Source organism: Solanum dulcamara, chromosome 4 (genome assembly GCF_947179165.1).
Source record: "Solanum dulcamara chromosome 4, daSolDulc1.2, whole genome shotgun sequence".
Classification (NCBI taxonomy): Eukaryota; Viridiplantae; Streptophyta; class Magnoliopsida; order Solanales; family Solanaceae; genus Solanum; species Solanum dulcamara.
In genome coordinates, this window is record NC_077240.1 from 30,208,447 (window position 1) to 30,280,535 (window position 72,089).

General features: G+C 36.1%; 2 protein-coding genes and 1 pseudogene across 2 annotated transcripts; 1 reads left to right on the forward strand and 2 right to left on the reverse strand.

Moving 5' to 3' along the window:
* Positions 1-3,221: 3,221 nt before the first annotated feature.
* LOC129884159 (putative late blight resistance protein homolog R1A-3) lies at positions 3,222-6,888 on the forward strand (annotated as a pseudogene).
* Positions 6,889-30,796: 23,908 nt separating this feature from the next.
* LOC129884940 (uncharacterized) lies at positions 30,797-32,002 on the reverse strand. The gene is made up of 2 exons (XM_055959203.1): positions 31,644-32,002; positions 30,797-31,563 (listed from the first exon to the last, which is right to left on the reverse strand). Exons 1-2 carry the CDS (start codon positions 31,806-31,808, stop codon positions 31,207-31,209), a joined length of 522 nt encoding a protein of 173 aa, XP_055815178.1. The 5' UTR covers positions 31,809-32,002; the 3' UTR covers positions 30,797-31,206.
* Positions 32,003-36,675: 4,673 nt separating this feature from the next.
* On the reverse strand, positions 36,676-38,632 carry LOC129887233 (xyloglucan 6-xylosyltransferase 2-like). The gene has a single exon (XM_055962243.1). The coding sequence runs from the start codon at positions 38,272-38,274 to the stop codon at positions 36,892-36,894; it is 1,383 nt and encodes a 460-aa protein (XP_055818218.1). The 5' UTR covers positions 38,275-38,632; the 3' UTR covers positions 36,676-36,891.
* Between the last annotated feature and the right edge of the window lie 33,457 nt (positions 38,633-72,089).

Below are 72,089 nucleotides of genomic sequence, written 5' to 3' on the forward strand. Positions count from 1 at the left end.
ACCAATGTAATTTGTTTAGAATAAGTCTATACAAAAACAATATGAAGAAAACAAAATACTGAAAATAATAATTATGTCTCAGTCTCAAATAAATTAGAGTCAACTATATGAATTCACTGACCGTGTTACTCCATTCAATGTCACGATCCAAAAGTTGAAGTCATGATGGCACACATCCCAAATCCTATGCCGATGTGTAAACCAAAAAGTAAAACCATACGAGACTCCCAAAGGGAAGTCAGGCTACAAATAGACGCAATAAAAGGACAACAACGAAATTATCCCACAACTTGATATCATGGGTGTAAAGAGCATATAATACAATGATCAAATCTGATATACATCATAAGTCTTTGAATAATGATAAAGACTAGAAATAAATCTAGAACTAATGGCGGTCTGAATTCCAAGACCTCACCACTAATCTGAATAGTGAAATATCCGCAAGAGAAGGAGATCAGCTGCTGTGCGGTATACCCTGACTAGGATTTGCATCAAAAGAGACATAAAATTAGAGGTGAGTACAATCTACATGTACTCAGTAGTTTTTACCGACTGAGTATAAAAAAATAATCAAAAACTATAAAATAAACTAAGAAACGCTTCCACCTACACGCAGAAAAGTCCCACTCCGGCTACATTGCCACCAATTTATGTAGAACAACACAAATAAAATAAACATATACGATAGTTCAATATCACAGTTAAATAGATAGGTCAAGTATCACAGATATCAATGCAATGCAATGCAATATGATGATGAGATGATATGATAGTAAGGTGGGATCAAGGTTATCACACAACCAATTATATACACCTGCTGAGCTGTGCTACCAAGTAGGACCCATGGGGTCCCAATGACCACATACCTTGTCACAATCTCAATGTATCAACTACCTCACTACCCAGCTCGTGGACAAGGACTCATGATACTTATGTCTCATTCGCTTGCCACCTATCTAGTGGTTAAGGATAGAAATGATGTCACATTTTCTTTCTCAAAAAGAATTTCCACAGTTCTCAATTTCTCAATGATCAATGATAATATGAATGAGGATGAATTCATTTATAACACGTAAGGCATGGAGGTAGTATTCAACTCAACATGCAATACAATGTTCAAAGTTCTCAAAACTTAACCTAAACATAATATTCTCCCTCAATAGACAGTAATGGGAAGGAGATACCTCAAATTAAGTGTCCACTTGTTTTCTATAATATTTCAATACTCATGAATGCTCAAAACCCCCAAATCAACCCCTCATGCGGTAATCTCAAGGAAAATAATTGTTTCACATCTCTAATTGAGTTAAGTCATGAATTACACAGTCTCAACACAGATAAGATATCAAATAAGGCCCTCACACGGGCATCACAATATAAATAAGCCCCCACATGGGCATCTCAAAGAAAATTAACAAATCTAAACTACACTACGACCCTATCTCAAAGTCTACAACATAGAATTTGACTAATCACCCCAACTCAGCCCCAAGAAGGATAGCCAAACCTACCTCAATTGCCGAAACCGCATTCGAATGCTCTACCAGACGAACAACCTTTGAATTCAACGCCAAAATGACAACTCACTATCAAAAATGAAACATATACATCACAAGGAGTCCAACGACACCCATATTAATAGGTTTCAAAATCGGAGGTAAAATAGTTCAAAAATTAATAAATTTTAAAAATGGTCGAATCTGAAAATTTCTTTTAAAAACATGTTCTAATAGTAATAAGGAATTCATGGTTGAAAAACCAATCAAAAGAGAGTAAGATTTGAGGTAGAAATCACCATTTGAAGTTTAATGAAAAACCTCCAAAGTTTGAGTGAAAAACCATGAATTTCAAGATGAAATCCCAAGATAATGGAAGGAAATCGAAGGATTTAGGTTATAAATAACTACCCAAATGAAATTCTCTGAAAATCGACTTCATAAATAGCCCCTCCAAGCTCTTGAAAATCAAATATGGAAGAAAAGACCAAATCCCCTTTTTGGACCTCTAAGGTGTCGCAAAAGAGACATAGGGTCGCTAAAGCGGAGGTTCGCTATTGCAAACCCCTCTTAAGTGAGCCCCTTCGCTTAAGCGAACCTGGTCCGCTTAAATGGACCCTACATCAGCAACACAGAATCAGCTTAAGTCCCAAATTCTCAATTTGCGATCGGACCCTCGGGATTCGTTCGGAATCCCGTGCACACAAACCATATATGCACTCCATCTAAATTTGATGTTCCAAACTCAATGGAATCCTTGGATTTTGAATTTGAGGTCTCCTTGATCCGAAACTCGATAAGTCACAATTAAACTAGTTTCGGCACTCCAAATATCCAAAATACCCTCGGAACCTCTAAAATTACAAGGAAGCCCTTTCTAGTGTTAGAATCACCCCCCGAATGCATTGGAATCATCAAAAATTCAATCTGAGTCTCTGAACTCGATTTGTTGACCAAAGCCAAACTTAGCTCATTATAACTAAACTTTCCAACTTGGGACCTCAATTTCACAATACAAGTCCAAATTCGAAAACGAAGACACTGCTAGACCAATTTCCACATTCTGGAGTTGTTGAAATTGACGAAATCCCGTTCTGAGATCCGTAGCTATGATTGGTACCGAAAACCGCTTTTTAGCAACTTAACTCTTTAAAACTCAAAAACTTGCCCAATTCACAAACCATTAAAATTTTAGCACATTCAACTACACAAACTGATCAAATAACTCATGGATAATGATAGGGATAAAATGGTAATTTTGCAAAATTTTTTGAAAATGACCCTAAAGGAAAGCAAAATGGAAAATAAAATTAAGATAAAAATCATAATGACAACTTGTCCATCATTTGGTTATGAATATGTGAAACACGATTTGATTTCACTTCTTTTGATCGGGCGTTCTATTGGAAACAACCTTTCTACCCCACAAAGGTAGGGATGTGGCCTACATATATCCTATCATCCCCAAACCCCCACTTGTGAAATTACAATGTGATAATGATACTAAACAAGATAAGGAAAATTTAGTGTCATATTCAAAACCACAAGAGAGTTATGTATTATAAGTCAAAACCTCAAGGGAAGTTTGTGAACTTTTACATAACTGAAATGGTGCCTAAGGTGTTGAAAGACGCAGACATAAAATTGTTGCTCTTAATTGATAAAACTAATATTTCATGAATTTGGTGTACTTGCAGGAATTTTCTACTTCATCTTCTGGAGATGGCACATAATGACATTGAGGATATGTTAGATCATCTAAAAAGGATCAAGAGTGGAGGTGATTCAAACAGTGTCGAGATTGATCAAATTGAGACATTTGAAGTGGAGCTAAGATTTTAGAGAACCTTTATCAAGTACAATTATGTTCTTTTGCCACAACATAAAAAATAAGGCCAAAGTGATTGTCCAAATGGTTCACTCCGTTTTTGGTGGAATTCCATATGAAAACAAAACTAAATTTAATGTGGAAAGGCTAGTGTCGCAGTTGCTGGAATTCGTTGAAGGTAATACTGCTTTAAGGTACAATTATGAGTTGAATGATTCCTATCTTTCGGAATATATGGATTGCCTCGGCTATTTTCTAAATGATGTACTGAAGTACCTGGGATTGCTTATATATGACCCTTATTTGGAGGGTAAACATATTTTTAAGTTGAAGCGATCTTCAAAGAAAGTGCAAATCATTCAAAAGAAAATGAGATTTTTGAGATACTTATATGTCACAGAGATAAAGGGTATGTTGACCATGAGAAGCTGGAAGGTCTGGAGACCCAAATTCAGTTCATGGCTGACAATGTGGGACAATTCTCTTATGCTCTTTGGGTTTATGAGTATGAAAGTGATACAAATTCAGATGACACAGATGAGGATGAGGACGAAGATGATCTCTGGTATAAACCTCCTTATCTATTATCCCTGATTGTGCTAGTGGAGCAGCAAATGAAGAAGATTTTTCTAGGTGAACTAAAGACTTCAAAATTTACTCGAGAAAGAACATTTAAGGACAAGATGTTACCAAAAGGATTTTCACATCATCTCCACAGTATGCTGGTGAATCTCAGAAAAAAAAAGCTTGTGAACTTTCCTAATATTGTCTCTACTCAAAATATTGATGTGGCAATAGATTTCTTGTCTTTTTTTCTTGTTGATATGTCAAATTGTGTTTTTAATGATAAAAAGATGAAAAAGGTCTTGGAAAAGGTTGGAGCTATGGCGGGTGATATTCTATATGTAATTCAAAAGCTTCTTCCTATCTCTATAAACAAAGATGACACTAGCAGTAAATGTTTTCTCAATACAGATATTGGAGAAAACTAAATATCTAGTGGAGAGGAACTACAAATCCTTAAAATTCACTCCGTCTCAGTTTCCCACCGTTGGTGGCTTGAACTTCCTGGATTCTCTTTTAAAGAAATTGAAATCTGAATCAGGTTTAGATTTCATGATGAAAACTCGCAGTGACATTTTAGAGAAAGAGTTGTCATCTTTTACATTCATTTTAGGGAAGGAGTTGTCATCTCTATCATCCATTTTCAGAGATGGGCACCATGAACATGATATGCTCAAAGCTCTTCAGAGGCGTACTGTCAATTTGGCATATGAAGCTGAAGTTTCCATTGACTCTGTTCTTGCTCACTACAATGCTTTTTGGCATATTTTTTGCTCACTTCCTACAATCTTAAAAGAGCTCAAACATGTTAGAGCAGAAGTTTGCAAGATGTGGTCGGAGGACTTAGCTTATAAGGCATGCTATGTGGTAGATCCATCTGATCATCTGACAACTCAACGTAACAATCTTGTGAATGATGAGGAGATAGTTTGTTTTGAAGATGAAGCAGAAAAAATAATTCAATATCTGATTCGAGGTACAAATGAGTTAGATGTCATCCCAATTGTAGGTATGGGGGGACAAGGGAAAACAACTATTGCTAGTAAAGTGTACTAGAGTGACATGATTGTTTTTCACTTTGATCGTCTAGCATGGTGTTGCATTTCCCAGACATATAATTAGACAGAGCTATTAAAAGCGATCTATCATCAAGTTCCCACTTACGAGGACAATGTCTGTAAGGATGACGAACTTGCTGACATGTTGAGGAAAAGATTAATGGGCAGGAGGTATCTTATTGTCTTGGATGATATGTGGGATGTTAAGGCATGGGATGATTTAAGATTATCATTCCCAAATGATGAAAACAGAAGTAGATTATTTGTCACAACCTGACTTGAGAAAGTGGCTAGGCAGATCAAGCACCATACTGAACCGTATTTCCTTCCATTCCTCACACCAGAAGAAAGTTGTGAATTATTATGGAAAAAAGTGTTCCAAATTGAACATCCTCTCTCTGAACTATACGATGTGAGTCTAGCAGTTGCAGAGAGGTGCAAGGGACTGCCTCTGGTGATTGTCTTGGTTGCTGGAATTATCAAAAGGAAGAAAATGGAAGCCTCTTGGTGGCATGAGGTTAAAAATTCTCTGCATTCCTATCTTGGCGAGTCTGAAGAATATAGTTTTTCGACTATGCAGCTAAGTTATGATAACTTACCAGATTATTTAAGACCTTGCCTTCTTTACATGGGGATGCAAGAATTCCAGTGTCTAAATTGATGCGTTTATGGATTGCTGAAGGCTTCATGCAGAACATTGAATTCGGGAGATTGGAAGAAGTAGCAGAAGGTTACTTGATGGATCTGATTAGCAGTAATGTGGTATTAGTTTCAAAGAGAAGATATAGCGATAAATTCAAATACTGCCAGGTTCATGATATAGTGCTTCACTTTAGCTGCTGGTGATGAAGAGAAATCGTAGCCAATTCAAACCATCTGATTGGAAGGAAAATAGACTGAGCTTCAAAACCACTTGTGGTTATAATCAATGATTTAGATTGAAATCCCTTCCCTCAGATTAGTAAATTGGGACTTCTTAAGGTCTTGGATTTGATTTAACAGCGTGAATCATTTGTCGTCAGCTACATTGAATCCACTAATTCACCTTAGGTACCTCGCAGTTTCCATATTTAATTTCAATTTCCATCCAGAATCACATATGGGCCATGTAGAAACTATCATAGTGAAGGGAAATGGTCGTCCTGTATTGTTGCCAGCAACTTTTTGGAAAATGGAAAAGTTAAGGCATATTGAGTGTTATTCTTCTTTTGATTTGAAAAATAATAAGCAGTGGGTCTTCAAAGAATCCTTTAATTTGGAAAACTTGAGGATATTAAGTAAAGTCGAATTTCCAATTGATGATGCTGATTGCATGGATGTATTGTTACAGAAATGTCCTAATCTTCAAGAACTTGGGATTAGTATTTTTAGTGATGAATGGGATTCTGCTGAGATTTGTACTTCCGGTCCCAATTTGGAGAGTCTTAGCCAGCTTCAATTACTTGACCTTTGCTTTCGTGGTGGCAATATTATTATATCCGAATTACACTTGCCTTCAAATCTAAAGGAGTTGACACTTGAAGTGCCTCATATATTAAGCGTGGGATCCTTGATTGCGGGACTACCATGTCTGGAGTATCTCCAATTAATGGATTGGAGCCGTGAGTCGGGTGAGTTGTGCCTCGGAGATATCACGTTTAATAAACTTAAGTTCTTGAAACTGGTGGAGTTAAATATCTCAAGGTTGGAAGCGGCAGAGGCATCTTTTCCCCAGCTTGAGACACTTGTTATAAAAAGGTGTTACCAGCTTGAGGAGATACCTCTTAGCTTTGCAGATATTCCAACACTGGAACAGATTAAGTTGATTGCATTCTATAACAAGTCTCTGAAGGCTTCAGCAGTGAAAATTAAGGAAGAAGTTAAAGATATACAAGGAAGCGACCATCTTAATCTCATTATCGAAGTAAGTAGAAACAAATTCCTACCTGCTGTTTTTTGAGTATCCACGTGCATCTAATGTGCAAACAATATGTTTCAATACAGGATTGAGTCAAGTGTTTGGGACAATAAACAACATGGTATTGCAACATTCCATGAAAAGACTCATCTCAGACAAATAGATCATAACCTTAGACTGGTTAAATTTGAAGTTATCTTGGAAGCTTCTAACTGAAATAAGGTACAAGGAATTCTTCTTTTAATTACTAGCCAAATAAAAATAATCCGTTTTGACTGATTAAATATTCTTTGGGATTCTGCATTTCAAAAACTAAAGATTTGTGATCCCACGGAATTGCAGACCTGCATCTTGGTAATTCAAGAACTAGTCATACTTCTAATGTTCTGAGTAGATCCAATATAGTCTTAACTTCTTAATTCAATATTAGGTTGTTCAGCAGTGTTAGCAAGATCAGAAGCAGTTTTGGTTTTCTTATCTGCTTTTGCACTTAGTTTTAGTTTATATTGAAGTTCATCCACCTCTTTTCCAAGAATGAAGCTAATAAATTTGTTCTTTTCATTCATTGAATTTATGAACTTTAAGATATAATTTAGTATGAAAGGAAATGAAATAAGAGATGGAAAATGAATAAATTGAAAATTGTAAGATGATTAGTTTGTTCTGAGAAAACTGGCAGCTGGTTATAGTGTCATTAAGCTTCCCTGCCTTATAAAAAGCCAAGAACTTCTCCTTGATTTCCTCTTCCTTGAGCATGAAATCCCCCGGAGTGCTGGTCACTTACGAGATGGAACCACCATCATCTGCCTGCTCAAGCTTCACTTCTTGTGTTCTTTTCTCATGGTTGTTAACCAAAGCATCTACCTTCAATCAATGTGCATTTTTAGGTGTATGCTTCTTATTAAGCTCATCGACACACAAAAGAAAAACAGAGTTGTCACTCTCTTGAGAAATGTTGTCTAATCTAAACTCACTTTTGCGCAAACATAATGATTACTTTAATGATTGTACCTTCAGGAAGAAATGAAGTTAAATTATGTACCTTAAACAGTTGTGTCTTTCAAATGGGTTAACTGTTGATTTGATTAAATGATTAAACTCTGAATATAATTAAAGCAGCAAAAGAGTCGAGTGTGGCTATATATTTGCCCTGGAATCTGTACGCCAAGTGAGTCTCCAAATTGCAAATAACATTAATGATCCATATTTTTTTCTTTCTCACATGTTTACTTTAAGGAATCTCATACCTATCTAAGGATGGCAGCGGTACCGGAATCGGGACAACCAAACCGGTATCAACTGGAACCGGATTGGAACCGGCCATGAAAATGGTGGTTCCGTTCGGAACCGGAATGGACAGCTTCCGCCTTGACAGGGTGGTGCTCTGACCGATTGAACTACAATCCCAGGAAAATTAGGTGTACAACCTAAAATCAATTTAGATTCGCGGTACTTGTACGGACCGGTAATTCATATAGTTTTCATTCCGGTCCGGTACATACTGGGACGGACCGGACCGGTATTCCGATTTTTTTAATTAGTTAAATTAAATTAAATAATGAATAAAAAATTCTAAAATACATTATTAATTTAATATTTCTTTCAAAATACATTTTTAAAGTTTAAATTTCAAATTTTAAACTTTAAAAATTTAAAATTTGCAAAATTTAAATTTCGAAGTCTAAACTTATAATGTTTAAATTTCAACTTTTAAACTTTGAAAATTTAAAAATTTTAAAGTTTAAATTTCAAATTTGAAAATAGAAGTTTAAACTTTTAAAATTTAAAATTTTCAAAGTTTTAAAGTTTGACATATTTGAAAATTAAAATAAATGTAAGATACTTGAATTAAATTGAAGACAATAATAAAAAAAATTAAGGCGAATAACATATCATTTTATTTATAAAAAAGTAATTTGTACAATTTCTATTACAATTTACAAATATTAGAAGAGTATCTAATCGATGCAGCCACCTTCTAGAATGGATTCTTCTTTTAATTAGGCCTCGAATTATCTAATATTTGTACTTTCCAAAATAGTCTCGTCTTAATTCTTCTAACATTTCTCTAGTTACTTGTTCCGAAAGTGGTTTTATAGCTTTTTCTCCAATTCATCCATTCCGTCTTCACTTGAATCTACCAAAATATTGTCAACATCATATTCAAATTGGGCAGGTAGTGGTGGACGCCCAAAATTCCTATGCTCCGCATTAATCCAATCCCTAAATAATACTGATATCTCCAAGCTATCAGATGCTAACGAATACCTATGTTCTCCTATTTGAAATCTAGACACACTAAAAGCTCCCTCCGAAGCTACTGAAGATGCCTGAATAACAAACAAATCTCGAATAACCCTTTGATGCTTTGGAAATGCCTTGCCGCGGGTCCTCCACCAATTCAAAAGGTCGGGTTTGCCTTCTACATCCTTAATGCTTTCCGTTCCCTGATTAACAAATCCATCAAAATCATTTTTTTCGTTAGAAGTAAGTCCTAAATACCTTTCTAACATATCATCAATATTATCTTTAGAATATTTACACTTAGATATTTGGGGTTCTTCTTGACGTACTACTTCATTTAAAATAGTAGTATTATACAAGTCGTATAATTTTCTAGCTTCATTTTTAATACTATATTTAACCATGGATAAACTAGGTTCTTCATTATTTTAATACATATATTTAAATAAAAAATTTCAACCATTAGTGATGCACCAACTTCTTTGTATGTTGGATTTAATAAACAAGCAGTTAAATAAATTTGAGGACTAGGAAAAAAATTAAAAAAATTTCAATCATCTTAGCAATAGAATCTTTAAATTTTTGTTTATTTTGATAATCATAAAATTTAGTCGAAATTGCAAAAATATTTGGTAAAATGGAACAAATAGTAGGGTAATAAAGTCCAGAAATTTGTTTTGTAGCTAAGAAAAAACCTTTTTAAAACTCCACAAGTTCTTTTACGTCATCCAGTCTGTTTTTGAAAGTCTATAATTCATATCTGTGTTATGAGCATTCCAAACCATTTGCAAATGTTTTTTATATTCATAAGCTACCTTAAACATTTCATATAAAGAATTTCACCTAGTAGCAATAGTTTTTGGATTTTTTCTATAAGGGAGATTATATTCATGACACCTATTTTCAAATTCTTTACGTTTAGATTTTACTTGACATTTAAAAATAAAATGACATGCAGCTTTATATTTAATGCAATCATAATTATACATTGCTATACCATCTCCAATAATTAAATTATATATATGTGTAGCACGTCTAATATGAAAATCATCATCATAAATAGGGCTAAGTACACCTTTTAAAATATCATAGCAAATGTATTATTAGAAGCATTGTCTAAAATGACACTCATTATTTTATTAGTTATTCCAAAAAATTCTGTAACTCCTAAAATAGTTTGAGCAATATAAGCACCGACTTTTGAAACTTCACAACTTTTGTAACCCAAAATACATTTTTTAAAATTTAAATTTTCATCAATTCAATGATCGGTAATTGTAAAATAATCATTACCATTTACACTACGACCCATATCAGAAGTTATAGTTATTCTACAAGTATTATAATTAAATAAACAACGAAGATAATGAAAATGTTGGCCTTGATAATCAAAATTGGTCATTTTAATAGTGTTTCTTGAAAAATCATTAAACGAAGGATTATACATTAATCTAATATAATGAATAAAATCAGGTTTTTCACCAAAACTAAAAGGCAATCTAGTAACAACAATCATTTTACTCAATTCTTCTAAATCTCTCTCTACTATATGAATGATGTGTACTAGGGCTAGAAACATTAGGAAGGTTTAATGTCGATTGTACCATGTTAGAGCCCCCTACTCCCACAGATGCATCAGGAAGGGGCGTACCATTTTTTATTGCATCTGCTATCGCGTTAGCTTCCAAAAATTCTCCTTTACAACAACCCATCAAATGATTTCGTAAATGCCCTATACCACCAACCTTTTCCGCAGTTTTATGATTCATAACATGCTTACATTTATTACAAATTGCTTTTGTTTTATCTTCACTTTGAGTCATAAATTGCCAAACAACAGATTTTTTTTATGTTCAGGCTTAGGCTTAGCTCTACTAGGATGTACAAGAGGAGTGGGAGAGGGAGCGGGAGAACGAAAATGACTAGTAATCGTAGTTTGTTCATTTTCATCATCATCAAAAGTATCAATATCATCATCATCATCATCATCTAGTGATTCATCAAAATTACCATATCTTCTATCTAAATATTCATGGTCTAGTTGAGTATTACTATCAATATCAAAACAAGTATCATTTACATGCATATAATCATCCATGTCAATACGTAATGGTGGTTGTCTAGTTTTAAATTTAGAAGAACTACCACCAAATTTGGTTTTTACGGTTAAAACACTCATGCCTCGGGAGGGTACCCTAAACGTAACCGGCACTCAGAAACCATTTCTGGCTTCCAAGCGAACCACATAGCCTGATCACACATCCGTTCATTCATTCATTCATCGGAAAGTTTAAAAATAAAGAATAATTTAGCGGGAAACTCAAATCACCCATCCAACTCAAATAATAAAGGCCATGGGCCGACAGATCAACTAAAATATTTGTCATTTAAAAATAGTTTGACAAGAACAACTCAAGGATAGAAATACTCAATCGACTCATCACTATCTAGTCTATGAAGCCTCTATCACTACTATCTAATTGGTGCCAATGACATGTTCATGGATACCTCAACTCAAAATGTAAAGGGCTAATTCGACGCAAGAATACATAAACGGTGTCCTCCGAATACAGGGAAGGACTCACCAATACGCTGAGTGCGAATAGATCCCCAATGATGCTCCTATTAACGATCTCATAAATCTGTCTCTGCATCATGAAATGATGCAGGCCAAATGGCGTCAGTACGTGGAATGTACTGGTATGTAATATGGCAGAATGAAACATACCTCCAGGAAGAGTAACGCTGGTTCAAATATCTCAACTCGGGAAGATAAGAGAACTCAAATAAGGTGTCATAAGTATAAAGTAAGAATACATTTTTAGACAAGGACCAATCACACATCATACAATCCAATCCAATTATGCACAATACAGTTCAATCAAATCATTTACAATTCGATCCCTTTCAATCATGTACAATCTGATTATATACACTCAACTCAACAATCAACTCAATAATCAAATCCAATCAAGTCACATACCATTCTATTCAATCCAATCACAATTCATCTTCTCCAATCCGACCATATATAATCTACTCAACATTCAACTCAACAATCAGCTCAAAGGACTTAACTCAGTAAATATGCAAATCAAATTATGCAATGTTTTACAATTCAACTCGAAGGACTCAACTCAATAAATATGTAACAACTCACTCGAGTGTCCTAAGTTCTAACAAGAAATAGTTTAGACAGGACTAACTCATAAGCATATAGCAACTCACTCAACTCAACTGACTCAGAGCACTATCAAGACCTAAATGGGAGTTTCTCTTAACCGACAACCATCACTTATGAGCTAGTGAAAGTACAACAAACCGATGTTATTGCCGCATCCGTTCATACCTTGCCAGGGTATGAACGAATCAACCAATCATGGATCCAATCCAACAAAGTCCTATAATGTCAGGACAAAACTCTCGGGGAAGCATCCGACTTTAACGGTTCAATCCCCCCTACGTTTGGCAACACAGGTATTGGGTTCGAGTATGGACTATACTCTTACCTAATTCGATGCTTGATACTCCTCCCATGACTCCATGCTCATAAAACTCCTCCAATCATCTCAAACAAGCCCTCACGGCTAGTTTCATGTGGAATATTGCCACCTCATCAACTATGTTCTCATTTCAACTCAATCAAGCCTCATTGGACCTTCTTTCAAATTGACTCATCTCAATTCATCAAACTCTTCTCTTTAAAAATTTATACAATCTCAACTCAATGAATGCAGAAAATATTATGTACATTAAAATATAATTTCAACTCCTCAACTCAAACTCAAAATAGATACTTTAATGTAAAAATACTCAACTCATTTAAAGGCTCCTCATACTCAACTCATACTTAAACTCCTTTCTAAATCAAATATGAAACTAATAATTCTTTAGACTCAAAATAGTGTATAAATAGTTTATGCAAAAAGGTTCACAAATAATTTATTTAAAGCTCCTCCTCAAAAGATCATTTATTTTCGAAATATTCCTAAGACTCCAATCAACTCAAATTATGCACATCATATACCACAAAATCACATTAGACTCCAACCCACTTCATCACACAACATCCTCATCAATATAACCTCTTCATTTACGTCATCGTCAAATATCATAATTCACATCATCATCAAACATTATCATCACATCATCATCAAATATCATCATCACATTAATCGTCAAACATCCACTCCAAATTCCTTATTTTAGTCCTATGTTCATTTTATAGAAGACAAAGGACATTCTTAACTATCCAATTCATTATTTTCATTCCAATCAATACATACATACACACAACGATCCATTTCAACCTCAAGACATTTATGACAAGAAATCTCATCTTGGGTTCATGTGAATGAAACATGAACCCATACTCTCAACAAAACTCAACTCAAGAATATCGTCAATACCTATAAATCTATATACAAAGATACATTTGTAGTTAATAATATGAAAAATAACTATTTAGTAACTCAAGTCATTAAAAACATCAATCAACTAATAGTACTTAAAACATTCTATAGTTTAGGAAAACTTTCAAGAAAACCTTCTTAGAAGGTTCAACTCTTTCACAACTTCTATCCAACACATATATGGGCATATGGAAGAACTAAATCCATATTTTAGGTTAGCTTTACATACCTTGTTTGAAGACTTTGAAGAACCTTGATGTTGGGTCTTCAATGGAGGACTCAAACCTTGAAGCTCTTGGAACTCTTCTTGTTGGAAATGGAGAAGAAGAAGAAGAAGAAGAAGAAGAGAGAGAGAGATAGGTTTCTAGGGCTTTTAGAGAGAGAGTGAGAGATTGAAAATGATCCCAAAATGTGATAGGGCTGATACATATATGATTTGGGTAAGTTCCCAAATTACCCCTCCTCAAAAGTTCTGAAAATAGGCTAAAAATGCACCTAGCGCGATAGTGGCGCGTCGCGCCATTGCAGCGCCAGGCTGATTACGCCTAAAAACCTGCACACCTCGTAGTGGCGCGCCGCGCCAAGGACCAAACTACTGAGGCACATTCTTGGCACGATAGTGGCGCGTCACGCCCTTACAGCGCCAAGGCCAAAATTTCTGGGTTCTGGAAAATTGGCCTGAAAAACCCTGCACAACTTTTAGCGGCGCGTCGCGCCAAGGGCCAAACTACTGAGGCATGTTCCTGGCGCGATAGTGGCGCATCGTGCCACTGCGGCGCCAAGCCTAGTTTTCCAGCAATTGCAGCCCAGGCCTAAAAATCTCTACTGTGCTAGTTTATCTTAGGATAGTCATATCTTTTGACTCTGAACTCCAAAAGTTACATTCTTAGTGGCGTTGGAAAGAAGACTCGATGACCATTAATTTAATAGGTCGTGGGCTACCCAGATCGCCATATATCAAAAGATAGGATCGTTAGAAGTCAACCCCTCATGCAAACTCCTCCTCAAACTTAGCCACGACGACCCTTTTGGCTTGATTTGGTCGTAGGGGTCCTTCATGACCCCACATCACCTCTAACGCTCTTTAATTACTTAGGAACTCATGCTAACTCATGTGAAAAATTTCAAGTCCTCCGGTCCGAGTCTACACTCACGTGAAGAAATGTTCGAATCTTAGCGAAAAAATTTTCGGGGTGTCACAAAAACATTAGCAACACTACCCAAAATTGATTTTTTACCTTGAAATATTTTTGTCTCTGGAATCCATATTAAAATTTTACAAATAAGCAAATTAAATATAATACAAAAATTAAACACAAACAAATAAATAAGTAAACTAGTGAAGACTAAATAAATGAACTATTATAACTTTACAAATATGCAAATTAAACATATTACATAAATTAAACACAAACAAATAAATAAGTAAACTAATAAAGACTAAATAGATGAAAACTGTAAGTTGGAACGAATGTACCGAACATCTGCATAAAAGCAAACGTAAAAGCCAAAAGTTGATGAACTTGAAGCTTGATGATGCTCCAAAATAATCAACAAAAAATTTCTAACTAATATAATTTAAGAAAACTTAATAAAGTATTTTAGAATTATTGAAACTTGAAAGAGTTGAGAGAGTAGAAAGTAGTGTGAAAAAATTGTAAAGGGGTGGGGGGGTTATAGTTAAAAAATAGGATCTAATTGTATTTTTTAAATAAATCTTAGGATATTATAAAATATTGGGGGATAAGGGGGTGTTTAGGGGGATGATGTGGTGATGTAGCCATTGGGGTGGGCCCTCCCAACAACTATATAACGGGGAAATTTTATTTTAATTTTTTGTTAATTTTCAGGCGGAAAATTCTGGACCGGACTGAACCAGTACCGACACTTACCAGACCGGTAAACCCCCACCCACCCATTCTGTTCCCCCTACCGAACCTTCCTACCCCTACCCTTACTGGAGCTTACCGAAATTGGGACAGAATCAGACTCGGACAAGGACAGACCGATACCGATAATGGTAAGTCTCGATTCCGCTGCCAGCCTTATTCCTATCTAATTCCATTTGATCAAGCTACTCTGCTGAAGGAGAAAGAATGGTTGGTGCTTCAAGGATAATTGGTGTTGATTAAAATGCTAAAAAATTTGACTTCGATAATTAATTTGTATTTGCACATGTCACAATGCTTTAAAACTTGTATCTTCAACATTCTTGATCAAACATCATCTTATTTAGTTCCTTCCTTATAGCTTGTATCATTCATGCATTTTACCTGTGGTTTTTGTTATGACCTTTCAGGTCATTTTTGAGTAAATGCATTTTCTTCATTGTTTAGAACGTTCCTATAGCGACCCCAAGTCATTTATGACTTGTAGGCACTAACTCTTCGATTGTCTAGCCGTTTGTTTGAGATTTATGTCCATTTTTCTATTTTGAAGCTTTTGAAAACTTGAATAGTTGATTTTGGTCAAAATGTTAGGTAAAGGACCTTAGAGTGGAATTCTAATGGTTCCATTAGAATGGTCATTTTAGTCTAGCGGTATGGTCGGCACGAGTCTTGAGGCTTTTTATACGAGTTTGGACTATTAGGCATTTTGGCCTTTGAAATTTGGCCTAAGTTTGACTTTGGTCAACATTCTTGGAAAGCGCATTTGAATGAAAATTATGTCAGTGTGGTTAGTTTTAGAATGTCGAGTTTGGTCTAGAACGACCTTTCGTGCACTTTTTAAAGCTTTCGATCTAATACCGAGGTCCTTTGTGAAATTGGCTAAAAAACACTTAGGTGTGGGATCCACTTTTTATCGAGATAACCTCAAATGGAAATGTTGATTGCATCGTTGAGTTTTGAATATCAAATTTTGTGAGGTAGCATAGTTCATTTGCGCACATGGGATTCCGAACGAATCCCGAGCACCCTGTCGGAGACTTGATTATTGCCAAAACTCAGCTAGTGCAACTATGTATGGTGCCTTCACTAAAGAGACCCTAGTTTCACTTTAGCTACCCTTTCTTAACTGACTAGGGCATTTCTTAAGAGAGGTTGGCCGGTTGGGCGGGTGTCTCTTTAGTGACCTGGCCATCACTAAAGCAGCCAGAGCGAGGCCTACCTCTTGGGGGATGGTCTCTTTAGCAACATTTTAGGTCACTTTTGTTGTTATACCCCGCACTCTTGTAGGTCGAAACATTGTTTTTCTATAAAAGGTTGTCATGTGATCCATGTTATCCATGAAGTTTGGTGTGAGTAGTTATGGTTGGAAATAGGTTCATAGGGATTTGAAAGGAATTGGAGCCCAAATAATGAGTTGTGGTAGTCAACCTACTTGCATAAGCTACCGACTTGGATGTCTTACATAATTAAGCTACTTGAGTACATGTCGAGCTCAAGTAGGAAGGATTACATAGGTTCTTAAAATGAGACGAGATTACGAACCCATGAAAAAAAATAAGTAGGTGATGCACCTACTTGGACTAAGTAGGTGATGCACCTACTTGGGTGGACCCCACCATGCCATGTGGAAGCACCTGGGTGGGTGCATGGGGTGAGGTAGACGCCTAAGAGCTGGACACGTGTCACCCTTAGGGGCTGACATGTGTCACTCTCAAACGAAGGGTATATATAGCTAACTAGTGACTAAGACCTTATTCTTTATCATCTTCTACACTTGGAAACCTAGAGAAAAATAGAGAGAAAAAAAGAAAGAGCCACAGCAAAAGCTAGCAGCAAGGTAAGGCTCAAATTTTAATCTTTGAATTAATTATCTAAGGTATTCTTCGATCAAATGAAGTTGTTTAACAATGTAAATTAATTATTGGGGCAGCAAAAAAGTTCAACGAGAAGTCCATCAATTTTCAGTTGAGTTGCGGAGCCAAGTTGCTAAGGTAGGGTTTCTTCCTTTGAAATTGGAGTTAATGATGTTGTAATGGAAAGATTACTAGTATTAAAAAGGTTGGAGGTAAGCAAATTATATAGTTATTGTTGACGTTGTAAATGGACAGAATCGAGGCCGTTCTAGTTGGACTAAAGTTTGGTTAGTGTTGTCGTTACTATGGTATTGTATTTGAAGGTAATTTGTATATGTTGAAGGGCTGGAAATGTGGTTATAAATGATTATAAGTGATGTTGTTCACAGCCACGTTATGCTCCCTTCCGTGTGGTTGTGATTTTACGAAATAAAGATCGAAAACTATATTTTGATGTCGTGGTTTTAGGTGGGTTGTTTGGAACTTGGATTGAATAATGTTGAAGTAGTTTTATTGTACATGGATGGTGGTTGTTGTTTTTGGTATGGATGTGTTAATTGGAGGGTAATTGAAAGTTCGGATAGGGCGAGTTATAGGGGAAATGCTACCCAATTTCCATTAACTTCTTAACTAAGTAATATACTAGTCGAGAAGTGTGAACGAGGAAATGATTCCTATGGATAATTGATTGTAGATTTAGAAGATGGAAAGTCGAAGGTTATTAATAATAATATGACTTTTGTGTTAAATAGGTTCAACGGGTAACGAAGCAAGCTTAGTTACGGTTGCTCCATAAAAGGTATGTAAAGCTTATCCCTCTTTTCTTTTGGCATGTCTTAGATATAAGTGATATGTGATATGAGCTTTGGGGATAATTCCATTCATAAGCTCCGAGTATGATTCATGACTCTTATTCACTTATTGACGGTAAAACTCCTAAAGTCATTGAGCTATTTTCCTCGAGCCTTCTATATCTTAAATAGTAGTTGGATGAATAATCTCCTATTTTTAAAGACTCTACAATGACAAATGTCTCTGATTCCATAAGCTATTTAGCATTGTCTTGATACATGTCTATAATTTCTGAGGCTCCATTTGATATGATCCCTAATGACATGTAAAGGGTACTTGAGACGATTACTACCTTGATCTTCAGGTGATGATTCACTTGATTATTCTATTGCGTCTCATATGATGATTTAATTTGCATATGGTTACTCACTACTCTGCTCGTGCATATTATTAATACATCTTTCATTGAGTCCCGGGCTGGGTATGATATATGTATACGATGATATAATGAATCACTGACATGGTTATGGCACCGAGTCTCATAATGGGCCGAGTACAGTATAAGTGTACACTACTCTATTCACCGAGTCCATAACTAAAGGGACAGGTACGGTATATATATGCATATGATGATATAGTGATGTATTTGTAACACTGAGTCCCACAACGGGCCGATAAGGTATGTGATGATGATATACATGACTTCATTTCATAAGATGTAGGTACAGTGATTTGTTAATTGTTATACTTGTCTCATTCATCCTTATTCTGGCTGTAATTTTCTTATGGTATTTTATGCTTTATATACTCAGTACGTATTCCGTGCTGACCCCCTCTTTTCGGGGGGCTGCGTTTCATGCCTGCAGGTACATACACATATTTTGGGGATTCTCCAGCTTAGGATTTCCGCTCAACAATTTTGGAAGTGCTCCATTATGCTGGAGCCTAGGTTTTTGGTACTGATCTTCTAATGTATATACTCATTTATTCAGGGGTACAGTGGGGGCCCTGTCCCTGCCATATGATACTGTTGGCACTCTTAGAGGTTTGTAGACATATGTGTGGGTTGTGTGTATATGTGTTCAGTTGTGTCCGTCTGTCTTATGTTTTGGGACGTTCCCTTTCGTAGTAGAGCCTTGCTGGATCGTATATATGTATGTAATGAGACGACCCCACATGCTATGACAACCTTGTTGGCTTATGTACTATGTTACCTATTGATAAGTTGTAACCCCTCAAAAGACGGGTCGTGCCAATATGTGAATATATAACAGTTTGAGATAACATTCTATCTCCTTAAGTTATAAGTTAAGTGTGGTTTACTTATGGTTAATAGGGGTACTCGCGAGTGTCCAGCTTGGACACCAATCACAGCCTATGGGGTTGGATCATGTCTAATAGAGTCTTGTTTATCGGTGTGTTGTGCACCACATCTATAAACAAGAAGCTATAGGACATTTAGGATGTTATCTTTCCTTCTATTTTAAATTGTGAGATAGAGCTATACTATTCAGACAATTCCTCCCTAACGGATTAATATGTTTACAATGATGCCTCCAAGGAAAGCGGCAACTGCCTAAAAGGGCAAGTCAGTAGCAGAAGAAACTAGTCAGACCCTGAGAGTTACTAGGGTTTGTGCCTAGTCTATGCCGGGGATTGTGCTCCAATCGGCAATCTCTACTATGCCACCACCTCCAGAGGAGCTTAGAGTAGCAGTAGCTGCAGATCCTGAGGCTCCAGTACCTGAGCCTCTAGCCCCACAACCAGGGCTGGAGGATAGGGCGATGAAAGATGCAGTTCAGTTGCTGACCAGATTAATAGCAGGGCAGGCTCAAAGGTATGGGCTAGGGGTCAATGATGCAAATAGACATGATAGTTTGAGGGTTCATGACTTCCTGACTTGTAACCCCCCAGATTTTTATGGGTCGAGGCCTGCGGATGACCCACAAGAGTTAATTTGAAAAATGCAGCATATGTTGAGTTGGCTTTATATCGACTGAGACTGAGTTTGTTGAGTTGGCTTCATATCGGCTGCATGACGTAGTCGTTAATTGGTATGAGTCCTAGGAATTATCGAGGGAAGAGGGTGCTCCTTTAGTAGTGTGGGATGAGTTTGTGGAAGCCTTCTTTGGCCATTTTCTACCTCCGGAGATGAGACAAGCCAGAGTTGATAGATTCTTACAGTTGAGGCAGAATGACAGGAGCATTAGAGATTATAGCCTTGAGTTTGACTTGTTGGCGAGACATGCGCCCACTATTGTAGCTGATATGGCTGATAGGGTGATGGGTTTGGACCATTATTTGGTTGATATATGTATGGCCATGGCTTCTCAACCATGTATGGATATTGCTCGGGTACAGACATACACACAAGGGGTGGAGGATCAGCACAGAGGGTGGTAGCTCGATAGAGATTATGATAGGGGCCATTATAAGAGAGCTAGGTCGGTTGGGTATTAGGGGGAGTTTGAGGTGGGGAGCCTCATCAGTATACTAGATATCCTTCCCAGCCATCCCGGAGTGCACCCCCACAATTCGCAGATAGGAGATTCGATAGCATGGGATATCCAGGAGCCGGTCAGAGCTCTAGGGTTTTAAGTTCACAGATGAACAGGGGTTTGCGTCAGTCGAGGCCACCTTTGCCTCAGTGTCTTTATTGTGGTAGGACTCATTTTGGGGAATGCCATTTTTCTACAAGTGCTTGTTTTACTTACGGCCATTAAGGCCATATCATGAGAGAGTGTCCATTCAGGGGTAAACCAAGTGGTGCAGCTCAGCCTACTGGGTCAGTTGCTAGTTCTTCTTCTTCGGTGGCTATGCGCCCTATAGGGCAGAGTATTCATACATAAGCAGGACAGGTAGAGGCCATGTTGCAACTTCTAGTTCTACCAGTCCTTTGAATCACATCTATGCTTTAACTAGCAGACAGGATCAGGAGGCGTCACCAAATGTGGTTACAGGTATATTATCAATCTTCTCTCGGGATGTATATGCATTGATAGATCCAGGCTCCACCTTATCATATATATCTCTCTTTGTTGCTAGTAGATTCAGAATAAAACCTAAATTAATAGACCCATTTGAGATAGCTACACTAGTAGGAGACTCTATTATAGTAAAGCAAGTATACATAAATTTCTCAGTGGGTATATGTAGTCGTCATACCTTGGTTGATTTAATGGAGTTAGATATGATGGAGTTCGACGTTATTATAGGTATGGACTAGTTAACTTCTTTTTATGCTAACATTGATTGTAGAAATAAAGTAGTTTGATTCCAGCTCCCAGATGACCCAATTATCGAATGGTTGGGGAATACGGCATCGCCGAGGGGCCAATTTATTTCATACCTCAAGGCAAGAAAGATAGTTAAAAGGGGGTATATTTACTATCTAGTTCGTGTGCATAACCTGGAAGTAGAGGTATCGACTCTTCAGTCAGTGCCAATAGTCAATGAGTATCTAGATGTAATCCTAGATGAACTCCCAGGTCTTCCTACCGAACATGAGATAGAGTTCACTGTGGATGTGTTACCATATACTTAGACCATATCTATCCCTCTTTATAAAATGGTACCTACAGAGTTGAAGGAATTAAAGGAGCAGCTGAAAGACTTATTAGAAAAGGGCTTCATTAGGCCCAGGACATCAACTTGGGGAGCACCAGTGTTGTTCATGAGAAAGAAAGATGGATCATTGTGAATGTGTATTTATTAGAGGCAGCTGAATAAGGTAACAATAAAGAATAGATATCCCCTCCCCAGGATTGACGACTTGTTTAATCAGTTGCAGGCTACTAAGTGTTTCTCGAAGATAGACCTGAAGGATATCATCAGGTACGGGTAAAAGAAGCAGATATTCCAAAGATTGCGTTCAGAACCCAATACGGACATTATGAGTTTAAAGGAATATCTTTTGGGTTGACTAATTCTCTAGAGGTGTTTATGGATCTAATGAACCGAGTGTTCAAGCCATTCTTAGACTTGTTCGTGATTGTATTTATTGATGATATTCTGGTCTATTCATGATCGGAAAAGAAACATACAGATTATTTACAAATGGTACTTGGGGTGCTCTAACACCAAAGGTTGTACGCCAAGTTCTCTAAATGTGAATTTTGGTTGACTTTGATAGTATTCTTGGGGCATGTTATTGGAACGGATGGCGTTCGAGTAGATACACAGAATATTGAGGCCGTGAGGGCTTGTCTGAGACCTATGACACCTATGGAGGTACGTAGTTTTCTATGGCTAGCAGGATATTACAAAAGGTTCGTGGAGAACTTTGCTTTGATTTCCGCACCTTTAACAAAGGCTAACTCAGAAGGCGGCTAAGTTCTAGTGGACCGATGCTTGTGAACGAAACTTTCAGTTGCTGAAAGATAAGTTGACTACGACCCCAGTTCTAACTCTTCCTAAAGTACCAGATGGCTATGTTATTTATTGTGATGCTTTCAGCGTTGGGCTAGGTTGTGTACTGATGCAACATGGTAGAGTCATAGCCTATGCCTCCCAATAGCTCAAGGAGCACGAAATGAATTATCCTACTCACAACTTGGAGTTATCAGCAATAATTCATGCTTTGAAAATATGGAGGCACTATCTATATGGCATACATGTTGATATCTATACAGATCATAAAACCAATACATCTTTAAGCAGAAAGAGCTGAATTTACGGCAAAGAAGGTGGCTAGAGTTGCTGAAAGATTATGATGTTGACATCCTATACCACCTAGGAAAAGCAAATGTTGTAGCCGATGCACTCATCCATAAGTCTATGGGTAGCTTGGAAGATGTACAACCAGAATGGAAAGATATAGTCCGCGAGATTTGCCAGTTAGCTAACTTTGCAGTCCATTTGGCTGATTCAGATGATGGTGGAGTTTTTGTTCAAGGAATTGTTGAATCCTCTATCATGGAAGAAGTAAAGCAATGCCAATAAAAGGACTTTGTTCTGGCACAGTATAGGAATGCAGCTCTTTAAAAGTAAAATACCCCATTTGAGATCACACCTGACAGAGTGCTAAGATATAGGGGAAGAATATGTGTACCTGCAATTGCCAGGCTATGAAAACAGGTGATGCGATTGCCAGGCTATGGCCACAGGGTCAACCAAGATGTATCATGACCTAAGATATTTATATTGGTGGGATGGCATGAAGAAGAACATAGTAGAGTTCGTAGCCTAGTGCCCAAATTGTCAACAGGTTAAAATTGAGCATCAGAAGCCTAGTGGACTATTACAGGAGATGGAAATCCCAACTTGGAAATGGAAAGAAATTAATATGGACTTCATTACAGGCTTACCTCGCACTCTATGGAAGTATGATTCTATATGGGTTATTGTGGATAGACTGACAAAATCATCACATTTCCTTTCAGTTAGGACTACATATTCAGTCGAGGACTATGCAAGGTTATATATTAAGGAAATAGTGAGACTTCACGGGGTCCCCACATCTATTATATCGAACAAAGGAGCTCAGTTTACCGCTAACTTCTGGAGATCATTTCAAGAAAGATTGGGGACACAGGTAAATCTTAGCACATCATTTCACCCTCAAACTGATAGAAAGGCTGAACGTACTATTCAGACATTAGAGGACATGTTTCACGAAGTTAATTCCAAAAATTTTAGCGCGGGTCCCATATTTTTATTTTAAACTTTGAAATTGGTCAGTCATTGAAGTATAAATATGAACTTTATGAAAAGCTTATCATGACTTTGATGATTTAGATAAGTATCCTAATGAACACGTTAAAGGAGTTATTCTTATAATTTTTAAGCATTTATGATGAACTTGGTATTACTAAATTCTTACCATTCTTAAAGCTTATGATATATTATATATGATATTCCTTTGAGAGTTTATTTATCACCAAGCAAACTTGGGATAAAGTCTCACTTGTTAGTAGAGGCGGAGTTCTTTAAAAGCAATTCCATTGTCCTATAACTTGTCCCATAACTATGTGTCACCGTAGGAGAAAGAATTACCCGTTAGTATAGGCTTTATTCCTTAGAAATGGCCATTCGTTAGTTGAGGCTTAATTCCTTAGTATCTTACGGATCCACTTAGATTATCTTATGACTCTTACCTTGACAAGTATGGACCCTCTATTTTTGGTGTGTGCGGAAAATACCAAACTCTATATTATAGCTCACATAATTTATGTCGGTTAATGGTATCTCTAATAAAGACTTATGACTCTAATTATGACTTAAGATTCTCTCACTATGTTACTGTAACACTCCGAATATTTCTACACCAAGACAAGTCCAAAAAAATTCCATTGGCTAAGTTTTTGTATGTGTCTAGAATAGGGTCAACTTCAAATGCCCATATCTTCTATTATATAAGGAATTTGGTGTTCCATTACTTATCAAATTAAAGATCTTTGAATCCTCTTTCCAACGCCACCAAGTTCACCTCATTCCAAGTTAAGAGTCAAAAGTTATGATCATCTTACCAAAGACTACCACTGCAGCAGTTTTTGGGCTTGGCACGGCGCACCAGCAGAGCGCTCGAAACTAGCTGCAGTAGTTTGGCCCTTGGGGCGGCGCGCCAGGAGAGCACCCGAAACTAGCTGCAGTAGTTTGGCCTTTGGCGCGGTGTGCCACTATCGCGCCTTCAGGGTTTTGAGCCCATTTTTCAGATTTTTTTGATGAAGGGCATCTTGGACAATTACGTAATAACATATATACGAACTTGGACGCCTTTGGGATCATTTTTGTTATGTTTTGCCTCCCTAAAACCCTAAACTTCATCCTCTTCTCTCTCAAATCATCTCCAACATATTTTCTCTCAAACTCAAGGATTCAATCTTCCCAATTGAAGGCCTAACATCAAGACTTCTCCAATTCCTCTTCAAGTTCCTCACTAAGGTATGTGGGTTTTCATCCATGGGTTCTTCCCCTCATGGAGCCCAAATGTTTTCTCAACTTAGTATATCATTTTTAAGTGATGAAATCTTATGGGATTTTTCATGATGGTTCCAAATGCATATATTATGATATATTTTAAGTTTATTTACTTCTATTGATATATATATGTATATTGACTCTCAATTTCAAGTGATGAATTTTTATAGATTTTCATACTACGATTCCAAATGCATAGATTCTTGAATATTTGAAGTTTATTTACCTATATTAGCATATGTTGATTCTTATTTACATGAATTGGATGGTTTGTCAAGGTTCTAATATGAAGGCTTGAAAGGTAGTTTTAAAGTGTATATGGTGGGTTATTTTAAGATGTTTCATATGATGAATTTCCATCACTCTCATGCATTAAATGTGTTTAAAAGTTATACGAAATGAACCCACCTAGTCTCCTTATATTGAAATAAAGTTCAATTGAAAGTTTTGACTCCAAATGAAAGTTTATGAAGCAAATGCCTATGTTTAAGGGAGTCTTGTGAAATGATTGAATGATGATGAAAGGGCTTTTAGCCAAAGAAAGGATTCAATGTGAAAGGACAATTCTCACATATTTAAATCAAATGAAATATTTTAATGAGTTATTCCACCGATGATGATTTGATGTCTAAGTTATACAATGCTTATGTTATTATGATATTTAAATGTTATTCCGTGAGATTGACCTAGCACCGAATGTAGCATATAGATGAGGACTCGACCTAAGGGGCACTTAAGTAAAGTCTCATGTTGCATTAACTATGCGCCAACATAGGAGCCCTTGTAGGTTATTTAGGCTAGTGGATCCACAATTAGACCTTAAAGTCAAAGTTACAGAAATGATCAAAGTTGACGGAGTTCTACCCGGCAAGTAGTCTTCCCGTGCCAACGTATAGGGTTATGTTGGATTCCATGTAATAGCTCGCATGATCTTAAATATTGGTTATGGTCACTTTCCCACAAAATGAATGTTTTAAGGTTTCATATGATGATGTCTAATGCATGTATTCACTTATACATATTGCTTACTCATGTCTCTCTTATGTTCTTCATTTCATAGCAAACTCACATACTTAGTACATTCAAAGTATTAACGTATACTTTTGCCTACATGATATCACCATGTAGGAACCAACGTCGCTCCTCAACTCCTCCAGGTAGCTAGCTCGGATTAGTTTGAAGATTGCTTGTAGTGAGTTCCCATGTTTCGGGAACAACATCCTTTTTATTCTAAGCTTATGTTATGTAGAATATTAAGACTTTTATTAAGGCATTTCTTGAGATTTATTTTGAGGGTGAGCTAGGGACATGTCTTATCCCCCACCAAGTCTTTAATGTAGAAGGTATGGTTGGACATAGAAAAAGATGTTATGTTGTCTCTGACTCTTATTAAATGTGAAGCCCCTTAGTTCCTACATCCCTTTGGTTTTCCGCTTGATTTGTATATCATTACCAATGAAATGCTTAATGAATGCTAAGAGGTTTGGGTGAGGTACCTCCAAGTGACTCATTCGCCGTGTCACGTCTAGGCCCTAGGCTTAGGTCGTGACAGTTATATTTGACTTGTGATTTTCTTACAAGTTTGCATTGACAATGTATTATGTTTCACATGATGTTTTAAGAAATTTTAACTATGTTTAGCTTGGTCATTGAATTATCATAATTTATGACATGCATTGCATATTCTCCATACTTAGTACATTCCATGTACTAACACATACTTTTGCTTATATTGTTTCATAATATAGGTCACGATGCTCCTGTCTATCCTCATGGCTATTCGGATTCCACTCAGAGTTAGCTTGTTTTGGTGAATCCTCATGTTCCGAGGGCAAACCCATCATGTATTTTCTTTTATTATCAGACTTATACTCTTTCATTATGTTATGGTGAGCTAGGAGCTTGTTCTATGCCCCTTTTATATTAGTAGAGGCTATGTCAGATTAGTGTGATGTCGTCCTCATTTTAGATGTTATTCTTAGACTCTTCTCATATTGAGTAGTTATGATAAGATTGTTTTTAAAACATACTTCCGCATTTAAGATTTATCTTTGATTTGATGCTACGTATGTCATACTATGTATGCTTAGAAGCTTAGTTGGAGTCCGTAGGAATTCTAATTGTCGTTTCATGCCTAGGGCATAGTTTGGGTCGTGACAATGTGCCCTAAATGGGCACAATCCGAGCATCAAAAAAACCTCAAATAGTCCCATAATTTTCTTAGCTCAAGAGTGTCAAAATGGAGAATTAAAAGAGAAGTTGTGGAAACCTAAAAGATATCCAGAAGAATTGTTTTTTCAAACCCAAGATGTGTCTACGATCCCAACAATAATAATTCCCACTTAAATCATCAAGAAATATGAGCTCCAAATCTCCTTTGGGAGTTGGTTCTATTGAGATATGAGGTTTGAAAATTGGGACTAGTCTTTTAAATAACTTGCAGTCAAAATGACCTCCGTGAACGTGGAGCTTAGCTCGCAAACATAGAGGTCAGTTCAATAAACCCTCCACGGATGTGGAGGCTAGCGCCTGATCTTGGTGTTGTGGCACCTCATACTCCGCAAATACGGAGAACACCCCACCAGATCTCTACGAACGCGGTCAAGGGCTCCGTAAATGCAGAGAACAAGTACGAGCCGCACTAGCAACTCTGCATCAGCAATTCATCAAGTTGAAGAAAATGCCCCGATGAGGGCTCCTCGAGATTCATTCGAAACTTAGAGAACGCAAAAGAACTATGCTATCCAATAAAAAATGACATTCCAAACTCAATGGAATTGGTGAAACCACCAACAGAGGCTATCTCGTCAAAATATTAACCCAAGTCAACACTTTTAAGGTAAATACCAAACAAAACAAAAAATGACACAAACTCCTCCTGATCACCTCGAGATCTGAACCAAAGATTGTTCTAGACCAAAATCAGCATTCCAGAGCTAACCGCACTAACAAAATTCTCATCCGAGTATGTTTACTGAAAATATTGATCGAAGTCAAATTTTGGCTAAAACTTCAAAGTTAAAATGTCTAACGATACAAACTCAAAATGAAGGCCTCGAAACACGAACCAATCATCCTACTAGACCAAAATGACCCTTCCAGAGTTGATAGGACTGTCGAAATTCTCATACATATCAAAATCTCCAGATGTTGACTAAAGTCAACTCTCACTTCAAAAGCCTCCAATAGAGAAAAACTTGCTCAAAACTCACCCGATCTCCTTGAGAAATGTGCCCCCCAGCCCAGCACAACACAAAAGCTACAAGAAATCTACGGAAAGGGGCAAAATAGTAAAAGTATAGAAAAACACAAAAACGACTTCGAGGGTCATCACAGTTTGTGAATGGGAAAGTGTTATTTTGTTGCATTAATGCTAAAAGTTGTGTGAGATTATATATATGACATAGAAAGGACCATTTAGACTATGAACTCATTTGATATCAGTTGGAACAGGTTAGTTTTAATAGGAAGTTTGACCTCTCCAAAATTACTTTGTTGTTATTTGCTTATGTATGATCATCACATATTTTTTGTTTTTTCATAAATCATGTTACAACCTCTTATTCTTATAAGTTATCTTTTGTTTGCTAGTTAAATTTTTGGTTTCAAAAAAAGTTATTACTAAAGCCATTTCTCTCCAAACTGATTGTCCGAAACTTTGGTTCCATATGAGGTTGTACCACTATTTGAAGAAGTTGGAATTCCATTCACATTCATCAAATCCATTATAGAGGAGAAAAAATTGAATTTGTTCATTTCAGTTCTGAATCTAAAATTGTTTACATAAACTTGACAATCTAGATGTCACGCTCCGATACCATGTAGAAGTTTATGGATGAGAAGCCATAGCCATTGACATTCAATCAAGATTGGTAAAGAAAAACAACAAAACAACAACATACCTAGTGAAATCTCATAAGTGGGAGTTTAAGATTGATAAAGAAAGTGAAGAAAATAAGAAGAAGAAAGCGAGTAGAAGAGAATCTCATGCCAGAGATGAAAAAGTGTATTCAATGTTCTATTTTTGTGTGTACAATAAATAGAATACTTCCACGGAGCATAATAGAGATAGATTAGTTGGATAACCAATTTATGAACTGATTAACCACTTATCTATCCTATAATTTCTTAGCTAACTGGAGTAGTGAAAGGACTTTACTACCCTTCTAGTTTAATATAATTTTACAAATTCTTTTCATATTATGAAAGCAGATATGGTGTCTTTATACATATGTAGAACATATGTAGCCCTTGGATATCCATTGTTGAGATTTAATATTTGTCGTGGTTTTTCTACCCTTTTTTCACCGGAACCAACAATGGTGCCCAACATGTTTAGGTGCACTAGCAAGCATCATCAATTCATTGGAATGTTTCTACCAGCTTTGTTTGTATATTTTACTTTCAAGTTGAAATATGCAGTTTCCATTCATTAAGTAATAAATGGTAGAGGATAGCAACGACAACAGAGAGGTGGCACAAATGTATGGAAGCTGGGAACAGGGTGGTTTGCCTGTCAATATTGTCCAAACTCTGGGAGGGGACTTTCCTGTAATAATTTAAATCGATGTTGAAGAAACACACTCCCAGAGCCTAAGCAACGAGCAATGGGAGACCTTGTTTGGGATACTAAATATCCAAAATCCAAGTACAAACGATATGATTAATGGTAAGCTTAAAATATTCCTTCTATTATTGGTACATGGGCATTCAATCATATGAGACTTAATTTTACAAGTTTATTGTAATATGTGAGAAATTCTAAGATGCCCGGTTGCAGGACAAATGTGACGATGTGGCTACTAAGGCGAGTTAAATCAAACTTGATAAGAGAGTATTTTAAAAGAATGTTGTCACGATCCCGACTTTTGGTTGAGTTCTGATAGGCACCCAATACCTTAATTTGACCTAGCAAATTAAATTGACTATTCTACTCTTGACATACTCTTTATATTATGAAACATAATGCAGTCTTTGAAAAGAGATAAAGTATGAACTACAAACGTTAACTTGACAACATATCATAACAAATTTCAAATTTAATACATAAAATAAGGTGTCAAAGTTCTATCATTCATAATGAAAAAATTCACTAATTACCACTAACTCTATGGTTTATGAAGCCTCTAACATTAGAAATGATAGAATACTCGAGAGGATAATTATGGATTTTCTTTAAAATTAAATTATGTTGTTTAGAGGATTTCTTTTCACTAAATTCAGGATCACATTCACTAGAATCATGAAAAGCAAATCCACAATAGAGTTCTCTGGCATATCATAATTCTAAGTTATCTTTTATCTACATGGTAATTAGTTTTTAGTATAAACTACTCTTTTATTCTTGAAGTGTCTTTTTAATTACTGGTTAAATTGGTCTTTACATGAATTGGTATGTTTTGCTGGCTAGTGACAACAAACAATCTGTTGATCTAACTAATAATGGAATTGGAGCAGTTATTGCCTTTTTTAATTAAAAATGAAGAGTAGTTATAATCATTGTTAACAAACTTATCTTCCTGTATTTTGCAACTAATAAAGAGAGGTGGAAAATCTCAGCATCCTTTTAATATATCTTGCAGTTTTTACTATAAAGGTGTTTTCTTCCATGCTTTCATTTCATGGAGAAAGCAAAAAGAAGATTTGTAGTATTGCTATCACGTATCACCAATCTCAATCATAGTAAGACTAATTTGTTAATATAGCACTACCTGTTAGTATTTGTTTTCAACTTCAACTTCATTTGATAATTTTGCTCTTAATACATGTAACTGTAGTGATTTGAATGTACACTATGGTAATTTGATGACATATTTCATTTGATAATTTTGCTCTTAATACATGTAAATGTAGTGATTTGAATGTACACTATGATAATTTAATGACATAAAGCATACATCATAGATACATTCAAATTCTAAAATCAAAGAATCAAGTTGGCCAGTACATTAGACATTCATGTCGACTCCTCCATTAGTCATCTCAACAAGTACCTAATCAAGCAATATAGAAGCAGATGTTGTAATTGGGGAAGTAGTTGTGCTTCTTGTTGCTGTAATTGGTGAAGTGGTTGTGCTTGTTGTTGTGATACACCAGAGCATTTGAGTCCTTCAGAATTAGAAAAACCACTCAAACTAGAGTCACTACCAAAGGATAAACTATAAAAGACTGTTTATGTTAGTTTTTTGGGACCATTATATTTGTTCACTTTACTTACCTGTAAGCATAATTATAGGTATAAATGCAAGGGTTTCATATTGGACGCGTGATTGATTTTACTGTAACAACAAGCACAATTTTTTTCCCAATTACAGCAGCAACAAGCATAATTGTTTCACTAGTTACAACAACAACAAGCACAACCGCTTTACCAACGACAGCAGAAACAACCACAACCAGTATAATTAGCGAAGCAGTTGTGCTATTTGCTATTGTAATTGGAGAAGTGGTTGTGCTTGTTGTTGCTAAAGTTGGGGAAGTGATTGTGCTTGCTGCTGTTGTAATTGGTGTAGCAATTGTGTTGGATGCTGATCTAATTGGGAAAACGGTTGTGATTGTTGTTGTAGTCAAATAAATCATGCATCCAATACGAACCCCTTGAATTCGCACCTATAATTATTTTAACAGGTAAGTAAAGTGAAAAAATATAATGATTATTCCAACAGGTTAACATAATCCATCTTATGTACCTTATCCTTTGGTAGTGCCTCCAGTTTGACTTGTTCTGAAGGATTCAAATACGCTGTTGGATCACTTCGCACTATTGCGTTCCAGAATTTGGGAGATACAGTACCCACAACCAAAATTGCTCTTGGATTTGTTGCTACAATCAACAACTTAATCTCTCGCACCATCGATAAGATAATATAATGATTCTCCAGGTCATTTTTGAGTAAATGGATTCTTTTTGTTATTTAGAGTGCTTCTATAACGACCCCAGGTCATTTATGACTTTCTGGCACTAACTATTTAGTTGTCTAATCGTTCTTTTGGGATATATGTCCGTTTCCCTGTTTTGAAGCTTTTGAAACTTGAATAGCTGATTTTGGTCAAAACGTCAAGTAAACGACTCCAGAACATAATTTTAACGGTTCCATCATCTATGGAAAAGTTATTTTAGGATCGTAGCATGGTCGGCATAAGCCTAAGGCTTTCAGTGTAAGTTTGGACCATTAGGCATTTTAGCCTTTAAAATTTGGCTTAAGTTTGACCTTGGTCAACATTCTTAAAAAACACGCTCGAATAAAAATTTTGACAACGCGGTTAGTTCTAGAATGTCAAGTTTGGTTAGAAACGACCTTTCGTGCACTTCCTGAGGCTTCTGGTCTAATATTGAGGCCTCTTGTGAAATTGGCTAAAAAGACATTTGAGTGTGGGACCCACTTTTGTTCAAAATGACCTCGTATAGAAATTTTTACAGTGTCATTGAGTCTGGAATGTCGAATTTGATGAAATAGCATAGTCTGTTTGTGCGCACGGGATTTTGAATGAATCCCGAGCACCTCGTCAAAGATTAGACAATACCAAAGTTTGATGTTGCAGCAGTTGCTGGTACAGGCCACATTTAGCCTTCACGCTCGCGAGCCCCCTTGGCCGCATTCACGAAGCCTGATCCCCCAGGCCTTCACGTTCGCAAGGAGTCCTCCGCGATTGCGAGGGTCTGACTAGTTGACTCTCCGCGATCGCGAAGTGCAATTTTCTAGCGGCCCGCGATTGCGAGCCTAGGGCTTCGTGATCACGAAGAGTGATTCATCTGGTCTCGTAAATAAAAGACCAGACGTGATCAACAACTATGGAAAATTCAGTTGACGATTTCTCTCTCATTTCAAGTCAGAATTTGGTGATTCGAAGTCCGGGGTGTTTGTAAAGTTCGTGGCTATGTGGATAACTAATCGTAAAGTGTCGAGGACCAGTCATTCGAAGTAAAAAATGAGCTTGAACCTGCTGTCATAGTCTCTTTCCATAGCTAAAATGGTGATTTGGTTGCATGTTTGGTTTTCTGCTATTTCGAGCCCCAAATTGTGTTCCATTTGTTTGATGTTGCAGCAGTTGCTGGTACAGGCCATATTTGGCCTTCACGCTCACAAGACCCCTTGGCCGAATTCACGAAGCCTGATCCCCCAGGCCTTCGCGTTCGCAAGGAGTCCTTGCGATCGTGAGGGTCTAACTAGTTGACTCTCCGCGATCGCGAAGTGCAATTTTTCAGTGGACCGCGATTGTGAGCTTAGGGCTCCGTGATCACGAAGAGTGATTCGTTTGGTCTCGTAAATAAAATATCAAACGTGATCAACAGCTATGGGAAAACTCAGTTGACGATTTCTCTCTCGTTTCAAGTCGGAATTTGGTGATTCGAAGTCCGAGGTGTTTCTCTACAATAAGAAAGAGAAACAGAGAAGAGAGATGAATGTTGATGGAATAATTTCTAAGTTTATAAGGACTAGAACATTCATGGAGAGTCTTGTCTCTCCTATGATTGGCAAGGGAACTGAGGGTGGTGACTATATCACTTGATTCCGTATTCTGAGATGATGCTGTACCCAGGTATTACCGATATTTTTATGATTTCTTATTTATTTTATTTGTTCCTCGTATTTGATTCAGTAAGAACCATAAAGTTTTATGAATGGTTTACTCGTGTAAATGATAGATAGTCCTCTCGTCCTCGTAGAGTTTTGTGATGATAATTATTTAGTCCTGAACAAAATATACAGTGATGGACTGTATTACATGGAAAGGAAAAAACTCGAGTTTGACTCTTGCACTAATTGTCTAATTCAGTATCACAAATACTGGTGCTTTGAATTTCCTGATGAATCTTGTTTGAATCATGAGTTAATCTCACGAGGACTAATATAAATTTGTTATGCTCAAAATACAGAAATAACATTTTGTGTTGCTACCTGCTTGATTGTGTAATTGTCTCGCATAAGTGATTACTCTGCTGCAATTTTGATCAATTTACTTGAAGTCATGAAGAGCTCTAGTCTCTTGGTGTTTTGCTTGTACCACCCTCAATCTACCAGTTAAAATCTAATTAGGTTAAAGTAAGGTAATTCCGTATCCATGTTGAAGGATAATCACTCTCTATTCCCTCTATATCTTTGCTGACTTGCTTCTCTCAACTCTCATTCCAGCTTAAGGGTTTTATCTTTGTGTCTCTCTGGAGATTTTAGTGTTTATGTTTCATGGTTCTTTGTGAGTTTTACTAAGCTTTTGCTTTTATTTCCCCCAAGTATTATTCAGTTCTAGAAAAAACTAGACTTTGTGGCTTCTCTGCTTACTCCAAAACCTGCGTCCAGTTTATCTCTTAGCTAATTTTAAATGTTTGTGCTGAAATTCTACACTCTTGGCCAAATGTGTTTCTTAGTTTTCATACTTTTTCTTCTGGAGCTGCTATCATATTATAACATATAGCCTACAAACAGAGGTGTTGAGTTTACAGGGGTTGCATATGCATTTATCTGTTAAATGTAATGCCACAAAATACCATTTGACACTTGTTTTGTGCCTTGTACAGCCCGAAGGGATATATATATCTGCCTATATGGAATAGATTGTCAAAGAATTTGAATTGAGTCAGAGGCCTGGATCTCAATATATTTTACTTCTTACAGTAACTTTTATTTTACGATGTTATAAAATGGATACTATATCAGATCACTATGATAGAAGGAGAGTTGTGGAAGTAAACTTGCATTTGTGAGTTTGTATACTCTTGAGGAGAAAGGCATTTGATAGTTGATTGTTCACATGAATTTTGGTGATCTGAGTAACTATTTAACAGGATATTTTGGTTCTTGCAATGGCTTTGGTTTTGCTGGTGAATAACCAAAATTTACACTTCGAATTTCAAGAAAATTCCTTTCCCTATGGGGATTGACCCACCAAACTTGTGCTAAATATCCCTATAACTTTGCATCAAAGATAATTAAGCGGTATCCAGTTTATTATGCTACACCTAGATACAAGAGTTCTAAGTATTGAAACTAACTGTACCCGTTGTCTGTAAAAGGTCTCAAGAGAGCTAACTCATCTCAGACTTTAAGACGATGTGAAAGCCAAAAGATAACTAGGATACCCCTTCAAGACCACCAAAATAGTACATAAATTGTTTCCATGCCAAGTGGATACTTGTTCAGTTGTCCCATCAGAATAGATTCTAATTGAGGTGAACCAACTATGATACAGTTGGTGAAAGATTCTGAACTCACTTACATTGTGTAACAGAACAGAATGCATGCTCTACTTTCAGAGCCTAGAGGCTAAAACTAGATAACATGTTATTTATGTGCATCTAACAAAGTGGAACAAAGCCCTCCGGAAAAGCTTCTATGACTTCACCAAACAAAAGCAGCAGGGCCTGATTTCATAAGCTCGATTAATGCACCAATCAATCAACAATACCTTAACCCCATGATTCAAGCTGTGAAACCTCTAACAGAGGAACCCTGCATGAAGTTCTTATTAAGTGGCAAAGTCGACTTTGGCTATCTGGCTTTACCCTTCTTTGACGGGAGGGGTGCAGTTTGCATAATAATTACCAGCATGGCTACTTCTCCAAGAAAAAAAGATCAGCAGCATATCAGGCACTCATCAACAGCACAGTGAATGGTATTCTGACGTACATGCTATCTCTATTTCCCATACCTACGAAGGTCACTAAACAGAACAATTTTTTTGTGGGAAGAAAATGCTGATAGAAAGAAGCTACACCTGGTTAGGTGATCAACAGTGATAAAACCGTAAATATTGGGTGACCTTGGAGTTAAGAACTTAAGGCTCCATAACAAAAGCCTTTTAGTTCAAATGGTTGTGGAGGTTCAACAATGGCAAGAAGTGCTATTAAAAAGCGATATAAGGTGAGAATATATATCCAGATCTACATAGTCTAGTAACCTACAAAGATGGCAGCATTGCTGACTTCTTTAATGCTACTAACTGGAATCTCCATTTCAAAAGAAACCTTCAGGATTGTGAACTAGAGAGTGTAAGCATGCTCATAACTAGTTTGGACAGAGTGGTGTTAACAGAGGACAGATCTGATTCTTTGATATGGATGCAAAGTAAAATGGAATTTCCATAGTTAACTCTAGCTATGATTGGCAATCTAAAGCAGTGAAGTTAGGAAGGCACCGATGGTCCTAGAAGTTGGTATGGAGAACTCACATCTCAACGAAAGTGGCTGCTGCCTTTGGAGGTAGCAATTAATGAAGCTTACCTTGCACATGAAAATCTCCAAAGGAGAAGAATACAGTTTGCAGTGTGTAAAAGGAAACCTGTAGAGGGATAATGGGATGTAATGGAATTCATGAATTACTTATGTAGTCGAAGGCTGAAATCCGGGACTCTTTTGGTGAACATGATAAGTACCTACTTGGTCCAATTGACATCGATGAAATTTTACTTTTCCTATTTCACCAGGACCCTGCTGTAACATCCCTAGACTGATGTTCAAGGTTTTAAGCATACTTTGGTCCTTCACTCTTCTCATAAGCACATTTCTGGTTTAAAGTTCCACTGTGAGAGAAACCTAATGCAAAATGTAGCAGTATTATAATTGAAATGAACTATGTGCAGCAATAAGAACCCATCCTTCAGCGACATCCGATACAAAATGAGAACAAGCAAAGTTTGTAACTTTAAAGAAGGAAGAGTGCACCAAAGCCATTGCCTCCAAAATCACAAAGACCAACCAAATGTGAGCAAGGAGCACATATAATATGAATTTAACTATGCCTTCGATTGAAATTTATATGTAACTTAAAAAGATTATGTCACAAAACACTATGACAAATGAAGGAATACAATAACCAGTGCTCTAAGACAGGCATAATAACAAGTACAGCGTGGCACATATCGTGATCAAATGGTACAAAAATTTAAGGTTAAAAGGGCATCCCAATCTTGACCTTAATGCATGATCCCTTTCATATGCATTCAAGAAGATGATACCTTGACAGCTTTAAATGGAGGGTGAAGTAATCCAAGCTCATCATTCACTTCAAGTGGATTGCTTGTTTCGTTTCGTGTTCTCTTCACTCTCCTACTACCAAGTGATTCATGAGTGAATCCATACATCTGCAGGATCTGGTTGTCACCAAAGTTGAATGCCCGATCCATTTGCTTCAAGCACCTCTCTACCGAATAATCTCCAAATTTTGCACAAGGCTTGCAACCCACAAAGTGAGTAACAAGTGGCCACCTATGGTCACCAAGACCAGGGTGGTAATTTTCAATCATCTCTTCATATTTATCTACCAGAATTCCCCAGTAACCGTGCAAGTAATAAGCATTCTCAAGATACACCTTCTCACCCCATATCTCCCTCTGAGTTGCCAATATATATACCATTGCAGACTGATCATCAGCTTCAAAAACTGGTCTATCTTTAAGCTCCCTAGTAAGAAGCGCCCCGGCTTCATCCCTAATCTTTCCCTTTGGTCCCATGGGTGCCAAAACATCAAGCAAATCCAAAGCCCATTGAGTATTCCTCAATAAGAAGCTACCAGTATTCAATCCAATCCAATTCTTCTGATCATAAACCATCTCATTCCATCCATGCATCACAAGATTAGCATCTTTATACCTCTCCCATGGCAGCTCAAAAGCCATATCAGTAAACATAGCATCACTATCCATCCACCACAAAAACTCAACCTCAGGATGTGAAAGCAAAAGCTTCCTAAGCAAAGGCAATTTAGCCCAAAAACCAGCCATTTCAGCATCAAGCAAAGCCATATTGTAAAAAATCTCAATACCATGAAGCCTACAATAGTCAATCTTATTCTTTATTGACTTCAACAAGTAATGATCACCTACTGGATTTTCACATGGCTTAGGAGATGAACCAGTAACCAACAACACCCTTGGCTTATTTGTTCCTACAAAATTAGGAAAATTAGGATTTTTTTTCAACCACTCTCCTCTTTGCTCATCCCAATCTGTTATTTTTGGACCAAGAGCATAAGGTTCATTTGGATTTCTCTTAAACTCAGGCTCACCATCATCCTCATCAACTAAAATCTTCTTTAAATCAAAAGTAGCATAATTATTACTATCTGATGCACCATCACTTACAGTGCTTGTAGATACCTGTTGTGCTTCTTCAAGAACGCGTCTGGGCTCTACGCGCTTCCTGTAATAGCTAAATGTATCACGAATTTCCTTCAAATCTTGGCCAGGAGTACCAAATCTTCCAGCACCCAAATTCCCTCTAAGGACAATAACGGTAAGGAACAAGCACAAGAATGTAAGTTTCCCATTCCTCATAATTCTCCTAACTTGCCATGCTCTACGAGCACTCAGAAATCGATCTAACATCTTTTACTATTCAATACCCACAAGCTGGAATGGAATAAAAATCAAATCTTGATGATGAAAAATCAAATCTTGGGATAGTTTTAGACAAAAAAGGAAAGGTTTGATATTGATTTCATTGTTGGGGTTATAGAAAAGGGAAAACAGATGAGAAATATGGAGATTTGGGTGTTCAATAATGGAGATTTAGAGAAAGATCTGATGGTGGTTTTATGAAGAAAGAATGAAAGAAAGGTGTCGGTGGAGAGAGTGATAGGGAGGAAATTGCCTTAAGGTAAGGTAGATGTGTAAGAACGGAGATGAAGATGAAAAATAAAAGGAAACAATCTACTCTTTTCTCATTCAGACAAGGTTTAAACAATAAAATTAATATTTATTTATTACTATAAAGTATAAATTATGATTTTATTTTTAATCATAATCTTTTTATTAATGAATTACAGTCTGGTTGATAGTACGCGTAGTGGGAAAGTAGTGCTGTGCTGTTTCCAATTTTCTTTTTTTTAATTCTTTTTTAGCTAGTAGACAGCAAAAGTTTTATTAAAAAATATATACAACATTTAGCGTACATATAAAACATGTCTTTCTAAGATTATGACATGTTGCCTCTTCTAGAGAAATAGACCTTAGTTTATTGCATATAATATTCTTTTACTTTACCTGAAATTTGTGGAAGATATACGGAGTGGTTTGGTTTGCGATCTAATTATACTAGGCTTTTAGGCATTCATTATGCAATTAGTGATGATATCAAGATTATTGGGTTGTGCATATTTTAATCCATAGATGGTTATACATTAAATTTCGCTACAATAGTTATTCATTATAATAATATTTAAATTATAATGATCTAATTTATTCTAGAATAGACTTTTCATGATATATTGTACTTCTCTATAATAACATTCTATCAATAATAGTAATGATATTTATTATAAGGATATGCTCTTTATAAAAAAAATTATATATATATTAAGCATTATTAATGTCATTCACATAAAAAATTGCAAGTACCAATATCTAAAAAGAAAAAAAACTCTATTTAAATGAAGTCAATAAGTTATTGACATAATTTCACGAAGAAAGTTGATTGGTTTTGGTTGTTTAGAGCCTGTTTGGATTGGCTTTAAGTTGGTCTTTTCAACTTTTAGACGTGTTTGTCTAATGCTAACTTTAAGTCAAAAAGTTCTTAAAGTCAGTCAAAAATGAAAAGTTAGGATTCCTAACTTTTTTTTTTCTAAGTGCTTAAAGTCATTTTCTTTGACCATGGAAATTACTTTTATATCTCTTATATTTTAACTAAATACCCAAACTACCCTTTTTATTCTTTTAACCCTAAAATTCACATAATTTTCCTCATTTAAGCATTTTTATCCAAACACTCAACTGCTTATTTATAAAAATAACTTTCAGCACTTTAAACTTCTAAAAACACTTCATACATAAAAGTTACTTTTTTTAAGCCCATCCAAACGGGCTCTTACATTCATACTTTTTCTATTAAAAAAATTGGTTAATAAATATATTCCTTTCTTTTTGGTACACAAAATTACTAAATTAATTTTTTGTGTACTTTTATTTATAACAGATGATGAGATCTAAATGTCAAATGTTACTATCCATTTATAACAACACCTCACTATAACAGTCATGAAATTTTCAGACAGACGATTACCACTATAGTGAGGCTTGATCGTATGATTAATAATAATATAAATATTGTTATAGAAAATTTTATATGGTACAACATATGTTATGCATTTATCTGTCACGGTCCGATTCTTCATGTCATGATGACATCTATTATAACCCACCAGTAGGTAAGTCAATCTGTAAATCCGAAACTTCAAATAATGGGTTTGAGGATAGAAACTAAACAAGAGTGACGAATTATAAAAATAAGCAGAAAGAATAAGCAGAAGTAAATCAAAACATGCTATAAACAACTAAAGATCCCTCCCAGAATCTGAAAGTCACAAGTACAGAGTTGTTACAAAATAAAACACGAGTACAAGTCCCGAAAGTGGACAAAAACTATATATACAACAACTGGTTAATCTCAAAAGGCAAAAGACGGGTCATCCATACTGAAGGAGACAGAAATGATCCAAAAATGTCAAGTGCTCACCCTAATCTATGTAGCTGATTGCAACAGGCTCGATCTATCCACGGCGGTAGCTGGTGCTCGATCCTACATCACAAAAGTATATGTAGAGTGTAGTATGAGTACCAAGACAACAGGTACCCAGTAGGCATCATAGGCTGACTGAGCAGAAAAGGTAAAAACAATATGAAAAAGAGGATTAAGCCTAAATAAGAATCAACATAATCATCTAAAGTGAAAAAGTATTGTCTACGAGAACTACATCTAACTATATCCAACTGTACCCCCACCCAGCAGGGACACTCGTGCGCAAGTTAAATAAAAATCTGGATGAACCTCCATAAGCCCGCCGAGTACACAGAATACCTACAACTATCAAGGCTGGGAACTAAGAATCTGCGATGTCAGGAATCGAGGAACTGTATCATTTCCAAATCTAGAATCTCAAAGATTCAACGAACAAGGGGTGCCTTAGGGGTCGAGGCCGGGATTAAGACCTAGATGTTCGCCCGAATGTCCAACATGGCCAAGGCTGGGACTAGGTACCTGGATGCTTGCCACAATATATCGGTACGTTCGAGGCCAGGACTAGGTACCCAGATGCTCGTCGTAACACATTAATATGATCAAGGCGAGGATTGAGTACCCGGATGCTCGTCATACTAGCAAGTCAGAGGTCGGGGCTGGGTACCCGGATGCTCTCCGATAATTCAGAACGGAGGTCGAAACTAGGTACCCGGATGCTCGTAGATAATTTATCCCTTGGTGCCAAATATTCCCCTTTCCAACTAGACAATAACAGTACCAAGAATCTCCTCCCCAAGGCGCCAACTGATATGCCGCTAAAACTTGAACCGGAGTCGAAACCAAATGATCACGAAATTTAGTATTGCCAATGCATTTTGAAGTCATGATTATACCGAGTTATGGATGAGGGTGTGATTAAGAGCAATGGCATCGCCTAGCTAAGGCCAACTACTAGGCACTAGCCCGCTATACCATTCTACAAGGATCTAAGTCCGTTGGAGTGATGTCGGAGCAACTAAACTAGGTTTACAACCTATACTAAGGCCAACATACTCCACAATATCAAAAACATGATCATTCAACATTCCTAACAATACCGATGAATAACGACAAGATAAACATACTTCCAGATACCCGAAAACCCATAAAAAGCCTAAACATGATTTCTAACACCTAAGATATCCAGATAAGCTACCCAACCCAAATTCCATCAATCTCAACATGATTTCACACATTCTGTCTCAATCTAAAAAAAGAAAAGTCGTAACCTACCTATAGGCTAAACACGCGAGCTCCAAATTACAGTGTTGGAGCCTTTCCCTTTCGAGCGGTATCAGAACGCTTCCATGCTGTCAAAAATAGAATCATAATGTCGATACAGTCATTTAGACACTAATTTCATAATTTTTGAAGATGGACCAATTTCGGGGTCTAAAATGGAAAATATAGGACCCGCATCTGAAATTTTGGATTTGACCCCATAAATAAGTTCTAAACATCACCCCACGCTCACAAATCAATAATATAACACAATTCAGGGTAGGAAACTATGCAGGACGAGCTTGCAACCATAATTCGCAAAATTCGAATAAAAGGTCAAAAATGACAGCTTCTTGTTAATCTAATTTTGAAAAACCAAGACCTTTCAACCCAAACAAATTACACTATGACGATCCTTGCAAAAATAAAACCACAATCTAGCCTAAAAAATTACTCAAATCGGATTTAAATTGATCAAGTTACAACCTTCACAATTTCAACAAAATACAACTTCAAAAATCACTAGAGCAGTAGCTAGATTACATTTCGTACCTCAAACGAAGCTTCTCCTTGTGTTTCCAAGTTCACCACTACATTCCCCACAAAAATATCTTGAATTTAGACCTTTATATCGTCAAATTTGAGCTTGAAACGAAGGAGAAATCGAGGTATGAAGTGAAGCTAATTTTCAAGTAAATGCTAAAATTGGTTGCTTTAATAGAGGTGAGGGTGCACCAGATAAGGTGCACCAGCGTACCACCAGATTTCATCAATTACCAAATCTTTGGTTCCGACGTTCTGGACTCATCTGGGGGCGAAAAAACATAAACTGTATATGAAATCTGGTTGGAAATGATATTCAGGACTCGGCGGTGCAATTGAAATTCCCATCAGAGATTGTTACAATCAAATATGGGTCCCACCTCTGAATATCAAAATCCACCGAGAGGAACAAAATAAACTCGAAAGTCTCGAGAACCGAACAAAAGGTCATTCTATTCTAGACTCAATGTTCCAAAGCTAATTGCGCTATCAAAATTCCCATCCGAGTGCCTTTTCTAGGAATGTTTACCAAAGTCAATCATAGGCCAAATTTCAAAGGCAAAAGCGTCAAATAGCCTCAAACTCGTACTAATTGCCTCAGTACTCATTTCGACCATGCTACTAGCCTAATTTGGCTATTCCGGAGCTAATGGAACCGTCAAAATTCCATTCTAAGATCATTTTCCTGAAGTTATGATCGAAGTCAACTTTTCAAGTTATAAAAACTCTAAAATAGGAAAACGGATCTAAAACTCAAACGAACGATCAGACGGTCGTGCTACAGGCGCCAGCAGGTCATAAATGACCCGGGGTCACTATAGGAATGCTTTAAATGATGAAACAGAAGCAGTATTAGAAAAATGACCTAGATGGTCATTACATTACCATTAGCAACTAATGTTTATAATAATTACTATCTATATGTAAAATTTGTATTTAATAGCAAATACGAAGAAAGTCTTCTAATCTAAATGCTAATGCTTATGATAATTACTATTTATAGGTACACTTTGTATTTAATAGTAAATAAGAAAAAAGTCTTCTAATCTAAACCTAACAGCTACCACCTATCAAGCGAATAAAAAAGCTATAACCCGTGTAAACTAGGAGTGTTTAATATGTTAGAAAAGATGTGTTATGATGTATTTGAATCGTACAATGGTCGCATGTCAAATTTTGAAGTCAAGCAAAAGTTATTGCAAATTACTTTCATAAGTACTCTAAAATTTATGTCAGATGTCGTGGAAATTTTACTCAATTTACTTGAAATTACGGGGTGATCCACCTGCCAAATTAACTATCTAAGATCATTCGTCAATACGATGTTAGAATTAAGAGATATTCATATTTTTGTGAAACTACACAAGTGATTAGATGAACGTGGGCCTCTAAGTCGGTAGAGATCTTCAGATCATATATTGATCTTTAACACTTTGTTTTAGCCCATTTCTCTCACCCAAATCAGAAGAAAAACCCTCCTCAACATTCTCTTAAGGTTTTCCTACCATCCAAGTCAAAATCCACAAAATTACAATGTGATTTCACCGTTGAAAAGTTCATAGAGCATGTTACTTTTTTTCTCTTCTTTATTTGTGATTTGAAGGATTCTTTAAGGATAAGTAATCTCTATTTTAATTGGTTTTGCTACTTTTTGAGGTAATCATTTTAACCTCCTATTTGTATTTTGAGTGGATCTGGTTTCTTGATTCTGATTCATCGTAAGTCAGGCATGCCCCTGTCCCTGTCTCCAAGTGTGTGCTAAGGTCCCTAAGCAATCACTTAGTGGAAAAGGAAGTGATCGAGCGACCTCCCGTCCCGAGTGGGCTTAAGCCATGATACTCACACTAACCCTTCGGTACGTAGGAGAAATTTTACTAACTCAACTAACCCAAATTATATCATGCTAACAATGTAAAAGTCATGCAATTGATTAAGTGAAAGTAGTTAAAACAAATAAAAATTGAGTTCCCATAAATTTAGACAGTTTTATCAAAACGTGCGGAATTAAACTTCCTAAAACCTGAAAGTCATTGTATCAAAACTCTATCGAAAGTCTAGAATATGGGGTTGCAACCCCAAAAATAATAAACATAAACAAATAGTCTGAGATTGTCTGAATTCGAAAAGAAAATACTAAGAACCAAGAGGAATCCATGGCAACCTGAAAGAACTGGCTCACCCTTAAATTCGAACGATCAAGTATCTCTCAATTGATGTCTCTCAACAACCTCTTGAATATACCCTGTACTCAACAAATATAAAGCAAGTGCAGTATCAGTACACAACCAAAGTTTACTTGTAGGATCACACCCTCATTTCCAGTAAATGATTATTAACAAGAAACCACAACTTAGTAAAGCAGATAATACACAATCACCTCATAGTTAAACAACACCGGACTCCCAGGCCTTACATTTGAAGTAATATATACAATGATCATGATCAATCACATCACAACAATCAAACACGATCCTCTCATGGAACCCATACCCAAACGGTTAGTATACCGGTGTGATCTGTTTCCATAATCAGTGCACCGGCGTGGTATCCATTCCAAATATATCATCGTGGTATTCGATCCAAATGTATCAGCATGGTATCCGATCCAAATATACCGGTGTGGTACCCAATTCGACAGAAAATCACATATCATAATCATAATCACAATTAATAGCAAACACACTTGTACAACCAAGTAACACGTTCATTGTATGCAAAAAGATCACAAATATCATTTCAATTCATGTTCTTTCCTTTCCCCTAATCATATATCATGCATGCAATAATAATGAAATAGTGAACATTCACATATAACATAAACGGAAAAAATACAAACATCACCTACCTCGAATCAAGCCTGAATGCTCTAAAGAACTTAAGTTTTCTCTTTTTGAAGTGTCCTCGTTGGTTCTTGATCTAAAACAAATAAAGAATACAAAGAATCAATGAAAAATAGCCTAAATTACTCGGATTATACTCAAATACTAATCCTTGGCCAATTTCATGATCCTACCACCCAACTAGGATTTTTTCCATCATTAATTTCAGGTCAAGAACGCTCCCCCGAGATAATTCCCATGGATTATAAGGTTTAAGAATCAAAATACAATTTAGGGGAGTAATGAACTTACATTTAGCTCAAGATTTGATAAAAATTGAAGAAAATATCCCTAAGTCGCCCCTTTATCTTCAAAGAATGAAATTGCAGAAATAATAACATTTTTGAGACTTTTTCCTGTTTAGTTCGCGATTAGCTTGCTATAGCGGTCACTATCCTTCTATAGCAGCCCCGCCGTAGCGGAATTTTACCCCTATGGCATCTTGCACGGAAACGATACCTCAGAATTCTTTCCCCAAGCCCCTATTTCATAGCATAACCTTAAATCTTGATGTTCTAAAATAATCTTTTCATTGCTGAATTCGATTTTGAGAGTTCTATTCGTCTGAATTTACTTTTGAAAGGCCCTACGGATTTGTTAACGTCTTGTCTATCATAAAATCAAATTCAAACTTAAATATTAACCCCAATTCATTTACGAATTGCCCTAGACCTCACCTCACTTAGATTCCGTCTAACACCGGCATAGCCTGAAATTTTTAAATTACCATTCAAAAAAAAATTGGCCCAAATCTTTCACTATTCGCTTTCCCATAATGACCAGAATGGATTGTTACAGTATCCAAGTAATAGCTAAGTTAGTGAGCTAGAACATACAAATAGATGGTTGAAAAATTGTATTTGAATTGTTATATGATGCTGAGCTGTTTTGAGGTATTTTTCTAATGTTGTTGTGGCTGGAATTTTGGTTAATGACCTTTATATGTTTGGTGGTTGTTGATAAGCAACTGGAAGATAAGAATAAATATAAAGGAGTGTTGATTTGTTAGTTAAAAATTACGCTCACATCTCGATAAATTGTGTACTAGCTATCATTTAGCTTAATATTAGTTCCATTGTGGTTGTTGTAGATTAAGGTGTTATAACGGGCTAAGTTCATTGTGTCGCTGAGTGAATTGATGTAAGATATGCAATGGCTATTTCTTTTTCTGTTTCGACATGAATCTTTGTCTTAACAATATATATCGAGAAAGAGCTTAAGAGAATTATTGTCATACTTATTCTATTCTTGAGAATTGTGTTAATATATCTCTTTCTTGTCGATGTCTTATTTATATATAGCTGATTATGTACAAATTCTCAAAGTCAAATCATGAGTTAATTTCCTAAAGTGTGTGTTCAAAGAATAAGCGGAAAAATTAAATAGAAAGAAGGATCGAAGTTCTAGTCTTGTAGTGAAGGAAATAATATTTTTTTAAAATGACGAATCATATCGAGTCTGATATGAAGTCATCATTTATAAACAAACTTTCCAATAAAGTGACTAAATAAGTAGTATTGATTTTGATAAGTGAGACGAGTCTTCAATTTTTATGTAAGAAAGTTAAGTTAAAAAAACATTTTTAGAATGGACGAATTCCTATTTCTAATCATCCTCGAGTCTATTTGTAGTATTAATAAAAGAGAACAATTATCGAGTCATTTTAGTTAAGTTATACACACATGAAAATATAAGCATATGCATGCTAGCAAGCTACATTTGGTTGGCCAAAAGCCCTACATGCAGTTATATTTATATCTTAGAAATCGAGTAGATGGTAGTACATGTATATCCTCGTTATCGAGTGGGTTATAGTACATCCATATTCTAGCTACTGAGTGAATGCTAGTAACTATTGAGTAGGTTATAGTACATTTATATCCTAACTATCGAGTGAATGATAGTACATGTATATTCTAGGTAAGAAGTGAGTGGTAGTACTTTCATATCCTAGCAATCGAGTGGCCTTATTACATACATACTTAACTATCGAGTGGATGATATATTTATATAAGATCTCTTATGGCTCTTGAGTTATACATGACTCGCCCAATGTAACATTCAAATCTTATGTTGATTCTTCCACTTATATTGTAGATGAGTATATGTTTATTCATGTCTTTCATATCAGTACATTTTATTCGTACGACGTCTTATTGTCGGAGGCACTATATTAATTTTTTGGAGGGTCAAATAATTCTAGATATTTAGTGGAACTTTCTAGAATTTTGTAAAGCTACTTGTGTCTAAGAAATGTGTAGATGTTCTAGAGAATTAGATATTTGTAGTTAATTATAGAATAGTTTAGAGTAGTATCTAGGATAATAATCTTCAGGATATATCTAGATATCTAGAAGATAAAGTTCACTAGAAATTTCTTTGTAGATATATCTAGAAGATTTTCTAGAACCATCCATGAATAAGTATAAATATGGGTAGTCTTGTACATTTGTAATCAACCAACCCAAATCCAAAAATCAATCCACTTCAAGTAGTCTTCTTTCATAACCAAGTTCTCCTTTCCAAAATATTCCTTCTCTTTTCTAACTTCCTCTTCTTTAGTTGAATCTTTCGATCTTAGTTAACGATTTTGGGCTAGCAGAAGGTCTCCTAGTCATACTTTTCTTCTGTTATTCTCTACATGGTATCAGAGTCATAGTCATACGTTGGCTTCTGAATTTTATTTCAAAATCGAGTTAGTAAAAAATTCAACTGATTTCTCTATATGGATATTAACGGTCGTACTAATGGACCGGAATGGAGTTCTTGAACCAGTCAAATTACAAGGTATGAAAGACATGTATGAAATCATACCTTGTCAGCGAGGATTTGTGGGATGTTGTTAATGGAAATAACATAAGTCCTCCTGCTGATGGATCGGAAAATAGTAATGCATACAAAAAAAAGAAAGTAGGTCAATGCAAAAGCGGAATTCATACTAAAGAGGTTAATCTCCTCCATCTTATTAGATCATATTATAAGGTGTAAATCAACTCATGAAATATGGAGGACTCTCGATCAACTGTTCAACAAGAAGAATGAAGTTCGGCTACAGATACTGGAGAATGAATTGGCTAACACCTCTCAAGGTAATCTTTCTATCGTCAAATATTTTTTGAAGATTAAGAACTTATATTCTGAGATATCTTTATTGAATTTGGAGGAGACTATTTCTGAAGCACAAATGAGAGAAATTGTCATTCGTGGTTTAAAACCTGAATATATTCCATTTGTGACGTCGATTCAAGGATGGGATCAGTAACCATACTTGAATGAATTTGAGAATTTATTATCGTCACGGGAGTTACATGCCAAACATTCGGCTTGTGTATTTGTCAAAGAAGGAAAAAGAAATGCCCTTGTAACTGACAAGAAGAACTTTAAAGGAAATGCAAGAGATATGTCACACTTTGGATTATCAAGTGGTTCAAGATCTCTTGGAAACAAGGAAGAGTCGTCTAAATATTATGATAAGAGGTCTCTTCGATGTTATTGATGTGGCAATATAGGACACATAAAAAGGTATTGCCCAACAAAAGAGAGCAACATGGCTCAAACTGAGAAAGCTACTGAAGAAGAAGACTAGGGAAGGTGTTTAGTAGTTGAGACTCAAGCAATAGATGCCATGACTTCTATTTTTTTGAAGGAGACTGGATCGTGGATTCAAGACATAATACAGTTAATCATGTGGAGAAGCAAGACATCGATATTGGTGATATGGAGATTGCAATCGAAGAAATCAAAAAAGTAAATTCTGAATATTTAGTGTTTGAAACTATATATGTCAATGGTGACTTTTACAAGAAAAGAATTGAGGGAGATGTATTGAAAGTTGAAGCCTCCGGTGAACTGTCTATCATATTGAGGTCAATCAATAGAGAGAAAACATTGGAAGCAAATGAAGAAGATGAAGATCAAATAGATGAAAAAGCTTATCTTGAAGGTCAAATTTCCTGTGGAGAGATAGACGACAAAAATTTTGGAAGGTATGAAGCTGCTAAATAGGTTATTGAAGAGCTATAAAGAAAATTTGATGGTGGATCCTATTATGGTGTTAAGGCCTCATATTAGTGAATCAAACTATCAACGACTCAAATGAGGAGGCTGATACTGATGGATTCTCCTTTTGTTATAGAGTTGTGTTAGAAGGAGTAGATTCTAAAATCTTAAATCCTCGAGTTCCAAACTTGCCCATCACAAATACTTATCCAGATAGTATAATTGTCTGGAAGCTAAGAGAAAAAGGGAGTTCGAGAACTCTGCAAGGAGATAATTCACATGGATCAATTGTCGATAAAAAATCTTTCTCATTTGAAAAAGCAAGAGGATTTAGGAAGAAACTGCTGATTTTCACAAAGGTGTGGCTCAAAGCTTTGTTTGAGTTCTTCCACGACAAGTGTGGGGTAATTTTCAAAAGATCACAAGATCACTTTAAGGGAGAGTGTGAAAAATAAAGAAGATTTTTCGAAGGGTCAAATAATCCTAGATATTTAGTGGAATTTTCTAGAGTTTTGTAGAGTTACTTGTTGTGTTTAAGAAATGTGTATATGTTCTAGAGAATTAGATATTTATAGTCAATTATAGAATAGTCTAGAGTAGTATCTAGGATATTTATAGTCAATTATAAAGTTCACTAGAATTTTCTTTGTAGATATATCTAGAAGAATTTATAGAACTATCCATGAACAAATATAAATATGGGTGGTCTTGTACATTTGTAATCAACCAACCCAAATCCAAAAATAAATCCAATTCAAGTAGTCTTCTTTCATAACCAAGTTCTCCTTTCCAAAATATTCTTTCTCCTTTCTAGCTTCAGCTTCTTTAGTTGTATCTTCCATCTTAGTTAACGATATTGGGTTAGCAGAAGGTCTCCCCTGCTATATTTTTTTCAGTTATTCTCTACATGTCGTATTGCAAGTTCAGATAGAGGCTCGTATAGACTCCTTCAGTTGGCGATTGTCGAGTTTGTTGTTTTGGTCGTAAGCTTCACTTCTTCTAAAGCTCATGAGTTTGTGGCTTAAACCTCTGTAGAGACCTTGTTGGTATGTTCAGTTTTCTCTACTAAATGAGCAAGTGTTTATATGGTGCCTTGTCAGCTCAAGAAATTCAAGATTATAATTATGTGAGTTATGTTTGATTTGCTTTATTGGATGAGAATCCAATAGAGCAACGACGAACAAAATGCAATCCAATTAATTGAATTGATTATTATATTTGCTCGCTCGAATTGGTAATGAATATGCCTTGTTTCAAGTTTTTCCTATTAAAACTAGAGACGTGTAGATATTGAAAGATGAAGATTCAGCACTGTGATATTTGGCTAATATACATTGATACAATATGAACGCACATATTAATACAACCAATATAACACCCTGATTTCCTAAAAGCTTGTTGTGAATTGTAAATATGAAAACTATAACTACCATTGATTATTAGCTTGCCAAGTGTAGTCATTTATGAAAGTTGCTTATTATATATACTATATCATGAGAGCAATATTATATAGTACTATTTTGTTTATTTCATTTTACTTATTTAGGATACTACATAAAGAGTCAAATGATATTTCTTCGATCATATTATTATTTTTAATATGTAATTATTATAATTTATACCACGTTGTGGAATTTCACTGAGTTATTATTTTTGTTGTTATTATTAATTATTATAATTTATTATTAATTATTATAATTTATAATATGTTTTTATAGTTTTTAAATATGTAATCGTTCTTTACATATTTATATATAGTTACTTATAAGTTTGATAAAATTTAAAAGGTTATATTAAATGTTGCCATGAATTTGGGGAGACTCACATGGATTCGGGTAATCGGATCTACGCCATATTGAACACATGCATTACAACCATGTCAATGTGACATTAATTGTCTACTATACTCAATCGAATATTCTAATAAAAGATTCGTGCCACTGTTTGAAACTTTAAAGGAAATCAAAAGAAATTTAAATTTAATATATTAATAAAAAATGAGTTAAAAAGACATAACAAAATTCCAGAGGACACATTTCCACCGTTTAAAACTGACTTGACATTTGGAGATCCTCCTTGATTTGATTAGAAACAATATATATTAATATAATTTTTGGTAACTAGAGACAATAAATATATATGATAAAACCTCTATAAATATATATGTTTGGGATCAAAAAAAATACTTATTTATCAATAAATGCATAAAATAAATATTTATTATTTTAGAGAGTATTTTGCGGTATGTGTCATAAGAAAGAAAAAAAATATTTGAATTAAGAATTTCAAAAGTTTAAATCTAGAAAAAATAAAAAGTGTAGTCTTTACATTATTTAAATCTAGGAAAGCTAAACGAATTTAGTGAAGTTTAATGTTTCTAATTGGTCTAGTATTATTGACTGATTAAATATATATAAATTCTTGATGTATTCTATTAATTATTACTTTATATTTTTCTGGGCATTTAATACTTTATTTTTAATTATTATCTAATGCATGTAGCAAGAATATTACTTTAATATAACTGGCCTAAGTTGAAACTGGAGAAAAATATTCATTTAATAAGATTATTACTTTATCGAATATTACTTTATTAAGGTTTTACTATAGATTATATGTAATAATTATTTTAAACACAATAATTTATATGAGGTCAAAAACAAATATCTCAATTTTAAACTTTTTTTTGGTTGTTTATCGATGATTTGAATATTCATAACATGGAACCTCTAATGATATCATAATCGGTCTTATTATGCAATAAAAAACGAATTTAATTTGATAGAGATTTGTCCCAGCATTTACGTGTTTTAATTAGTTCAAGTTTATAAATAAATTAACAACCGACGAAGCAATGGAAGTTTCTGTTTGACATTAAATAGCACACATGGATTGCTGATTGCATAAATTGTGTAGATCAAATACCTATGGCTTAATACAGAGACAAGTTTTTAAACTTGTTAATAAAATATATTTGATACTTGAATTATGATTTGTTTTATTTAAAAATTTGAATATATGATAAAGTATTTTTATTATATTTTTTAATTTAAATTTTGAAAAATAATTTACACATTTTCTCAAAAGTATAATTAAGTTAATCAAATAAAATATGTTATCACAATTAATTATATAAATTAGAATCAAGTCTAATATGCATGATTTTTTATAGCTTATTGAGATGAACATATATAATTAAAAGATATGATATATTTTAAGTGGTTAACTTGTCAATGTAATGGACACTTGAAAACGTGTAGAAAAGTTTTATTTTTAAAAATTGAACAAAAAATGTATAATATGACCATTTGATCACATGTTCAGGAGTTCAATTGAAATAAATAATAATTCAAGTGTCTAAAAATAATTTATTAACATCTTTAAAGATTTTTTTATGTACATATATTAGGCCAATATTGATTAATACTAAACACTCTTATTAATATGAATTGCTTTAAATACATCCTCTATAATTAAAAATCAAATACTTATAATCCATATATTATAAAAATCTTATACTTAGACCCCCTGTAAGATATATTCGTAATTAAGTACATTACAATATAATTATATTTAAAAAATAAATTACTAAAATGTAATAGTTTTTAAAAATATAAAACTAAGACATGAATTCCGATAGGGTGTTCATGGTTTGTGTAACGACTTGTTCCCGTCGTTAGGGATAGGCAAATGGAGAAGGATTTTGGGCCAGAAAACTTCGGGTGTTTTCTTTAGAAAATCTGAACCTAGGCTAGACTTGGACGAATTCTGAGTCAGGTAAGGTCTAGGGTGATCACGTGAATGATGGGAGGTTAAATTTATAATTTGATTGGACATGCTGATAGACAAGACGATATGGAGCATTTTCGGCTTCGCAGAATTGCATTCAGGCGAGTAAAATTCCCGGAATCGCATTCAGGCTTAGAAGGGATGTGTTGAGGAATGGAGGCTTGGAGCACAAACTCCGAGCTCACTGTTTTCGTATATCCCTCCATAGCGGGATTATTCTCGCTAGAGCAGGGCTGCCAAAGCGGGACTTAAATCGTGAAAAAGACCAGAAGCGGTCTTTTTTACAACAATCAGTTTCTAAAACCCCAAGAGGCGACCTAGGGAGATTTCCATTGATTTTCCACGGATTTTCACACTTAAGGTAAGGTTTTTACTCTTGATCAATACACAGTTGAGGAGGCCGATCACGAACGCTACAAGTGTGGGAGCGATCCCTAGATTCATAGTTTGATTCCTAGAAACTAGAAGTATGGGTGATAATCATTGGGGGAGGGTTTGAACAGAAAATTTATGGTGGAAAATAACCCTAGAATAAGGTTAGGATCATGGGTTTGGCCTAGGGAGTGAAATTATGTTATATTTCTTGATAGTTAGGCCATTGTATTGATCCTTGATATGTATCTAATATTTTCTAGACCAAGAACGAGAGGAACGAACCTGGAAAGGGAAGGCTCTTACATTGTAAGGTTGTGAAAGCTTGAATTTGAGGTAGATGATGATCTAGTTTCCCGTATGTGTTTCATATACTTGTTAAATCGCTTTATGATATGCATGCGTGTATATGAATAGGAAAACCTTCTAGATTATATGTAAAATGATCACTTGTTGGCCCACTATTGTGATGAACTTGTTCTTGGGGGTATAAATATTGTAAACATTGAATGTTCTTGTGATTATGATATCTTGGGATCAGGTATCACATTCCAACACATAATTCATATCGGATTTCACGTTTCGACACGTATTTGAATCGGGTGTCACATTCCGACACATTTGGATCAAGTGTCACGTTTTGACACAAAGTTAATTTTTTGTAGGTCCCTTGAGAGGACCCTTATGTGAAATTATTGCATATGGAAGACTTTGAGTTGTGATATTAAGATGTGGTTGACTTATTTTGTATACATATATGCCTATTGCGTTGAATTTACTTTTCTATGATCCACTTACTGGCTAACCACATGATCCTACCACTACACCATTGTCTTTGAGTATTGATACTACTCTTACTTTCCTTTTTGTTGAGTACAGAGCATACTCAGCCGGTTGCGAAGAGACCTCATCTATAGGAGTGATCTTGTCTTCGAGTTCAAGGGTGTGTTGTTCCTTAAGGCAGCCATAGACTATATCGTTATTCTAGTCATTTTCTTTCCAGGATTTATGTGTTCAGACAATATTTATATTTATTACTATTTTTTTGTGGAAATGTTTCCCTTTTCTTTTCAGACATTGTTAGAGTTTTGGTACGGATGACTTTCAATTCTTAGGGGTGTTTAATTCTGCACAATGGAGATTATAACTAGTTAGTTTTCTGAGTATATGAAACTCAAGACATGTCTTTGATTTAAACTTTCTTCCGCATCTTTAAGCTTGTGTACACATTGTGATTATTGTTGTTGGGCTACTAGAATGGTTCTCCCATTGGAGGGTTAGAGTAGGTGTCAGTCACAACGGGTCAGGGTCGTGACAGTTTCGGTAAAAAAATACGATCCAAACCGAAAACCAAATCAAATAGATCAAATAAATTAATTTTTTATTTGATTTGATTTGATTTGGTTTTACATTTTTAAAAACCGATACTATTTGATTTAGTTTTGATTTCGTTCAACAAACTGAAGAAATAACCAAATCGAACCGATAAATTATATACATATTTTTTATAATTATATATATAATATTGTTTTTTATGAACACTTATTTATGCAAAAAATACAGCACACTAATTTAAAATAGTAAGGTATAATATGTTTTTTATTTGTACAATCATATCATTAGCTTATGCATTATTCAGTAAGTTTATTTGTTCAATATATTAGATTAGCTAACAATATAAGCAGGAAGTTAAAACATAATTAAACTTCTGGTATAAGAATTATAGAATCCATAATGGCATGAAGACAATTTATTTTTTTAAATGAGTTATTATCTTTTTTTCTCTTTTAAATGAATCGTTTCTTTTATTTTTGTGTATAGTTAATAACTGAATAACCAAACCAAACCAAATCGAAACTGATAACAACTAAACCGATGGATGTATATTTTATTTGGTTTGATTTTAATAATTTTAAAATCGATTCAATTGATTTAAATTTTGATTTTGACCAATAACCGATCCAAACAGACCCATGAACACCCCAATAGTATGTGAACATATAAATTTTGATTATTTATTTTTAGAAAAAAAGTTAGACTGAGGTGTCGTTTGACCCCAAATAATTTTTGGAAAAAACTTGAAAAAAACTTGGAAACTAGTATTTGGCCATATAATTTGTCATTACTTGGCAAATATCCCAAGCTCCCAAATTCTAGAAAAAACTAACTTGGGAAAAGTTCTAATATTTGGGAAGTTTTAAGAAATTAAAAATTACACCAAATTTTTATATTTTATAAAAATACCCATCATTTATTAATTCTAACTAATATTTATCTACCAACTTATTCTATTAACGTGATCAACCGATACTATTAAATAACATCTCTGTCTACCGCCTCCGAAAAAAATAGTTTGAGTGACAAAATTGAAAAAAAATAAAATATGCATTGCTCTTGCTCATATTGTTATCTTATTATTGTTGATTGTTATCAATTATGTTATAATATGTTTTTAATGAAGCATGTTCATTATAAAATAATAATACAAACTTATGGTATTTTAAATAATATTTAGACTTTACGAGTATAAGAGAATAGTTTTTGAAACAGTCAAATATTCTTGGAAAAATTTATGGTCAAACGGATGGTGAAACTTCACCCAAAAATAACTTGCCAAAAATATTTGGAAATTTAGGGTGGAAAGCTAGTTGATTATTAGAGCACCTATTGTGTAATGACCCGAACTGTCGTTAATTTTGATTAAAATGAAACCACAAGAATTTGGCTTGACTGGGTCCCACCACCCCGCCAGAGCAGGATGGTCCCGCCGGAGCGGCGACTCCAGAGCAAAAAGTCGTAGAACAGAACTTAAGTCACGAATTTTCTGATTTTTCCCACTTCTTTCAAGTGGAGGTTAGAGGCGAAAGTTTCTGCAAAACCCTCCAAAAAGACTGTTCTTTAATGAAGAAGAGGAGGGGAGGGAATCTCATCTTTTAAAAGGTTTCAACCCGTGGAATTCAATCTGGTCTTGCCCGTGGAACATCAGGAGCCAATGATTTCAGTAGGGATATCTCTTTGCGAATGCTTAGCGCCCAGGTAGGCTAGGCTTCTCTTTTCAGAGTAATAAACCTGTACCTACTGTGTATTATAGGAGAAAAATTAATGAGAATTTATGTACTAAGCTGTGGGTAATGGATTACGGACAGATATCCTATTGTGATAGGGTCAAATTAGAATGTGACCTGGATAGAAGGGTGTCGCAGTGAATTGAGAAGTTATTGATTGTGATGTTTTATCTTCAGCTGGTTAATTTATAACGGTCATAGAATCTCACACAGAAACGTAAAACCAGTAGATTTTGAGGTTAGACCTATAAGGTTTGGTAGTGGAGATATTGACTATTTACGAAATTATCTTAAATGTGTAATTGAGTTACTTATGATATGCCTAAACGTGTACAGATTAGGGTAACAGGTTAGACCTTATATATATATACAATTGCTGGCCTATTTTTGTAATGAACCTGTTCTAGGTAATATAAATGTTGTGAGCACTAAATGTAAATGTGAATGTGGTATGTTTAGATTGGGTTTCATGTTCCGACATGGTATATTTGGATCAGATGTCACGTTTCGACACTTATTTAGATCGGGTATCATGTTTTGACACAGTCTTGAATCGGGTGTCACATTTTGATACATTTTTGAATTGGGTGTCATATTCCGACACAATTATGACTGAATTGGTTCCCCTGAGAAGGTCAAGTATGTAGGTGTGGATGGTCCCATGAGAGGATCTAATTACATATGTATTTTTATGTAATAATAAGGTTGGTGGTAGATGACACATGGACTAGGAAATCATTAAATGGTTAAGGTTGCTAGGTGAGGACTATTGGGGTGATGGAATAATAGCAAGGTGGGTCCCTAACCCATAGTTTTAAGTTGTGACCAGGGTGGTAGTGGAACCGCGTTGTTTAGGATAGTGAATACCTAAGGGTGAGAATATGGAGTTCACTTTTTGGCTGGGATGGCTAAATTGAGAAAGTCTAAGTATTATGATATCTCTTACATTTTTGTTCATATATTATGTAGTAGGTATCAGATTGAACGATGATGCCTTCTAGTACATGTTGTTTGTATTGATACTACTCTTGCTATGCCACTTGGCATTGTCTGGTTGCAGGGTCAGTTATGTTTTGTAGGTGAAAACGAAGGTGATCCTCCAGCTGCTTCCAAATTTTTCCCTTATCTTGGTGGAAGTTGGGTCATTGGTCTTTTATTTTAATTTCTACTCTTAATAGCTCTTGTACATGTTTAGACTAGTATCCTTGGGGTTTTGCATAATTAAATAAACTGATTTTTAATACAGTTTTCTTTATAAATTTTGGTTGATTTTTTAACTTTGTTTTTAATTCCTTAACTGCCGTTATATAAGAGTTCTCCTACTTAGGATGTATACTGGGTGCCCGCACAGCCCAGTGGGTTGGGACATGACAATTTGGTATTAGAGCCCAGGTTATCTATCTCTTAGTACAAGAGCAAGTGTAGAATAGACTCATATGGATTGGTATGTTGACGTCCACATCTAATCTCAAGAAGCTAGGAAGCATTTTAGGAAGTAGTTCCATTCTTTCTCTCTTATTCGTGCGGTCTGTTGCTTGTGGTATGGGTGGAATCCAATTTATATCTCTGGATTTCAATTGGTATCTCAATGAGGTAAATTGGATGCCGTTTTCACGGCTGAAAAGAACACAAGCAAGGAAATTGGAACCAAGAAGGTTCCAATTGGTATCTTGCCTTAGAGGCGGTGGGAATGTATAGATGATCAACTAATGATCATCCATGGAGCGAACTAAATTACTTTACTTGCTGGAATTATGTAGCGAAACTTTTGATTATGTGCATAGTGACTCATGATTTAACGTGTGAAATGCCCTTGCTTATGTGTTAGAAATTATATGGTGTATGTTTTTCAAATAAGTTCTATGAACTAGATGTCAGAGAGGAGTCATAACTGTATTATGTGATTGAACTGTGTGAAACCCAAGACTATTAAGGGATGAGTCCTAATATTTTGAATGATATACTCATGTGAGGGAAGGCGACCTATAAATGGTGCATGAACTTGCCATTGGTAATAATTGGTAAGGGAAATTAACACGTGGGGTCTATGGAGAAACTCTTGTTTTGGGGCAGTCGAAACTTGGTTGGAAATCAGGTGAGAAAAAGATTTAGTGTTGAGCATTTGTCTAATAGTGATCATGAAAGATCATTAGCATGTTTCATACTTGAGCCAAAGCAAAGTGTTGCTGAATTGTGTCTATATGATGTGAGGGATTGAACCATTGACTTGAGTTGATAAGAACTTGATGTCACAAGTTGTTTTAAATAATGCCTTGTTTAGCTTGAGTTCCTTGTTTCTAGGGGGAGAGATAGTCCCCTATGTATAGTGCTAGGTTCAACTCTAGGACAGTCCACGTCAAGATTCTCATAGAAAAAGGGAGTCAAATGGGTTGAGTTTAACTTGGGGAGTCTAAGGGGGAATAAAAGGCAGGAAGAATTCCCAAGGGAATTCTCTAAAGCTACTATTTCGGCAAAATCCCACACTTGCGAGAATATCCCGCCAGAGCCTTCCCGCCAAAGCGAGAATTATCCCGCTAAGGCTTGATCTCGCAAGATAGAGACCTCAAAAAAGGGACCCTTGTTTTTCCCCTGCTTTTGCAATGAATTCCAAAGCACTCCTGGCTAGCTCTAATGTCAATATAGTGACCGATAAAGACTGAATAACCCTAAAATAATGGTATTAATATGTACCGTGTTGCAACGAATTAAAAGCATCCAGTGCTTACAAAAATAAAGGAAATAGTAAAGGAAAGGGTTAAATTGTTTATTTCTTGCCCAAATGGGGCAACCCAATTAAATAACATAAGCCTAACGAGGGCGAGGGGGAATGTCGACATCTAAATCTAGGTCCTCCGGGGGATACTCTTCTTCCCAGTACTCATTCAGGAAGGGGAACTCAGAAAAATCTTCGGGTTGCAACCTAGGCAATTCCCTCTAGGAGCGACATAGGAGAAGATGATCTTGATAGTCTTCCACATCCTCATCATGAAGCAGTCCCTCTCTGTGCTCTTCCTCCCCTCCCACCGCATCTAATGACGAAGCATATCCACCTCCATGGAAGAGGTGATGGCACTAGATCAGGGGTTTGGGGAAAATGGCCTCTTAGTCGCCTCCGAATTGCGACTAAGTCCTCCTCCAAGCGAGGGTCAACTAGTGGCTATGACTAAGTGGGAGGAGCAGCATCCTCATCCTCGTCCTCTATTGTTGTTGCCTGGCTGCTCTCAATTTCGTCAGCCCTCCGACTCTTCAGTATCTAAGATGAGGCTCTCCTGATAAGTAAGAAGTATAAAGGAGGATCCATAGGAAGCACCTCGGGAGTCTAGCAGTAGCACCTCGACTGTTTTGCACATAGTAGTGATCAGGCTTGGTAGGAAGAATGCCTTCTTGTTGCCGCGGTAGAACATCTTCCACTCTGACACAATCTGGGCCTCCACATTTAGGGCTATCCTCTGAATAGCATAAACCACTACTAAGGCCCTCAGAAAGGTCACATCTGTGATGTTGCTGGAAGGGTAGATCCTCTTACCACCAAGTGTAGTCATCTCTTGGCATCGTCAGACCAGTCGGTGCTAGCGATGCCCTTGGTGCTGGGAAAGTAGACCCTGTTATGGCATTTTGGGACTACTAAGGTGTCCCATAACCACTCTAAGTTCATTTCGCTCAGCTTGGCCTCATACTCAGCATTTGAGACCTCCAACACTTCGAGTACAATATTAATATAACCAGGACTCAAGGGAATGTCCACTCCTCTAATGTGGATGGTGGGGTAAGGATCATCCCAACAGACCGTAGGGAGGATGGCATAAAACTCTCTCACCCAACCAGTACATGCGGAGGGAGGGGACTTGATCAAGGGCCCCACCCGAACTCCTTCAGTCGGGTATAGAAATCAGGTATCTTTTCTGCCACTCCTAGCTTGAAGCCCCTCTCGGGAAGGAATTTGTTATTTTTGAAGTCATGGTGCCTTTCCTAAGAGGCGGCATCGAGAAACCGGGCAAAGAGGAGGTTGGCATCGTCGTGGTGAGCCATACTGAAAGTACCTGCAAGTTCACAAAATCTCGGTTAGAACCAAATAGGGTAAGTGTGAAATTCTAGGGGAGAGGGTGTCTAAAATAAGGCTACTTCCTAGCAAAATCCTGCCAGAGTGGCAGAATCCCTCCAGCACGGCCTCACGAGAGTGGGATGAAGTCCACCAGAGTGGGATTATCCTAGATGAACCCCAGACGCGATCCATGGCGCCTCTTCACCCCTACTCACAAATTTCTTCCAAAATTTTGAAGATCAGTACTCTTAAGTATCCTGCCAATATTTTTTATAAAGGAATTTGGGTCAAAAACTCCAAATAACTAGTGTAATCAAGATTTGGGCCAACAAAAACCTTTCAACTTCCACCCCTACTTTCTAGTCTGAATTGTGAAAGTCCATGCTTTGCTAAACTAGCAATGCAAGCGGAATATTTCTAAGGGAGTTGAAAACTACCCTATTGGCCTTTGATTTTATGAATTCCTAGCATGGTAAAGCATTAAATGTAAAGATTAGCATGAAGTTAGAGTTAAGAATGAGTTCTTACTGTTACACAAGCGATCGGAGTAGAAGGTTTGAGAGAGTTTTGGGAGATTTTGAGTGAGGAATTATGGAGAATGGGAGAAACTATTCTTCTCCCATCCTTTACTGATTACGCCATCCCGCCAGGGCGGCAGTATCCTGCTCTTGTGCACCGCTCCAACGGGACTAGTCCCTCTAGAGCAGGATGGTGCGGGCCAGTGTGGTTTGAAAATGGGTCCACCTCCTTTGGGTAATTCTTATTAAGTGTGTATTGAAGGTGATTTCATTCGCACCATAATTCAGAGTATGTGAATTTTTTTTAGATTATGGACAATGGTCATTTCTTGCAGTGAGCCCTAAATCGACTTGTACATTTCCTTGTGTGTTATTCGGAAAAGAACAAGGGGTAAATTGGTGTCAATTGTGATGATTCGAACTATCATTAATTTCGATTAAAAAGAAACTATAAGAATTTCGCTTGATTGGGTCTTACCACCCCGCCAGAGTGGGATGTTCCCGTTAGGGTGGCGCCACCAGAGCGGAAATATGGCCGCCAGAGCGAAAAGTCGTAGGACAAAACTTAAGTCAAAAAATTTCTTATTTTCCCCATTCTTCCAAGTGAAGGTTAGAGTCGAGGGTTTCTGCAAAATCTTCAAAAAATGCTACTATTGAATAAAGAAGAGGAGGGGAGAGAATCTCAGCTTTTGGAAGATTCCAACCTGTGGAATTCAATCTGGTCTTGCTCATGGAACATCTAGAGCTAATCATTTCAGTAGGATTATCTCTCCGTGAATATTTGACACCCAGGTAGGCTAGGGTTCTCTTTTCAGAGTAATAAACCTGTACCTACTGTGTATTATAGGAGGAAAATTAAAGAGAATTCATGTACTAAGCTTCGAGTAGTGGGTTACGGGTAGATATCCTGTTGTGATAGGGTCAAATTAGAATGTGGCTTAGGTAGAAGGGTGTCGCAGTAAATTGAGAAGTTATTGATTATGATGTTTTATCTTCAGCCGGTTAATTTATAACAGTCATAGAATCTCGTACGGAAATATAATACCAGTAGATTTTGAGGTTAGACCTGTGAGGTTTGGTAGTAGAGATGTTGAATGTTTCTAAAATTATCTTAAATGTGTAATTGAGTTATTTATGATATGCCTAAACATTTACAAATATGTGTATATATATATATATACACACAATTGTTGGCCTATTTTTATGATGAACCTGTTCTAGGTGATATAGATATTATGAGTGTTGAATGTAATTATAAATGCGGTATGTTTAGATCGGGTTTCATATTCCGACACTGTATATTTGGATAGAATATCATATTTCGATATTTATTTAGGTCGGGTGTCACATTTCGATACAGTTTTAGATTGGATGTCACATTCTGACACATTCTTGAATTATTTGTCACATTTCAACACAATTATGACTGAATTGGGTTCCCTAAGAGGGCCAATTATATACATGTGGATGGTCCCATGAGAGGATCCGATGACATATGTATTTTCATGTAATAATATGGTTGGTGGTAGATGACACATAGACTAGGAACTATAAATGAACTCTTGAGTTGAGGTATACTAGATATAGAAAATTATGATCATCAATATACTTATTGGTGGGTAAGAAGATGGGCTCTTTTAGGCCTGGATGTGATCTATATGGTATAATCGTATTCTATATTTATACACTTAGGAGTTGAGGTTTCTAGTTGCCCGAGAGTGTTATCATTGTGATTTTCATGAATAACTGAGGTAGGGGTGGTAATTATCTAGACCGCAAGGGAGTTAGAGAGTGTGTTTGTGAGATGGTTATGCTGTATGTGGTGAGACAATTAGACCAACTGGTGAGGGTTGGGTGAAATCATTGAATAGTTAAGGTTGCTAGGTGGGGACTATTAGGGTGATTGAATAATAGCGAGGTGGGTCCCTAACTCACAGTTTTAAGTTGTGACCAGGCTGGTAGTGGAACCGCGTTGTTTAGGATAGTGAATACCTAAGGGTGAGAATATGGAGTTCACTTTTTGGCTGGGGTGGCTAAATTGAGGAAGTCTAAGTATTATGATATCTTTTACTTTTCTGTTCATATATTATGCGGTAGGTATTAGATTGAACGATGATGTCTACCAGTACGTGTTGTTTGTATTGATACTACTCTTGCTATGCCACTTGACATTGTCTGCTTGCAGTTATTTTCCCACAAAATGAATGTTTTAAAGGATATCTATATGATTTATTATACATGCTAATTACATTATGTTCCATATTACATAATTGTTATAATATTTCCTCAATGTTCATGCATCCTTACATACTTAGTACATTCAAAGTACTAATGCATACTCTTTTGCCTACATGATATCACCATGTAGGGACCAGTGCTCCTCCTCATTCTCCTCCATGTGGCTAGTTGAGATTTCATTGAAGACTACTTTTGGTGAGTTCCCATGTTCTGGGAACAATACTCCTTTATCTTTCTAACTTATGATATGTTAAGATATTTTACTATGACATTTTTTCTATTATGATTGAGGATGAGCTAGGGACTTGTCTTAGCCCCGATAAATCTAATAGTTAGAGATATTATTGAACATATGTAAGTTGAAGATTTACTATTATGATTTCCGCTTGTTTATTTATCATTATTACTTATGGAAGGCTAAAAGAATGCTAAGAGGCTTGTTTGAGGAACTTTCGAGTTCCTCATTCACCATGTCATGTCTAGGCCCTAGGCTTGGGTCGTGATAATAACCCACCATAGATTATGAGTTCTAGTAATTAATTCACAAGTTTAGGGAGAATTTACTAACCTTTGGCATAATTTTGAGTGGAAATCAGTAGAAAATCACCCTAGTCTGTTTCTTATGCGTGAAGAACAAAGTGGGAATAAAATAAACCATATTGGGATTTCTTCCTGACTTAATTCGGGACTGCCCCGCTCTAACGGGACCATCCCACTCTAACAGGTTGTATGAAAATAGTGAGCACAGAGTTTGAGCTCTAGGCCCCCATTTCGCAACACACATCCTTTCAAAGATGAATTAAAATATAGCTTTCATGCCAAATCCAATTCTGGAAGTTTTACTCTCCCAAATGCAATTCCGCGAAGTAGTAAATGCTCCATATCCGCTATTAGCTTACCCATTCCAATTAAAGATTAGATCCCCACCATTCACATGATCACCCTAGACCTCACCTGACTTAGAATTTATCCAAGTCTCGCCTAGGCTAAATTTTTTTAAATTTACTATCCAAAGTTTTTGAGTCCAAAATCCTTCTTCATTGACCTATTTATGACAATGGAGACAGGTCGTTACAACCGAATAGAGGCACTCTATGGAGGGGAAGTGTAGAGAGTTACGTAATATAAGTTGCATTATAAAACAAAGAGTTTATATGGCATAAATTCTTACAAAATATGTAGTTCAACTTGCCCTTTGCACTTACTATTATCTTCTTCCTTTCTTCCTCAATATTGTGTAACATGGCTTTTCAAATTGGAATTAAGTTGCTTCAACAACATGGGGATTATTACCAGAATGGGTAAATAAGTATTTTTTACCCATGGGATATCTCGTCCTACAGCAACCTCCAGTTCCAGCTGTAGGTCAGCGTTATTTTCAAGATTTGCCATTTGGGTATTTCTAGTTCATCTAATTCGTGCTTTCCCAGATTAGTAGGAATTGAATTTGCATTGATATGAGTGTAGGTTAAGAAAATAAGTTGCTTTTATGTGAAAATTTCAAACCTAACACTTGTTTGTTGATGCCCATTTGGAGTTTGTTAAAGAAATAAGGCTCAACTCTTCTTTTTAAAGATGATGAAAAAATCTGAATGTTGAAATGAACATATCCTTGGGCTTATGGGATGAAAAGCTGTTTATATTTGTTGACAAAGACATGGCATGACATCTTTATAAATATTTTACTACATTAATATTTTGAAAGTAGATACACACGAGGACACTTTCAATTTGCCAAAATATATGAAAATTTTTACTCAACATGTTATCTTTGTCTTTTTCCCTTCAACTCTACTTTAGCGCCTACATATAATCTAAACTATATTTTACGTTGTTTTCTCCAGGCTCTAACTTTCTGATGAAGCTACTTCAAACGAACACAACAACTCCTATAAAGATGTCAAGGACACCTTCATTGCACTTATAACCTATATATCAGAACATAATGTATCTACATTGCACTTACAATGAAAATATAGTGTCTTGTCTTCAAATCATGAGGACTTACCACAAGAACCATTGTACAAAACTCTAGCAATGAATGGGAGGATGAGAGTGGTAATTATAGACCGACCGATTCAGTCAGCTTTGCCCACTTCTACTGGTAGTTTTTTAGGTACTTCACAACCGCATCCGGCCCATGAGGGTTAGAGAGCACCATTTCTAGGTAGTAGGTCATCTTTTTATCGTGGCTATTTTAATTATGGAGAGTTGGGACATATACGGAGGGAGTTTCCCCACCCTCGCGGGACAGTTTTAGCACCCCAATATGATAGAGAAATAGTACCAGTGACTGGGGGAGAAATGGTAGAGGACGTCCACAAAGTGGGAGAGAAGGAAATCCAAGAGGTCGTGGGTACCGAGGTAATGGTAGTGCAGGTCGAGAAGCAGCTCAGCTAGGTAGGGAGGTAGCCTGTTAGGATGACCGAACTCAGTTTTATACATTTCCAGGCAAGACCGAGGCAGAGGCTCTAACATAGCAATCATATATACTATTCTTGTTTGTGACCGGATGGTTATTATTTTGTTTGATCCGAGTTCTACTTATTCTTATGTGTCTGTGAAATATGCCTTGAAACTTGATGCACTGTGTGATATGCTTGATGCCCCTGTTTATTTTTCTAATCCTATTGGAGAGTCAGTCATAGTTATTTATGTGTATCATGTTTTTTCTGTGATGTTTATGGTCTACCAGACTTGTGTTGACTTAATGATTTTATACATGACAGATTCTGATATAATCTTAGGCATGACTTGGTTGTCCTTCTATATTTCTTTACTTAATTGTAATGCAAAAACTGTGGATCTAGAAATCCCGGGGAGGGAAAGGATAGAGTGGAAAAGGGTGTACAAGCCTAAGCCAGCTAAGGTCATATATTTTCTCCGGGCTAGAAAAATGGCGGGGCAGGATTGTTTGGCCTATTTATCCTTTATTTGAAATGTGAATGTGGAGTCTCCTTCTATTGAGTCTATTTCGATAGTGGGTGAATTTCTGGAAGTATTCCCTTCATACTTGTCTAGTATGCCTCCTGACCAAAATATAGATTTCTCCATTGACTTAGAGCCGAGTACTCGTCCAATTTTCATTCCTCCCTACTATATAGTTTCGACAGAGCTGAGAGAGATTAAGGCTCAGATACAGGAGCTTTTTGATAAGGGGTTCATTCATTCCAATGGTTTCCTTTGGGGTGCTCCGATATTATTTCTTAAGAAAAAAGGATGGTAGTATGAGAATGTGCATTGACTACCAAAAATTGAATAAGGTGACCATCAGAAAGAAATACCTTTTTCCTCATATTGATGACCTTTTTGATTAGTTACAAGGTGCATCGATCTTCTCAAAGATTGATCTCAGGTCTGGGTACCATCAATTAAAAATTAGGCTGGAGGACGTGCCCAAGACTACTTTTAGAACCAGGTATGGGCACTATAAATTGTTGGTGATGTCCTTTGGGTTGACCAATGCACTTGCAGCCTTCATGAGTTTGATGAATGGGGTATTCAATCCATTTTTAAATTTAGTGATAATGCTTATAGATGATATATTGGTTTATTCAAAGAGTGAACAGGAACATGCAGACCATCTCTAAATTATTTTATGTTTTGGGAAGTCAAAAGTTGTATGCAAAATTGTGTAAGTATGAATTCTAGCTGCCTTCAATGCCTTTTTAAGACATGTTGTTTCAACTGAAGGGGTAATAGTAGATCCGCAAAAGATTGAGGCAGTTAGGAACTATGCTCGGCTTAGTTCCATGACTGAGGTTAGAAGTTTTGTGGGACTGACCAGTTATTATAGCCGATTCATGAAGAACTTTGATTCTATTGCGACTCACTTGACCAGGTTTACTAAAAAGGAGGTGTTATTCGAGTGGAATAATAAGTGCGAAGAGAGCTTCCAATAACTTAAAACTCTTCTGACTATAACACCAATCTTGACTCTACCGATCAAAGGTAAAGACTTTATTATTTATTATAATACTTCACATTCTAGTTTGCATGTTGTGTTGATACCAAAAAAGAATGTTGTAGCTTATGTTTTGCGACAATTGAAAGAGCATGAGAATAATTACCCGACTCATAACTTGGAATTAGTAACAATGGTTGTTGCACTAAAAATCTAGAGGCATTATCTCTATGTGTCGATTGTGAGGTGGTTACTGATCACCGTAACTTACAACATGTGTTCACCTAGAAGGACTTGAATTTGAGACATCGAAAGTGGATGGAGTTGCTCATAGACTATGATATTACCATCTAATATCATCCAGGTAAGGCTAATGTGTTAGCAGACGCGTTGAGCTAAAAATTGGTTAGCATGGGCAGTCTATCCTATTTGGGAGTCCTTGGTGGCCCCTGGCTAGAGAAATTCAGACCTTGGAGTCTAGGTTCATGAGGCTGGGCATCTTAGATAAAGGTGGATAATGGATGGTGTTAATCTAAGACCCACTTTTATAGAAGAGATCAAGACCAAGCAGTTTGAGGATGTTATCTTAAATGAAATTAGAAGAAAGTTATTGATGGGAAAGGCTCAGAACTCAACACTTGATATAGGTGGGGTGCTCCACTTAAGGGGAAGAATTTGTGTTCCCCGGATAGATGGCTTAATTCATAAAATCTTATCTAAATCCCATGGTTCGTGATACTTTATTCACCCAGGAGTAACTAAGATATATCAAGACTTGAAACGTCTATATTGATGGCCGGGTATGAAGAAACACATAGCTGAATATGTAGCCAAGTGTCAGAATTGCCAAAAGGTAAATATGAGCACCAAAGACCTGCAGGTTTACTACAAAGAATGCCCATTCCTGAATGGAAGTGGAGAGAATAACTATGGACTTTGTGGTGGGACTTCCCAAGATTTAGGAAAGTATGAATCCATTTGGATGGTGGTTGACGTATTGACAAAGTCAGCATCTTTCATTCCAGTTAGAGTAGATTATAATGCACAACAGCTAGCCAAGATTTATGTGAAAGAGATAGTAAGGCTGTACGAGGTTCTCTTTTCTATCATTTTAGACCGTGGACGCAATTCACTTCTAAGGTTTGGGGGAAATTGCATGAAAAGTTGGGCACCCAACTCACTTTCAGCACCTCTTTTCATCCACAAACAGATGGGTAATCAGAGAGTACTATCCAAGTGCTGAAAAAAATGTTGAAGGCATGTGTAATCGACTCTGGGATGTTGGGACAAGTTCATGACTTTGTGTGAGTTCTCCTACAATAATAACTATCACTCTAACATCGAGATGACACCATTTGAAGCCCTTAATGGGAGGGGATGCAGGTTTTCTATAGGGTGATTTGAAGCTGGGGAAGTGGAGCCATTGGGGGTGAACTTGGTCGGGAGTGCTCAGGATAAGGTAAGAAGAATCCAAGCTAAGCTTCTAGTGGCTCAAAGTCGTCAAAAGGAATATGCTGAATGTAAGGTGAGGGATATGAAATTCAAGGTTGGTGAGCAGGTACTTCTAAAAGTGTCACCAATTAAAAGGATAATGAGGTTTGGCAAGAAGGGAAAACTTAGTACTCACTATATAGGCCCTTTTGAAATTTTTGACTGTGTAAGGCTAGTGGCATACAGATTGGGGAGTACATCCAGTGTTCCATGTAGCGATGCTAAAAAAGTACTATAGGGATGAGGACTACATCATTAAATGGGACTCGGTATTATTAGACAAGGAACTTCAGTATGAGGAAGAGCCAGTTTCAATCCTTGATCGTGATGTCTGGAAGTTGAGGAATAAAGAGATCAATATGGTTAAAGTGCAATGGAAATATCTTCTGGTGGAGTAAGCTACTTGGGAGATGGAAAAGGATATGCGAGACAGGTATCCTCAACTGTTCGACGAAATAGGTACTACTTTACCTCTACTTTAGCCCTGTTTTTCCTAGTTAGTCACTCGAGAATGAGTGGTGGGTAAATTGATAGCTATTGTAATAACATGTCTTTGTCGTTATGGCTAGGCCAATGGGGAAAGATTTTGGACCAAAAAACTTGGGTAATAACTTTGAAAATATTTAGCCTAGGCTAGACTTGGATGAATTCTGAGTCAAGTGAGGTCAAGGATGATCATGTGAATGGTGAGGGATCGAATATCTAATTGGATTGGGTAAGATGATAGCCAATATGATACAGAGCATTTATGGCATCACAAAATCGCATTTGGGCAAGTAAAATTCTCGAAATTAGATTTGGCATGAATGGTATATTTTAATACATCTTTAGAAAGGGGTGTGTTACAAAATGGGAGCTTAGATCTCAAACTCCTAGCTCACTATTTCCGTGTAACCTACCAGAGAAGCATTTCTCCCTCTAGAGCAGCCCCTCTAGAGCGGGATGGTCCAGCCAGAGCGGGGCAGTCGCGACTTAAGTCAGGAAGAAATTCCAGAATAGTTTATTTTATTTCCACTTTATTCTTGATGCACCAGAAATGGACTAGGGTGAGTAAATTTCTCCCTAATATTGTGAATTGATTTCTAGAACCCATAATCTATGGTGGGTGATCTTGAGAGAGGATTTTGGCTTCCAAACTAACTGTGGAAAGTAGCCCTAGGATGGGGTTAGGATCATGGATTTTGGCATTTGGAATATGAGGGAATTATGTTAGTCTTGTGAATTAGTTCTATTTTATTGATCATTGTGTACATGTGACTTGTTTTTAGACCAAGAACTAGCAGAAAGAACCAAGAAAGGGAAAGCTCTTGCATCTTAGAGTGGTCAAACCTCAAATTTAAGGTTAGTGATAATTGTGTTCCCAGTATATATTTTATATACTTGTTAAATGGATTCATGATATGCATATGTGTGCTGAATAAGGGAACATGTTAGATTATATATGAAATGATCACTTATTGACCTATTTTATGATGAACCTGTTCTTGGTGATATAATGATGAATAATAAATAAAATTGTGATTGTTTGTATGTTGGAATTGGGTGTCACGTTTTGATACATGAATTGGATTAGATGTCACTTTTCGACACACATTTGAATCGGGTATCACGTTCTAACACAAACCTTAGACTGGGTGTCACATTTCGACACTAGTTGAGTATTTATAGGTCCCATAAAAACACTTATGCGAAGTTATGTGAGTTGAGGTTAATGAACTGTGATCTTGTTGGGTATTGAATTGAGTGAAATGGTTAACTTATTCTGTATATATGTGCTTATTGTGTTGGATTTACTTGTCTATGATCCGCTTACTAGCTAACCGCGTGATCTTAGCTTTGTGTATTGATACTACACCATTGCGTTTGTGTACTGATACTATACTTGCTCTATTTTTTATTGAGTACATGGCATATTCAGCCGGTTGCGGAGAGACCTCATTTAGTGGAGTGAAATTTGTTCGAGTTCAAGAGTGAGTTGTTTCTTTTAAATTGCTGTGGACTCTCCTTTGTTCTAGTTCTTTTTCCAAGAATAAAATTTCAAACACTATTTAGTTTTATAACTATGTTTTGGGAATGCATTCTCTTTTCTTAGACTGATATTTTATTAGAATTTTGGTAAAGACGACTTTCAGGTCCTAGAATATTTCCGCATTTCAGTTAGTTGATTAGATTATTTGCTGAGTTTATAAGGACTCAGTACTAATTTTTGATTTATTCTTTCTTTCGCAAATGCTTGGTTGTTATATCTCACAAGTGTGTTAGCTTGGGTTGTGTAAATGGTTCTTTCACTGGTGGATTAGTGTGGGTGACAATTACAGCGGGTCAGGATCGTGACATCGGTCCATTCAAGAACATTATAAGTAACTTGAGTTTCTTTGCCCATTATGCAAAAGATACAAGCTTCTTTGCTAATAAAGATTAGTACAGTTGACCCTTCACTACAACTGGAGGGCTTCTTATCTACTACATGTTCACATATTGAAAAGATCACAAAAGAGGACATAGAAAAGGCTCAGTAATTAATGATTGGACAATCTCAATATTTCAAAACCTAATCCTGAAGCAAAACAATACAGTAATACTCACCTACATACGACAAATAAATTTACCTGGCATGGTACTTATCCCATAGGGGACCAGGTATTTCATTAGATGGTACTAACTAGGGCTAGGCATAAAATATCGAAAACCAAATTACGGAAACGAACCGACTATTTTGGTATTTTGGTATTCGATAATTTGGTATTTTGATATCAAAATTCATATTTTGGTATTCGATAATTTGGTATTTTGATATCAAAATTCATATTTTGGTATTCGATATTTATAATTTTACCATTCGATATTCGATATTTTTTTAATACCGAAATTAAATAAGTAAATGACCAATAGTCCAATTTTGTAGCCCATTGTATTCTGTTGGGCCTAAAGGTATGTATGGCATAAAAGAGTAAAAAAAAGGCCCATTGTCAATATATATATATATATATATATCCATCCCAAATCTGAAATGCCCAGCCCTAGTTGAGACCTCTCCTTCATAAAATTAGTTCACAGGAGCTTCAGAAATTAGACCTTCAGTTCATCACTCATCAGTTGAGATCTTCAGTCCTTCACACTTTAGTCTTCACAACTCTATTTCTCTGCTCGGCGGCCGGTGCTCTCCCTTCAGTCCTTCAAAGATCATAAGTTCACAACCTCAACACTCAACAGTGCAATCGAGTAGGACTGTAGCAGCAGAGTAAACAGAGAAAAGAAGAAAAGGAGAAAAAAAATTAGAAAAAGGATCAGAGAAAAAGAACACAATTAGATAAGAGAACTTACCTTGAAGAAGTCCCAGTAGTCGAAGACGAAGAGCAGCGGAAAAGAAGTCGCAGGTCGCAGCTGTCGTAAAGCGTAAGTATGTATGTGTTTTACAATTTGTTTTTTAAAGACCAAGATCTCACTAAAGCTCATGCTTCTCGGTTTTCTCACCTTCCTAAAAAACGCACACTTTAGAAAATCCCTATATGCACTTTGCTTCTGCTTCTCTCTTAAAGCGCTGAAGCAAGCACTTTTGAAAATACTGGGACAACAAAGGGGAAATG

Bases quoted from the DNA above. Each gene is read 5' to 3' on its own strand.
- LOC129884940 (XM_055959203.1), bottom strand. From the start codon at position 31,808: ATGGTGCGAGAGATTAAGTTGTTGATTGTAGCAACAAATCCAAGAGCA. The intron at 31,564-31,643 runs GTACATAAGATG...AAATAATTATAG, and splicing joins AGGCACTACCAAAGGATAAG to GTGCGAATTCAAGGGGTTCG.
- LOC129887233 (XM_055962243.1), bottom strand. From the start codon at position 38,274: ATGTTAGATCGATTTCTGAGTGCTCGTAGAGCATGGCAAGTTAGGAGA.